At 43.0% G+C, this 72,089-nt stretch overlaps 1 protein-coding gene and 1 pseudogene across 2 annotated transcripts; both read left to right on the forward strand.

The window, feature by feature from the left end:
- Positions 1 to 7,136: 7,136 nt before the first annotated feature.
- Positions 7,137 to 22,923, forward strand: LOC308344666 (butyrophilin subfamily 1 member A1-like). Its single transcript, XM_080806400.1, is given in 11 exon segments — positions 7,137 to 7,414; positions 8,765 to 8,859; positions 10,612 to 10,953; positions 13,970 to 14,251; positions 14,366 to 14,566; positions 14,816 to 14,836; positions 14,928 to 14,954; positions 17,255 to 17,281; positions 20,649 to 20,675; positions 21,090 to 21,404; positions 21,407 to 22,923. Coding segments are annotated over 10 exon segments (1,677 nt in total). The 5' UTR covers positions 7,137 to 7,414; positions 8,765 to 8,774; the 3' UTR covers positions 21,757 to 22,923.
- Positions 22,924 to 24,223: 1,300 nt separating this feature from the next.
- Positions 24,224 to 33,953, forward strand: LOC308344386 (CREB-regulated transcription coactivator 2-like; annotated as a pseudogene). The gene is made up of 4 exons: positions 24,224 to 24,316; positions 28,295 to 29,891; positions 29,972 to 30,256; positions 33,733 to 33,953. The product of its transcript is annotated as a CREB-regulated transcription coactivator 2-like (transcript).
- Positions 33,954 to 72,089: the final 38,136 nt, after the last annotated feature.

Genomic DNA, 72,089 nt, shown 5'->3' on the forward strand with positions numbered 1-72,089 from the left:
ATGAACTGATGTTTGCTCTTTCAGACTAGGGAAACTTTTTCTTAAGTTATCTGTAACTTACAGAGATATAAAAATATTCATTTGTAAACAAATCAAAGCATTCAACTTTTCTCTCTATCTGAACCCTCTAAAACTCAAAAGGTCTCAGTAAGTATTCTTTCTTCCATGGCAATCAGTCATTTGCATAAGTTCAATAAGAATCTGTTCTCCTTGTAACAGGACACCATTGGAAACACTGGTTATTTTACCAAGGCTTTGACTGGTATATCATATTTGAGAAAGACTCAGATATGACCAGACAGCTTAAAGGAACTAAAGTTGACTTTATAAAACCTGGAGCCATAAAGCCCCTTGAAACTGTTGGCCTGATACTTGCTTACAGAGTTCCCAGCAGCCTCACCAGGTGAGTAAAGAATGCCACTTACAGTAAATGCAAGATACTTTGGGGACCTCAGAAAGAGGAATTCGCCCAAATCGACAGGTATTGCAGGCATGTCTGATGGCAAGTACTTGGCTTGGCTTCTGGCCTAGAGAGGCTATTACAAGTTCAACCTAGAGATTCCTTATAAAAAGTTCCAGCAAATCAGATTCTAAAAGTTCTTGCTGAGCTTATGTAAATAATTAGGCCGAGCTTGTTAAAACTGGACTTGTTTTTTCAAATAAATTAATCCTGATATGGCTATCTCTGAAAATGGGGGTTATTTTAGAAAGAAAAATTATGTTTCAGTAACACACCTTAGTGAATATTAAGTTCTAGATTTTGTTGTCTTTAAATGTTTGTTCACATAAACTAGACAACTCGAAGTAAACTTCAGAGAAAGTACACAATAGCTCACTTAGACAATCTTACCTAATATTCTGTAGGGATAATAACAGAAACTATTGGACACAAATATATGTTAGTTTTTATAGATACCTTTCAGGCTGGGTAGAGACTTTTTCCGCCGAACATGAGATGGCAGAAATAGTAGCCAAAAAAGCTACTAAAAAAAATAATTCCTAGGTTTGGGTTGCCTCTTGTGATCAGGTCAAACAACACACCTGCATTTGTGAGTTCAGTCTCACAGGCATTGGCCAAGGCCGTGGGCACTAATTGGAAACTACACTGTGCCTACCAGCCCCAGAGTTCTGGACAAGTAGAGAAAATAAACTGGACTCTTAAAAATACCTTGACAAAGTTAATTCTGGAAACTGGCAGTGGATGAGTGGATCTCCTTCCCTTCACCCTCCTTAGGGTGCAATGTACACCCTACTTACACAAGGTTACCCCATTTAAAATCATGTTCAGGAGACCCCCCTCCACTCTGCCCACAGCTACAAGAGATTGCCCTAGTGAAAATGACTGATCAGTCTATACTCTAGTCACTGCAGGTGCTAAAGTCTGTCTTAAAACGATCCCACGCAGGGATCCGAGCTGCCTACACTGAGACAGAGATGGAACCACATCCTTACCAACCCGGAAACTTGGTTTGGATACACTGCCTCTGAATAAAAACTTGAAGCCTCGCTGAAAGGGACCATTCACCGTCATCCTGACCACCCCCATGGCAGTAAAAGTAAAAGACATCAGGACCTGGATTCACACACATCACATCAAATAAGCCAAAAGCAAAAACACCCCTCAAAAATAGGAACGACTGCCAGTGGACCCCACCAACTATAGACTAAAATTAAGACTCAAAAGGGTTTCATAACTTGGTCACTTTTAACCCTGTTCCTACTCAGCAGCAGCCAGGAAACACCTCATCGGCCTAAAATAGCCTAATGGACCATAATAGTCCCTACCGTCTTCATTAACATCCTTAAGGCCCCCACCAGAGCCTGGTTTGCTTGCAGTTCAGAAAGAGTCAAAGAATTGACTAATCTCCAAAGAAAAGGGGGGAATGTTGGGGTCGATTCCATGTTAAAACCTTTTAAATCCCTAGGGCCTGCCTGGGCCTACTTAGCCATAGTGAACCCATGTTGCCTAGGTAGACATTTTGTTGTTTAATAAATGCCTCAACAGTTATTGATATCAGTTCCAGGTAACTGTTGCTAAAATACACACCTAAAGCAAGGCCATTTTCTTTATATCTGTTCCAGGTAACTATTACTAAAACATACTAAAAACATTACTAAATCTAAAACAAGGCCCGACAGGTGGACACATTAAATCAGCCAAAGCCACATATGTAAAGGTCTGTGGTTGTGCCCTATAAAACTAGCCTGTAAGACCAAGGGAGGGGTCGCTCTCTTTGGAGGCGGCCCTGGCCGGTCAGTCTGACTTCTAATGCTTGGTATAGAATAAAGCTTTGTCTCAGTCTCATAACGGACCCAACAAAATGAGTATGGCATTGTGGCAGGCTACAATTGTACATTGTAGCAGTTCTAGAAGGCTGCCTCCCAGGGACTCTTGCCAGTTCTCTAGTGAGAGTCTTCCTGCCCAGCAGCCTTGGTCTACGGCATGTTGGTGAACTTCTTTCCCTACCTGAGGACCCCAGTTCACCTTCTCCAATAGACAGAGCGTCAGGCTTATTCTCTCAAATGTCTTCTGTTTTTAGAGGTAGCGTCTACTTCCTGTATCTCCTACTTCTGGTTTCCTTAGAGCTTTCTTTTACTTCTTTCATAGTTAAAACCTTTGCTTAATAATTCTTTATATCAGGACACCTGTGTGGCTCAGTTGGTTAAGCAACTGCCTTCGGCTCAGGTCAGGATCCTGGAGTCCCAGGATTTAGTCCCACATTGGGCTCCCTGCTTGGTGGGGAGTCTATGTCTCTCTCTACCCCTCACCCCTCTCATGATCTTTCTCTCTCATTCTCTCTATCTCAAATTTAAAAAAAACAACAAAATCTTTTTAAAAATAAAAATAACAATAATTCCTTATATCAAATTATCCATGTTAAAATGAGTGATGTGGTTTCTGCCTCCTGATAGGACACTGTGTGATACAAACATCTAAACTGAACTGTATCTTGGAGGAGGGCATTGCACTGCTCAGAGTATGCGGGAAAGTGTAGTGGAGGAATTTTCAAATTTATCAAAATGTTTGCCCCAACAATAAAGTCATAAATATATTCTTTGGGATCTTTGTATATATTTTAAATACTGTATATGTTAATATATTTTCTGAAATGTTCATCTCCTCCTTAAGTATACCTTGTGGCTTTATGACACTGGATTCCTTTTAGATGGGCTATAGGTATATTTCCTTTGAAATGGAGGGGAAAGGAAGGTATGGATGTTATATGAATTATCCACACAAAAAAGAGGAATCTTTTGAAACTAGTGGACCAGCTGCCCATGTAATTCCACAAAGAATGGTTAAAACCATCATTTTTGGGAGGAGTGAGGTCAGCATCATAGCAGAATAAGTCCTACCACTTGTCTCCCCCTTTCTCTTTACAACTACTAGGATTCCAAAACCCAAAAGAGTTCCTCTGCACACCACACCAGACGCCAAAGAGATCCATCCATGTTTACATCTGTGAGGGTGTGGATTGGTCTTCAGGGAGACCAGAGGCCAGGCAGCTTGGTGGGGCCTGTTACCCTGGCTTCTACAGTGGTGGTAACACTCACCTGTGACTCCTGTGGCTGAGAAGGTGTGGGTGGAAAGGGGTGAGTGAAAGGCTACTTGGCCCTGTGGGCTGTTCCGGAGGTCCTCCTAGCTATGAAGCCACAGAGCAGGGTCCTCTGAGGTAGGACATCTGTGACCAGGAGGGGACAGTGGGGGAAAGGAAAAGGCAAGGGAAGCAGGCAGAGAAGAAGAAACACTTTATGCAGTGTCTGCCCCAAGAGTTCAGCAAGAGAGCTCCCAGCTCCGTGGAACTCCTGAACTTGAGGATCCTCCTCCTGGAGTGTGAGGCATGCCCCAAGCCCAGGGGTTTAGTACGTGCTGCCCCTAGTAGGTTGCCAGCCCCCTACTTTTTTCTTCATATTGAGCCTGGTCTAAACCATCAGGGCTGCTCTGGGAAGAGAAACCAAACACTTGTGCTATTCTGCCACCTGCTGTAATACTAACGAAGGGCCTCTAGCTGCCCCTCTATGAACTGTTAGAATTCAAGTTAATAGATCTTGACCTACATGAAAAAGGTGTTGGCTACTTCAAATGATCTGTCGCAGGAAAATCTCATGAAAGACCATGAAAAAATGTGGTGATATGATCTTGTTAAAGAAAATGACAGTTCTCCAGCCACCAAACCCAAATAAAACGTTGTTTTATTGGATGTCTGTAATAAGTGGGTTTAATCCTTTCCTCCAACTGGCACATTATGAAATCACACTTCATTTTACCAGAGTCCGTGTTTTATGCCATATTTTCTGGAACTGCTGAAAAGAACTTAAAGCAACTAAACATAAGATATATTATATGGCTGTGATAGTAGAAAGTATAATATTAATCCTACTTCCATCAAGATAATTTATTTTGAGCAAGAAAAATCATTCATGGACAATGAACAGTGTTTGTGGATAAAGCAGTTGGAATTTGAGCCTGCTGAGTGGGGGGGAAACAGTGAAGTCTACTGCTTGGTGGTGTTCCTGCACTGTCTTCAGGTGTCCCGCCAGCATCCTTCAGGAAAACCTTCCCTGTGCTTTGTCATTCCTTCCCCTCTTCTCCCAACATGGGATCCAGGGGCTGCATCAGGGGAGATAAGCTTTCTGGCCCAATCATGCTGGGCCATGTCTGAGTCCAAGGTCCCCTTCCTGTTCCTCTTTCACCCTGAGTTGTGTGGAGCTGGGGCTGGGCTGGGCTTGAGGAGTGGGGCGTGTGAGGGTGTGCAGAGCCGTGTTCCTGCAGCTCCAGCCCTCCCTCCTCCAGCAAGTTCCTGGATGAAAGGTTACTAGATGGCAGGACTCCTGTCTTCCTTCATCTCTGCATGTGTGAGAATGAAGTGTCATAAGTACAACTTGTGTAGTGCAGGTCCTGGCATTTAGTAGGTACTCAGTAATATTTGGTTTTCTTCCCTCTGACTTTTTGCAAAATTCCACTATGTTCTCAGGCCTTGAGGAATTTCCCCATTGGGCAGAGATTGGTGGTGGCAGTGGAGGGTGGACCTGGAGGATGATATTGGCCCTTGTCTGTTTTGTTTCACTTGAGATGGATTTTCCCAATATTCCTGAGTCTAAGTGGATATTGGCAGAATAGACCTTTGGGGATGATAACGTGGGATGTATTCAGATATATGTAGAAGCCCCAGGTTTGCCCAGAGTTTAATATCTCAGACCAGACATCTGGGTGGAAACCAATCACTCCCATGCACCAACGGGTCCATCAGTTTTTGCTTCATGAAAACAGATAGAGTGGATCATTCAGAACAATTGAGAGTGAACACAGGCTGGGAGAGGCTTTGCTGGGTGTGAGGTTGTGGAACTCTGAGACATTGGTTTCCTCACCTGTAGAATGAAGACAATAATGACAACAACCTGGCAGAAGTGGGGCCAGGGAGGCTCTAGCCCAAACTGGTGTCTTAACGCCAGTCACGAAACACAAGACCACCCAAGCACTGGGCGGGCTTGAGGGAGCAAACAAGGTGGTTGAGTCTGACATTTTCTAGCCCGGTGCTGCATATATGTTTGGGGTAGGAAGAACAAAAGAGCGGGGAAGTTGGTGCAGTTGTTGCATCCACCCAGCGGCTGACCTGTTTAGGTCAGAGTTAAGTCCTCCTGTTTCTCAGTGGACTGAAGTGTTTTCCAAATTGGACAGAGAAGCCAACGTGCTGCTGAGGTGACTTCTCTGCACATGAGCTAAGGCACAGTTTCCTGAGTGTTTGCTGTGTGCTGGACACGTGACCAGGACACACAGTGCCTCCCTCTGTGGATGCCTCGGACATTCCACAGAAGATCACATGTCAGGGCTGTGGAGGAGAACAGGGCACCACTAAACCCCAACAAGCACGTGTATGGGGCTCAGATGAGGATGAGCCGGTTGGGGAAGGCTCCTCTGAGGGAGGTCACTTTAGGTGAGACTGGAATGGTGAGCAGTTTGGGGGATGAGAGAGAACAGGACATCCAGGGGCTTGTGAGAAGGCCTGAGGCTGGGAAAGCTCCGTGAACTGGAGGAATGCTGCCAGGCCAGGAGGGAGCCCTGGGAGCAGCGGAATGAGGTCAGGGAGGAAGCTGGGGCTGGCTGAGGTTTAGCAGGGGGATCCCTGTAAGTGGTGAAGCAGAGCTGACATAAGATGGTTTGAGAGGTTACAACCTTGGATGGATAATGAACTTGACAGGGTGAGGATGGAGGTAGGCAGGGGATGCACAACCATGGGGAAGCAGGGACACCGTGTCTGGGTGAGGCGGGAAGTGAGATGGGTGGGACCTAGAAAGTAGCCATGGATATGGATTAGAGAAAAGTCTTGAACTTTCTGGTGCACTGGAAGCAGACTGGGTGGGAAAGAGGAGTGTGCGGTGAAATGACCCTCCAGTTACTGGCAGGCATATCTGGGTGAACCCAGGTATCCTTTACTGAGATGGGGAACTGCAGGAAGGGAGGGGCTGGAAAGGAAGCCCTAGTGCTCCACGGTGTTCCTTCAGAGACCACAGAATCCAATTTTCCTGCTGCACACTGTGGTCTGGCGCGGAGGGGCTGAATGGTCTACCCAGGCCTTCTGTGATAATAAGTATTAAGAAGCCACAGGGTGCTGTCCATTCAGCTGGGGCAGGGCCAGGGTCCTGAAGCTGGTCCTGGAAGATTCTGTGGTGCTGAGGCTTAACCCCTCTATTGCCACGTTGTGGGGAGCACCTGGGTCATCTCCTGTTGAAGAAAAGCAAAGCAGCTACACTGGGGGCTTTTCAAAGCCTCCTGCCACATAGCATTCACCAGCTGACAGGATTCACCAACCAACAGAATAGTTTTGGTAGTGAACAGAAAGTACAAGTAGCCCCAAGCATAGGGCTTTTTAAAACTTGGCTGTGCCACACACATTCCCAACTTCTGGTCTAAAAGCTAGCCAACCTGGAGAGTGGCAGTTGTTCAACAAAGGATTATGAGTCTGCGACTCTGTGTGTCCCCCTGCAGAGTGAGTCAGTGTATCTGTACCTGCCCTGTTCCTGTGGCTCTGATCATGCTGTTTCCTTCCTGATAACTAGGGTGCACCGTCCAGAGGGCAGGGCAGAGTCTGCTAGGGTTGCGTTTTGTAAGCTTTCACTTTCAAATGGTGGAAGGAGTCAGCGCAGGATTCTTCTGTCTGGGAGTGCTGAGTGCCCCCAGGTCCCTGATTCAGCTGAGACCTCTGCAACCTGTGCCAGGCTGTGCTTCTCCGCTCTCCTGGAACCAGCTGCCTCTCAGACAAGAGGAGCCTGTGGCACCAATGTTGGATCTGGACCAGTCTTTGGGGCTTGAGCAGTGAACCGCATGTGCGGTCTCTGAGAGCAGATTTGGGGCTGGCTGAGGTCTCACAGTACTGAGTTAGAGACGCTCCAGAAGCCCCAGGTTTTCAAGCAGGTGAGTGGGTTCTGAAGACACTTGCTGGACAAGAAGAGGAAAGTGGGGAGCAGATGCTTGGGAGGAGGTCGCCGAGATCGTGGTGGGGCTGGGGGCTGGTGTGAATAATAATGAGGCTCTGAGAGGACCCAGGACAACTACAGTGGGGCCTCCACTTTATTCATTTACTTAATGACATTTCTGTAGTATTCCTAGGAAAAGGCACTGTTCTTTTTTTTTTTTTTTAAAGATTATTTATTTTTTTATTTGACAGAGAGAGAAATCACAAGTAGGCAGAGAGGCAGGCAGATAGGAAGGGAGAAGCAGGCTCCCTGCTGAGCAGAGAGCCCGATGTGGGGCTCGATCCCAGGACCCTGGGATCATGACCTGAGCCGAAGGCAGAGGCTTAACCCACTGAGCCACCCAGGTGCCCCAAAAGGCACTGTTCTAATGTGCACTGACTCTCCATACATAAATTCATAGGATACTTCTTATTCCGTGGGATGAGATCTTATTATTCTCTCTATATTGCAGATAGGACCTGGGGCAGAGCAGGTCAAGAAACTTGCCTCAGGTGATTCCCACAGCAGGTGGCTGAGTGTGGAGGAGACCTTAGCAGTCAGCCCCAGAATCTGTCCTTCCCAGGACTGTTGGCTCCGTCCTGCCCCCTCAGAGTCATTGGTCTGAAGCCCTTCTTTCTGACCAGGTCTCATTTTATCCTGTGCTTCCCGCTGCTCTGCTGGGATCCTTTATCCTGAGGCAGAAACCCCTCAAAGATAGAGAAGATGAGGATTAACTGTTCATGGGGAATTGTCTGGCTTCAGCTCTGAGCAAGTCCAGGTCCTTGGTCCTGAGCAGAAAAGGGCTGCAGGAGGCAGAAGCTGAAATCACGGTGACCTCACCTATCAAAGGACCCCAGAGCAACGTGCATGTGGTGGGAGCCACAGTGTCCTTGAGGAGGACACAGTCTGACTCTCATGACTCTCAGTCTTTCCCTTGTCATAATTAGGGAGCAGCAGAAGAACAGCACACAGGAGCTGGTATGTCCTTCATGGGGAGGGCCCTGAGTCTATGCCTTGTGTCCCTGGACCTCTGTGGTGCCCTGTGACTCATGCAGACATGGAGGAGGCCTCTCTGTCTGGTCCTGTGGGCAGAACAGGCTAGGAAAGTTTCCAAATGGCTGGGAGGGCTTTCTTGGCTTCAGGGTTGTGCGGACCCCCTACCCCATTAGCACACTGAGCAGTAGGAAAGGCTGTGCTCCTGCTGGGGACTGTTGCCAGCCCTAAGCCCTGCTCTGAGGCCCAGAGCTCTGGGCTGGCCCTGTTTCCTGTCTGGAAGTGTTCACCTGCCTCCTGTCCTGTGTCTCCCCAGCTCTGAGGAAATGGAGGATTGCTGCAGAGGCTCTTTGCTCTCCCATCTCCCCTCCCTGCTCCTCCTCATCCAGCTGCCTGCTGGGGACTCTGCAGGTGAGTGTTTCCCCTCCCTGGGGTGGGTAAGAGCCCCTGGAGCTCTGCTGGTGTCTCCATCAGGACAGATGGCTATTGGTGGAAGCCCTGGCTGTACACAGATTCTGGAGATCCCCCAACTGCTATTTGAAATTAAACACATAAGAAGAATCCCAGAACTGCAAAATAAAGGCAGGGAGCATGACAGTTCTCTAATAAGGTGTTTATGTCTTATAAAGTAAAAAATGTGAATTTCACTATGAAAAGTATGAAAATAATTGTCTCTTTATTTTTTGCCTCCTGGCTTTATTGGCTTTTTGTTTCCTGGATTTACTGGTACTTCTTTTTCATAAATATTTATAGGGTACTGAGTACATGTTAGGTGCTACTCTGTGTTCAAAGCCGACAGTCTCTATCTTTACAGAGCTTACATTCTGGCAGGGACAGCGAGTACGAAATACCACAACCCAGTACAGTCTATGTTTGTTAAAGGAGTGGAGAGCATGGGACAAGGACGTAGAGCAGGTGGGGCAGTCAGGGCTGCAGGACGGCTAGTGGCCAGGCAGCAGTGCTCCATAAGGTGGTCACTCTATGCAGTGAGATCGGAACAAAGACATGGAGGAGGTGGGAGGAACCTGTCTGGATCCCATGGAAAGAGGTTCAGCACAGTGAGGATTAGCCAGACAAAGCTGGCGGTGTGCCTGGGTGTTCATGGAGCAGAGGAAGCGGGTGTTGGCCGGAGCAGAGTGAATGAGGGGGAGAGAAGCAGGAGTTAGGGATCAGAGAGCAGGGAAGGTCTTCCTTAATGGGCTCGGGATCACATGGGCAACTGCAGAATCATTGAAGGGCTTTGGTAGAGGATGGACATGGTTTTGGTTACAGGTTTAAAGGTTCACAGACATTGAGTAGAGAGAGGATGTCACCGGGAGACTAGTAATTGTCATCCCCCAGGTGAGACAAATAGTGACTCAGCCAAATTTAAGTAGCACAGGAGCTGAGAAGTCAGTGTTTGGTTGTCTGGTGGGGTTTGTCCAGCAGAAGTGTCCTGCTGTGATGTACCGACCAGGTCTCAGAAGACCAAGGCCTGCGAGGGGCTGGGGGCAGTGGGATGAACATTCTTTGGGAACAGGTAGTGATTTGGGTCCTGTGAACAGTGGAGTGAAGGCAGTTTTTAATGGAAGTAGCTGTAAGGTCTAGTTTTTAGTGCACATAGAATTCAGCAAAGAACAAAGACATAGGCAGAAATAATAAATTTAGGAGCCAGTGTAGGAAAGTTTCAGGTGTGCTGCAGTGAGTAGGATGTTACCACTAGGCCACAGTAGTGCTCTTTGGTGAGTTTTCAGTCTTGTCCTAAGAGGAGGCAGGTTAGAGCTGTGGTTCTGAGAGTGTGGTCCCTGGGACATCAGTATCAGCTTCTCACCACCTCCTTAGAAATGCACAGTCTTGGACCCACTCCAGACCTACTGAACCAGGAGGCCTGGGGTAGAGCCCAGCAGTCTGTTTCACAGGCCTTCCTGGTGATTGTGATGCCTGTGGAAGGTTGGAACCATTAAGTTAGAGAGTCCTTCATGGAAGGGCCTGGTGTCAGGAGTACAGGCTGCTGAGGAGTCTCTTTGGTACCATATGTGTGTTTCAAAATTGTTGTAGGATAAAATTGTCCCACTAGGAGTTGTCACAGCTGAGTCCCTCATTCAGGGCCTCCCTCCTGACAGTGTGTTCCCTTCCCTGTCCTGCATCTCTCCTGCTTTCTCAGTCCTATGTCTGTGTCCACAGAGGAGTTTATGGTGATTGGCCCCTCGGAACCCATTGTGGCAGCGCTGGGTGGGGACATCACGCTGCCATGTCTCGTGTCCCCGGCCATGGATGTGGAGAATATGGAGCTGCGGTGGTTCCGCTCCAAGTTCTCAGAAGCAGTGTTCATCTATCAAAACCAGCGGGAGCAGAGAGAAGAGCAGTTGGCTCAGTACAGAGGGCGAACCTCACTGGTGATCCTCACCCAGGGGGAGGCTGCTGTGCGCATCCACAATGTCCAGGCTTTTGACAACGGGCTGTATACCTGCTTCTTCCGAATGGGAATCTTCTATGAACAGGCCAGTTTGGAACTGAAGGTGGCAGGTGGGTTGCTGATCTATATTTAGAGATCTGCAGTATTTGAATTTGGAGCCACCTCAGTTAATAGCCCTAAGTTAATAGCCCTCAATTTACACAAGAGGGAAAGTGGGTTTTTCACTCTTCATTTATTCAGTTTAAATATATAGAACTCCTGCTACGTGATAGCTATGTTCTCCGCACCTGGATATCTCAGTGTAACAAATAAAGGTCCCTGCCCTGTAGAGTTTATATTATACAGACAATAAATAACCAAATAGATAGGATATAGACAATGTTATATGGTGATGAGTAGAGATTTAGCCAAATAAATATTTTAAGGGTGAGAGTTCCAAGCAGAAGAACACCCACGTGAGACACCTGAGGGAGGAGTGTGGCTGGTGAGTCTGGGCAGAGAGAGAGGCCACACGATTGGTGTGGAGGTGAATAGGACGGTGGTGAGAAGTGACTATCCAGAATATAGAGGTGTTCCAGGTCCGGGTGCACAGAGACGGGATTTATCAGAAGAAGCCCATGAGCAAGGCACACTTGAGCAGACATTTGAGTGAAGCAGACAGTGTTCTGAAATGGCCTTCTGGTTGATGGATCTGTGTGGCGCATTCACATAATGGTGATTGTGGTTCTGAGCAATCAACCCAATTGTCCTGGGCCTGGACTGTGTACTCCCTGACAGGTGCAAGTGGTGGGATTGGGGAGGAAGTGGATAGGAGTTTACTTTGTGGGGTAGTGGGGGTGGTGATACCAGACCATCAAAGGCTTTGTGTGCTCTTATGCCGTTTAGATGCAGGGCTGAGGGAATTTTAAACAGAGCAGTGGAGCGAGGTATGTGAGGGCAGGTTTGCTTTGGCAGCTGTAATGGAAGGTGTATGGAAGGTGAGCAAGATTGGAGGCCTGGATGTAGTTATGGGGTGAAGAGAATGGCCCCCCGCATTCATGTAGAGGCAGTGTGGTGGGAAAGGAGCACTCCAGCATCAGAGAGGTTTGGATGTAGACCCAGCTGAGTGAATAGATTTGGGGACAAGGGACTTCAGGTACTCACAGGTTTGTTTTTTTTTAATTGGTTGTTTAGTGGTAGAAATATTGATTTTATGTGTAAGCTGCAGATTGCTGCCATTATGCTGTGTAACACAGACATAGAAATCTCAGTGGCCTATAACAAGCATTTTTTAAATCCGGCATTCAGGGAGTTCAGCGCATCTGGGCTGTGTTCGGCTAATCTTAACAGGTCTTACTCATAAATCTTCGGTCACATAGGGGAAATATAATTAAAAACATAATCTTCCAACCCAGCATCTTGTCTCTAAGATAGTAGGAAGAAAGATCCTTTTAAATATTAAATTAGCATTAACTACAATGTGCTGTGCATCACAGAGATTCTATCAAGAAGTGCAAAGACAGAAGAAATCTCATCTTTTCCATATGCAGACAGAACTCATTCCATACATGTTCTCAGGATCAACAGTTATGAGCCCTCAAGTAGGTGGACTTGCCAGCACCATTTGTCCTAGGTGGTGCACTTTATATTTGCTTGGAAATTGGGTGAGCATGTAAGTTAGCTAATTGGCTTTATTCCGAGGAAAACCAAATTCTCCTACCATAAAAACAAAAAAAAATAATAATAATTCCAGTGTAGTTAACACAGAGTGTTATATTCATTTCAGGTATGCAATATAGTGATTTAACACTTTCATATATACTCAGTGGAATTTTCAACAGAAACTCTACAGGCCAGAATGGAGTGGTGTGATATATTCAATGTGCTAAAAGGAAAAAAAAAAAATCTGCATCCATGAAACCAACAAGGGGATCATTCAGAATATAAGGAGAGATGAAGATTTTCCCAGACACATAAAAATTAAAGTAGTGGTTTGGTTTTTTTACCAATTCTCCCATCATGATGACAGGCGGTGATTTTACACGTGGATCGTGGTACCCACTGAGGTTAGGCACCTACCCTGGCAGAGAAGGGGGAGAGAGGGCTGCTGTCTTCCTTGGTGTGAGCAGTTCAAAGAGAGCGTTCCCAGGTCCTTGAGAAACACATTCTTAGATTACAGAGCTGGCAAAAGGCCTATTACTTTGTTTGTTTGTTTTTAAAGTACTTATATACATTTCAAAGAGGAGAGAAAACACCCAGAACCACAAGTTTCCTCAAGTAAATGCTATAAGAAAAGGCTGGGAAAGGGCTCTCTTTCCCTATTTTCAACAGGGACAATAAGATTCTTACTTTTAATATATTTTGTCCTGACTGTGGACCTTGGCTGGATTTGCTCAGCTGGTGTTGTCCAGGTGGCTATTGGTTGATCTAGGACAGCTTCAGCTGGAAAGGCTGCGCTAGCCTGAAGATGTCTGTTCTGTGTCAGAGGACAAGGCAATGGCGGAAGCAGTTTCGAACCTCTGCTAGAGTCACATTCCCTGAACTCTCAGTGGCTGAGTCAAGTCACAGGATGGACCCCAGAAGCAGAGTGTGAAGGCATTAACAGTAGGTGGCAGAGGGCTGGCTAGATGTAAAGAAGAATGAAAGATTGGGGGTATTTTCCTCATTATCCTGTCACAGATGGGGCCAAACATGAATTAGTTCAGGATTTGAGTCTGAAGCATCTGTGAGGAATCCTGGCACAGCTAAACCAGAGATGTGGGAGCCAGCTCAGGAGGTATGTAGGTTGGTGGAAGTGATTACCGAGTGGCAGTGGGTGTGCCCGCAGATGCCCTGGAGAGTGTGTGAATTGAGAAGAGCAGAGAAGGATGGATCCTGGAACCAAATTCCTCCTTCTATCCCTCTGGGTGATGGAATTCCCACTCTCATGGTTGGGGAGCAGTGCCTGCCCTCTGGGTCTGCCACAGGTCCCCATGTTTCTTCCTTCTGTTCCCCATGGCAGGACCCCTTATATTAATCCTTGTAGGGACCACTCCCCCAAGGAGCCCCCAAAATGCAGTGCTGCGCATGGAGTTGTGTACAGGAAGGTTCTGCTGGAATCTCTGGGCTCTGGGTGGCCTCCCTGTGCTCTCCAGCTTCTCTCTTCAGGTGTGGGCTCTGCCCCTCAAGTGCACATCACAGGGCCAGAGGAGGACGGGGTCCAAGTTGTGTGCATGGTCTCGGGGTGGTTCCCAAAGCCCCAAGTGCAGTGGAGAGCTCTCAGTGGAGAGAAGTTCCTGATGTTCTCTGAGACCCAGGTCCAAGATGCTGAAGGGCTGTTCACCATAGAGGCCACTCTTGTGGTGAGGGATAGCTCTTCAGGGAATGTGACCTGCTCAGTCCTCAACCCCATCCTGGGCCAGGAGAAGGCAATGGCCATTTTCATCCCAGGTCAGTACTACTTCCCACTCCTAGAAGGGTGGGGTGGTCTGGTTGGGGGTCCCTGTGTGTGCTGGGCTGGGCCGTCCTGAGCAATGCCCTGATGGGGTGTCTGGCTGGGCCCAGAACCCTTCTTCCCTCGGAGTTCTCCCTGGAAGCCGGCTTCCATGGTGATCCTGACTGTGCTGATGCTCCTACTCCTTGGGGCTGTCTTCTACATCATGAAAGAACATACTGCAAAGTTCCAGGCAATGCAGGAAATTGAGAAACTGCACAGAGACAAGGAGGAGGACCAGCAGATAAAGGAGGAGGCACTGAAGGCCAGAGGTAAGGCAGGACAGGGCCAAGGCAGACAAGTGTGGAAGCTGGTGCAGAGGAGAAGCGGACAGTAGGGCCCTTGGCCAGGAGCAGGGGACTGAGGAGGACCAGAGAGGAGGACAGGTGGGGTTGTGGAGGCTCGAGAGCTTTGGAGTTAGATCTTCATGGAGACATATAGATGCTCTTGTGGGTTTTCCAGGTGCAGTATTTGCTGCTCTTAGTGATGGGAGTTTAAGAGTATTTTTCACTTTTTTTCAGATGAACTCCAAGCAGATCTTGGTATGTTGTGTCCTTTTCCCAGAAGTTTCTGTGTCACATTTTAGGAGACATTCTGGTTCTTAGCTCACCCGTTTCCTGTGTTGCCTTTCAGATTGGAGGAAATCTGCTTACCTGGCAGGTGAGTGACTGTCTGGATATCCTTGGGTCTCTTGCCCCCTAAGCCATAGTGTCCCCTCTCTGTTTCATGCAGAGACATGAGGACCCATCCCTGGTGTAGAAGTGGAAAGTGGCCGGAGGCAGAACTTGTTCCATGGGCTTTCCCCATCTGGGCTATTTTTTCACACACGATGCTTTGAAACCTGGAATGATGGTGGTCACTGAAGTCCGTGGTGCATCTTGGGTTGATCTACCCACCTCCTTTGTAGCCTTTTAGTCTTCAGTGCAACTGGTTCTCAGTCAGCCTAAATACTCTGGAATGTTTTAGAGAAACTATATAAATAAATGGGGTCATTAAATTCAGGAGTGTGATCCCTCCACATAACAGCATCGTGGGAGAGTCTTTTCTCTGCAGTTCCTGGAGGTACTGATCACAAAGTGTTGGGTAGAGGATAGACAGAGCTTGGGTGGGAATGTCGTGGGGTAAGTTCTCAATGGTCCAGTGTTGTGTTTTCTGAGAACGTTTGGACACTTTTACCCTAGTGCTCACCTAACATCCCGGTTCTTAATTCATCTCCCCTTTTGTGTTATTTCCCATATCTCTCTTTCATGGAAATCATTGGATGTAATAATGATTTCTTACATTCATGGAATAATGTATACTTTATTCCCTAAAACATTTCATACATTGTATAATTTTAGACCTTTAAATCCAATTGAAAGCAGATGGGATAAAAATTTTGCGTGGTTTTTTTTATTTTTCATGTGAAAATTTCTTTATTTTGGGATGCAATTGATACTGGGATTCATTTCAGAAAAATTCTGTGGATGAAATTTGTTAGTATTATGCATTTTCTTTTGGTAATCAAGAATGGTTGACATAGTGTATTGTTCTTTGAAGGAATACTATATTTTATTGAAAATTTATTTGAAATGCACATTTTGACTTATTGTTAAATCCCCCTTCACCCCATAAAAAAAGAAGAAACAGATTTAGATGTTGACTGTATTTATGCTGAGTACCTCCCACACTGCTACCAATTTTTTTAAACATGAAATTTCTTTAGAGATTAAAATTCTTCCCCACTGGCCCCAGGAGATCTACCTGACTCTTATGGGCTGAGTGTTTCCACAGAAGTTTTATCTCTTCTATTGTTCATAAAATCAAATGCATATAGATAACTGGTCTTGCAATGCTTGTGTGCATAAAATTGAATTAATAACTTTTTAAAAATTTCTTTTCAGCGTAACAGAATTCATTGTTTATGCACCACACCCAGTGCTCCATGCCCTACGTGCCTTCCATAATACCTACCTTCCATAATACCCACCACCTGTCTCCCCAAACTCCCACCCCGCCCCTTCAAAACCCTCAGGTTGTTTTTCAGAGTCCATAGTCTCTCATGGTTCATCTCCCCTTCCAATTTCCCTCAACTCCCTTCTCCACTCCATCTAAGAGTTTTTTCACCTTAGAGATTCTTAATGTTATAATCAATTGTTCAATTTTACGTTCTTTTCATTTGTCTCTTTAGACTCTGCTGAATTTATTTATTTATTTTTAAAATTTTGTCTCTTCTGGTTAAAATTGTTTTTCTTGGTTGACTCTTAAGTCTACTTGTCTGTAGGAGAATATAAGTTTAATAGTTAAAAGAGACTGTTTTCTTTAGTAGGCTAACTTTTTAAACATTCCACAAGAGGAAGTGCCTGCGGGTTCCTTTTTTAGACCCAAATAAAACGAACTGATACATATTTCTCCAAAACCTTCACAAGAAGTCGACTGTTTTCTTTAGTAGGCTAATAGTTAAAAGTGCTTTTGATTTTTAATTTAATTGTCATTTTGATGGTTTTACTATTCAACTACATGTATCTTTTATTTTTTTTCAATTTCTTTTCAGTGTTCCATAATTCATTGTTTATGCAGCACACCCAGTGCTCCATGTAATTGGGCCCTCCATAATACCCACAACCAGGCTCACCCAACCTCCCACCCCCTTCCCTCCAAGACTCTCAGTTTGTTTCTCAGAGTTTTTATTTTAATGTTGTGGTTTTTAAGACTCAGGACACTAACTTGGCTAAGGTCACACAGCAGGAACTGGCAGGCATGGAACTCAGCCTCCAATGCTGGCTCTCTGACTGGTGGTCCAGGGAATTTCCCACAACATCCTATTGTCTGCCCATGTCAGGAGGGTATCTCCTCTCTGGCCTCTCTCCTGACTCTGTTGATAGTATCACCTGTAGCACAGAGAGGAGTCAAGTGCCAGTAGATCAAAATTATGCAGACTTGTTCTGGCTCATGTCTCACTAGGGTGTCTTCCCTTTCAGCCCTGAAGAAGGCAAAACTGTATGCAGGTAAGTGACTCCGTTTCCTGTGGCTTTACCTCCCCAGCCTCCACTGTGCCACCTTCTCTGTCATTGGACCTCACACCAGGATGGGGTTGGTGTCCCTGATCTCCTTGTTATGTTTGTTGTGTCCTTCTGAAGACTGCAGGGACTGTCCTTGGGAACACAGATCTGCCTCTATTCTGACCCATCCTCTACTGTAGGTTGCTGTTAGAATTAGCAACACCCTCTGGACACACCTTGTTCAATGGATAGTTTGTTGGTACAGTGACAACAGAGTGGTCATTTGTAAGGGCAGTTGGACTGTGGCATTGACGGTGTACTTCAGAATTTGCTGTCTCTGGAAGATTTCAGAAATCAAGCTTGCCTGCTTAGGACTCAGGTCTTCCATAAAGGATCCTTTTTCTAAATCCATTGTACCCTGAAATTCCTACCCCTTTTTGGATCTTGCTTTGGTTTTCCTGTTTTGGGTTTTGTTTTTTTGTGTTTTTTGTTTTGTTTTGTTTTTTGGGGGTTTTTTTGCTGTTTTTCTGGAATGATGGTCTTCATTTTGCTTCTGCATGCTCTGACTTCTTGTCCAAGCCAGGTATCTTCCTCTAAACCTCCATGGTTGTTTTGGAAGTAGTTTTCTTTAGGTCAGCTGTTCTGATTCTCAGATCCAGAGTCTCCAGGATGTGTAGGGAGTTCTGGTAGTGGGTTTGTGAGGTTCTGACCATTATATACAAAATCTTATGTACGTATTTGCATTACAGCATTAAGAAATTAATTTTTTAAAGGACAGTAACTTATAATTGTTCACAACTATTATCTCTCCTTTTAGGAGAATTCTGGATTTACCTGATGGGCTCAGTACTTGTTAGATTCATTAGGGGCAATGTGTGAGGAGTGCAATAGGAGAAGATCTGAGGAGTGAAAATTGTTTACCAGAGAAAATTTGGGAGTAAATCAGGGAAAGAAAAGCTGGTTGGAGAAGAGAGGAGGAGATGAGAAGGAAAGTAGAGAGCCTGTGATTCCTCTCAGAGACACTTTGGGGGGCTGAGAGTAGAAGAGACCCTTTGCGTGGCTTTGGGCAGGAGAGAGACCACAAATGACAGCCATGGTGGTTAGAGTTGGAAGTACACAAAGGATGTGCAAGTTATGGGGTACGCAAAAAGTAATAAACTCCTTGATGCATGTTTGAGAGTTCTCTGAAAAGACTTATATTTATTTTAAGCTGTTTGGAAGTAATTTTCTAACTGGGTTTGCTTCAGATAATGAGGCCATCTCACCCTTCCCATAATAGCCGGGGGGAGGAATATGATCCTAGGGTTGCTAATGCAATAAAAGGTTATCCAGAGCACCCTCTAGAACTGGGGTGGGTTATGAGTATAGGCCGTTTGAATCCATAACACGTGCCTTTTCCGTCCTGGTTGTTTCTATTTATGATGAGGGATACAGCCTGTGAGAACAGAGAAGGGGGAGCCAGGGGTGTAAGAGTCTATGGGGGCCAGATGTGTGAGGAAAACTCTTTAGGAGAGCCTCACTGAATCTTGGGACTTATCTGTTAAAAATGTGGATTAAGTGGTCTTCTTTTAGCATCACCCCATTCTCTGCTGGATTGAAATGCCTGTGTTTTAAAGTATGCCTTATATATGTTCTTTTTATTTTGTAAGAACAGAAACACACAGAAAGTAGAATCAACACTTTCACATTGGTGGGCTCATAATGTGATGTGAACAAATGTCTGATCTGATCTTATTCATGAAATTGGAAGAATAATTTCTAATGAACAGCTTGCTGTGGAAATGAGGTGAAGAATGCGCTTGGTCCACAGAAGTGTACAGCATAGCTCTAGGTGCACTGTAAAGTCTCAGAATGGAACACCAACTCCTTTCTCCTCTTCCTTCTTCTGCTCCGCTTGATTCCTCTTCTTTGCTAATCTGTATCAGTTGTCATATAGAAATGTAGAGTTTGCTGTCAGCTAATGTCTTAGTGAAGAACAAGTAAAGTTCCCTTTTCTCAAAATGTGACATATCCACCCACTTCATGTAATCTGTGGGTATAATCAAATCAACAGAGCCGGACATACTACTTTATCTGAATAAACCTGTGGGAGAATAGGTGTCCTATGTTGTCGGCAACTATTCAAGAAAGTGTCCTGTTCTTATTTTATAATCGTTCTAATTTTGTTCCGGAGTCTCTGTCCTATTGGAGGTAACAGCTTTACCGTGCAGATTTTTCTGCATCTTATGACAGATAGACTTTTGCTGTGATCAGTTAGCTTCCTTTCTTCTTCCCAAAGGGGAGTATGAAGGTTGGAGGAGTTTATACTTTCCATCACTGAGGGACAGGGTACCTGTATTCTTCTCTTGCTCATTTCAGGACCTCACTTTATAGAGGGTAGCTTGATATGGTCCTTAGGATAATTGGGTTTGAGGTTCCGTCTAGGTTTATAAAGAAATTATTATTCCACCCCTGCACCATTCGTATCTCCAGTTCCTTAACCTTCTCACATCTGTAAAGTCCTCTCTGTCAAAACATATTCACAGTTTCTGGGGCATAGGACACAGCCATATTTGGGGGCTGATCATGTGTGGTGTCTCCTGCTGCTTTTGATCTCTCCAGGTGATTATAAGGAGAAGCAGATGACTAGACCCAATGTTTTTGGGTTTCCCCTTACACACAGGGATGTTTTTCCTCGCAGTACTCCATGATAAATGGAAGCAAATTCATTACTTTCTTGCTTTGAACTTCTCTCTCTCCTTCCTTGAATCTTCTCCATCACCTCTTGATGGGGCAAGATTGTTCTGGTGCCGTGTCCTGAGTTCTCTTCACCCATGGCTGAGAGTCATCCTCCAAGTGCAGCTCCACCCAGTTGTATTGCCTCTACCATGGTTTTGAGTCAACCTGCAAGTTCAGTTCAGTCAGTTCTTTATAAGTACATGGAGGCCTCAGAAATTTTGATCTCCTCAGTTCTTTCTCAATAGAAAATTAGTTTTCAGGACAGATGTGTGGCTAGGGATTAAGAAAGCTTACTTTCATAATGAAATCTGTGCAAAGAGTCTTCTTTTTAGGTCAGTACCCAGTCCTTCAGTGGTGTTAAGCTTTATGGCTTGGATTTCATGGGAACAGTGTAGCATGATGGCTGTGGATATATGAGAGAGAGTGTGTGCATGTGTGTGTGTGTGTCAGAGAGGACAGAGAGAGACAGAGAGAGTGTGAGAGAGAGAGAATTAATGTGTGTGAACAATAAATTCACCAGGTGCATGCTTCCAAACATTTTCCCCTATAACTCTTGGTTCAGTTTATTTCAGAGATAGGTACCAACACTGGTCTGTACAGTCTCTTCAAGTCTCTGATTTGTTGTTCACATTTGTGCAATGTGGTTTTCTTGTAGATTGGCGGAAGGAGAAGTTCCAGGCCTGTGAGTTACTTCTGTTGTTTGGGTGCTCCTACTGCTATCCCATGGCTGCTGACATCTCCTTCAGCTTGCTATGGTGATACAGATGCTGACATCATCAATGGTAGTGTGGTGGGATGGGGTAGTGAAAGTCATGTAGCTGAGATTACTGGGTGTGACTGATACTGGATATAAATGGGTATTCTTTAGTGTTGGAGTCCTGTCTGGCTCTCAAGGGCCCTGTGACATGTTTAAGCTCCAGATCAGTCTTATGCTTATTTCTTCCATTTAGAGGCTGTGTGCTTGAGCCAGAAGGCTCTCATCTCATGAGGTTTAGCCCTCCCTGCGTGCAGCTAGGTGTCTGGGGGTGGGGTGGTGGTTGTGTGCCTTGTTATGTGGTAGGGCAAGTCCTTGAATGATTGGTAACTGTCTCTGCAGTAACTGTCAGTCTGGATCCAGAGTCTGCCCATTCCCGCCTTGCTGTCTCTGATGACAAGACTAGTGTGACCTTCAAGGACTCATGCAAGTGCTCAGAAGATGGAGTCTATAGTGTCTTGGGTCATGAAGGCATCACATCAGGGTGCTGTTACTGGGAGGTGGAGGTCAGGAATGCAGAAAGAAGTGAGTGGGCCCTGGGGGTCTGTAGGAGAGATGTGGAGAGGAGAGGCTGGTACCAGGAATGCCCAGACAATGGGTTCTGGGTTGTGGGGATTATGCAAAGACATTCTGTTCCCTCCCTCCTAAGGGAGAACACATTGTGCCAATTCCCCAGAGGGTAGGGGTTTTCCTGGACCTGAAGGAAGGAGATGTCTCATTCTACAACATGACTGACGGTTCCCACATTTTCTCCTTCCCTCTTGCTTCCTCCTCTGTGCCTCTGTTTCCATACTTCAGGTTGAGGTCAGGAGATGTGTCCCTGACCATCTGCTCTGGGGTTGGTGGGCCTTTGCAGACCCCTTTACCTCTTAACAACCCTCCTTGTTCTTCAGAGGAGCCTGTGAGCCTCTCAGGGCAGGGGTTCAGTTCAGGCTCTGGTGTTGATGGTGATCTCCCAGGGGCTGAATCTCCATTACTCCCCTGTGGTCCTGAAGCTATGTCCCCATAATGCTCCAACCCCGTCCCAGATTCCTCATGGTGGCTCCTCCTGAAGCTGTGGACTCCCAGGGATAATAGCCTCTGAAGTTAGTCCTGAATGACCGGGTGGCTTGCCCTTCTTTTCTGGGTATAGACTGCTGGGGTGTGGTTATGAGAATAGTCTGTTCATGCCTTGTGCTCAGGTATTAGAAGATGAATGTTGACTTTTTCAGCTGTAATGGGGTTGGCTGAATTTTGCTATTGGAAGTCATGTTTCTTTTGATCATGAACATTATTTCATGGAGTCTTTGTATTGTTTTGATATGAAATAAGATGAGGTCTGGATTATTCTGAACAATTAAATGGTTTTTATTATATATAGTTTGAGTTGTGCAGATGAACCCAGAGGCTACGGGTGGGTTACCAGCTCTATTTAGGAAATGTGCACTCTGACTAAAAAACATTGTCCAGCTGAACATTTCTGAAGAAATGTATGGCTAATGGACTTGAAGAAGAGTGGAGTGTAATATTCTATTGTACATGCTTCCTATTCTGGAATGGATGAGACATACTTATCTTAACAAACCTTGGTAAATATTTGTTATTTCTGAAATACTGATGCTGCATTTATTCAGGGAATGGGAAATGAGAGTTTGGGTTTCCTTGTGAGTCAACAGCAGTTGGAAAGAACAGAACTGCTACCAGAATAAAGAGGTAAATGAAGATGAGTGTTTTCAGACCCTGGGTGAATTGCAGAAAGCTTTGACCACGAGCACAGTTCCAGGATCTATGTATGGCTTCTCAGTACTTCTAGTCCAATTGTAAAGGTGGATGGAACCCACAGGAAACAGAAGGAATTATTAATGAATAAAGGTTTGTTGGCTCCTGAAGTAGAGAACCTGACCTGTTGTGGTTCTGGGAGAGATGAGGAAGACACGGAATTGGAAGTGGAAGAAGGAGGTCACCGATTTCAGTTCCTGCCTGTGACCAAAAATAGGAAAAGGACTGGAATCCCTTTGCATATTTTTCTATCTTGTCATGCAGATGTGTCCTTTGTATTAATTATCTATTTTCCTTCTCCCTTCTTCCCAGTGTGATTTTATGCAAGTTGTCCATGGTAATATTTCAAATATAATCTCTAGGTAACAGAATAGTCAAATGACTGTGTCTGGACTTAAGGAATAAATATAACTGATTCAATGCCTGAGACTGCCTGTTTGTTCCATTTTGGGGAAAGAGTGAGAACTTCCTACATAGCACCAGAGGGAACACAGCAAGACATAGCAGGAGAAAAAGCTTTTTTCTTTTCGTGTTTTTTAAAAAAGATTTTATTTATGTATTTGTCAGAGAGAGATTGAGTGAGCACAAGTAGGGAGAGTGGCAGGCAGAGAGAGGAGCAGACTCCCTGCTGAGCAGAGAACCCAAAGAAGGACTCCATCCCAGGACTCTGGGATCATGACCTGAACTGAAGGAAGATATTTAACTGAGTGAGCCACCTAGATGTCCCACTTTGGGGTTGTTTCCCCCTTGACCTCATGATGCTACTGACAGTGGCCGGAGAAGACTTAGTTTCCCTTGCCTTTGGGCGAATGAGTATGACATTGTAGCAGGTTGTGTACTAGAGCACTGCCTCCCAAGGAATCTTGTCAGTTCTCTAGTAAGAGTTTTCCTGCCCAACAGGCTTGGTCTGCAGCGTGTTGGTGAATTTCTTTCCTTCCTGGGGACTCTGGTCCCACCTTGTCCAAAAAACAGAATGTCAGTCTGAATTCTTCCAAATGTATTCCGTCTTTTGGATGCTCTACCTCAGCCCTAGATGTAAAGTCTGCTTCCTATATCTTCTACTTCTGGTTTCCATAGAGCTTTCATTTATCTCTTTCATAATTAAATACGTCTTTCTTAATAATTCTTTATATCAGATTTTCCCTGTTAACATGAGTGATGTGGTTTCTGCCTCCTGACCGGACACTGAGTGACACAAACATCTAAACTGAACTGTATGTTGGGGGAGGGCATTGCACTGCTCACAGGACATGGGAAAGGGTAGTAGAGGAATTTTCAAATTTATCAAAATATTTATCCCAACAATAAAGTCATAAATATACTCTTTGGGATCTTTGTATACTTTTAAAATACTCTATGTGTTAATATATTATCTGACATGTTCATCTCCTTTTACAGTCTACCTTGTGGCTTTATGACACTGGATTCCTTTTAGATGGGCTATGGGTATATTTCCTGTGAAATGGGGAGGAAACGAAGGTATGGGTGTGATAGGAATTATCCACACAAAAAAGAGGAATCTTTTGAAACTAGTGGACCAGCTGCCCATGTAATTCCACAAAGAATGGTTAAAACCATCATTCTTGGGAGGAGTGAGGTCAGCATCATGGCAGAATGAGTCCTTCCATTTGTCTCCCCCTTTCTGTTTACAACTAGTAAGATTCCAAAACCCAACAAAGTTCCTCTGCACAGCACACGAGACACCAAAGAGATGCATCATGTTTACATCTGAAGAGGTGTGTATTGGGCCTCATGGAGACCAGAGGCCAGTCAGCTTGGTGGGGCCTGCTATCCTGGCTTCTACAGTGGTGGTAATGCTCACCTGTGACTCCTGTGGCAGAGGAGCTGGGTTTGGAAAGGGGTGAGTGAAAGGCTACTTGGCCCTGTGGGCTGTCCTGGAGGACCCCCTAGCTAGGAAGCCACAGAGCAGGGTCCTATGGGTAGGACAACTCTGACCAGGAGGGGACAGTGGGGTAAAGGAAAAGGCAAGGGAAGGAGGCAGAGAAGAATAAACACTTTATTCACTGTCTGCCCTGAGAATTCAGCAAGCGAGCTCCCAGCTCCATGGGACTCATGAACTTGAGGATCCTCCTCCTGGAGGCTGGGGCACACCCCAAACCCAAGGGACTTAGTACATACTGGCCCCTCCAGAGTTGCCAGTCTCCTCCTTTTTTTTTTTTTTTTTTTTTTCCCTTTGAGCCTTGTCTATACAGCCACCAGGGCTACTCTGGTAAGAGAAAGCAAAAACTTGTGCTCTTCTGCCACCTGCTGTAATACTGAAGAAGGGCCTCTAACCTCCCACCCATGAACTGTTAGAATCATAGTTAACAAATTTTTGCCTACATACAAAAGGTGTTGGCTACTTCAAACTATTTGGCAGAGGAAAATCTCATTAAAGAGCATGAAAAATCATGGTAATATGGTTTTGTTAAAAAGAAATGACAGTTCTCCAGCCACCAAACCTACATTTACAGAAGACTGTGATCTAAGTAATAGAGAATTCAAAATAACTGTCAGAACGGAATTCAACAAGATACAAGAGAATCAGGCAACTTAATGAACTCTGTAATAAAATGAATGGATAGAAGGAGTACTTTACCCAAGAGACCGAATTTCTAAAAAAGCACCAAACCGAAATTCTGGAGCTGAACTCAGTAAATGAAATGAACAATGCATTAGAAACATTGGAAATAGAGCAGATCAGGTGGAAGGGAGAATACATGATCTGAAAGGTAGAATCTAGAAATGATTCAGGTGGAAGTGAAGAGAACTAAGGTTTATTATTATTTTTTAAAGTGAAGAAACCCTGGCGTGCCTGGCTGCTTCAGATAGTGGAGTATCCGACTCTTGATCTTTGGATTGTGACCTGGAGCCCTATGTTGCATGTAGAGATTACTTAAGAGAAAAGGAAGCTTAGAAAATGAAGAAATCCTGCAAGAGCTACCAGTCTCCATTAGGAGAGCCAGTTAAGAATAATGGGTATATCAAAAGGAGAAGAGAAGGAGAAGAGGGGCAGAGCTGTTATTACAAAAGTGTTGTCTCAGAACTTCCCAATCCTAAGAACTGGACATAGAAATCTGTGAAATTAATAGATAACCTTATTACCTCAATGCAAAAATACCATCTCCAAGACACTTTCCAATGACACTGCCAAATGTCAAAGATAAAGAAGGAATCTTGAAAGTATAAAAGAAAGTAACGTAAAACTGAGCCTCCATAGGAGAGATCATTAGCAGATTTCTCAGCAGAAAATCTGCAGGCCAGGAGGGAGTGGAATGACATACTCATAACATTAACAAATAAATATTGCCAGACAAGAAATCTGTATCCAGGATTTATCTTTCAGACACGAAGGAGAAATAAAGACTTTCTCAGACAAAGAAAACTTGAGGGTATTTCCCATCACTAGTCCTGCCTCCAAGACATATTGAGCGGAACTTTAATACTGTAATGAAAAGATGAAGGTACAGAGACTCTGAGTAAGCTGGCAGACAGAGTCAGAAACTGTAACCTTATCTTAGAAAAGGGCATTAAACACTTAATGATAACAGCAATGGCTAAAGTTATTAAAAATAACCAGAGCTACTACAGTTGGTAACAAACCCATACCAGGAAAACAGTTGTGACAGCATAAATGTCAAAGGGGAGGAGGAAAATGAGAACAGCTATGTAGGCAAATGAAGGAAAGTTGCCAACAGCAGGGAAAGCACCATTTAATCTATGAGACAGTTTATACAAACCTCAGGGTAAGACAAAACAATACGTAGAGCAGAGAGAACCTTAAAAAGGGGCAAACTGAGGGAATCATCGTGGAAAACAGCAAGTGATAAAAGTAGACAGAAACACAAAGAAGAAGAAATAATAAAGATAGAAAACAATCAGAAAAGAAAGGATAAAATGACAATAGTAAGTCCTTAGGTATCAATAATCACGTAAACGTAAGTGGGTTTACTTTACCAATCAAATGACAGAGAGTGCCTTGATAAATTGAAAACATAGACCCAAGTATGTGATGCTTTCAGAAGGGTCATTTTAGCTGTAAGGACAAATGTCGGTTTATAGTGAAGGAATGGATGTGGATAACCCAAGCAAATGGTACCAAAAAGAAAGCAGGTGTAGCCATGTGTATATCAGACAAGATAGACTTCAAGCCAAAAAGAAGATATAACAGTTGTAAATACATGTGCCCTCAATACCTGAGTATTGAAATACATTAAACAAAGGCAGATCTTAAGGGAGAGATAGACAATAATCCAATAATAGCAGGGGACCTCAATACCTGATGGTCCACAGTGGATTTATCATCCAGATGCAGAATCAGCAAGGAAACAGAATGTAACCACACTTCAGAAAAAAATAACAGACATTTACAGAACATTCTGTCCAGCTGCAGAGGAATGCATGTTCTTCTCATGTGTACCTTGAACGTTCTCCAGGATAGATCCCCTGATGGAACACAGAAATCTTAACAAAATTAAGAAGATTCAAACCATATCAGCCAACTTCTCTGACCACGTTGGTATGGAAGTGAAAACGAACAAGAGGAAACTGAGTAGACCTAAAAATATGTGGGAAAGAGATGACAAAGTTTTAAACAACTGAAGCCAGACAGCTGATTCTTGGACTAGTCTTGAAAGCATATGCAGAACTATATTGTATTAGTTGCATTATTACCTTAGCTGCACATCATGTTTTATTTCCTACTAAGGACGTTTTCACATCACTTAACCTCATGCATGATCAATCATTTACTTTGCTTTTTACCCCTACTCCCTGTTGACCCACTGATTATAGGAACCTAATGGGGAGTGGAAAGAAACATTTGTCTCAAAATTATCTGACATACCTCATCATTCCAGGTCCTGAATGGGGTGCCTTATTTTCCAGAGGAATATAGAGCTCCAGATTCATTCAAGGCCCACTGTCTCAAGGTTTCCAGAAACACCTCATCCTCCTCTCACACATTGACCTCCTTCCCCAAACAAGTAGTGGCTGTCCCTGTTCCTCCAGAGGGCACTGCAGCTTTGGGAATGATAGCCAGCCTTCTCACTGGGCTTTCCTTGTGATAATGAGGCTTTCTTTGCCTCAAAACCCATGTCTCAGACTTTGGCTTACTGGGCATTGGGTGCTCAACTAGTCTGAGTTTGGTAACACAATCAATAGGTCAAAGAGGAAATCAAAAGGGAAATAAATAATGGTCTCAAACAAGTGAAAATGAAAATACAATATATCAAATTTTGTGGGTTGCAGTAAAAGCAGTTCAGAGAGGAAGTTTAGAGCAACAAAAAATGAGAAAGCTCTCAAATAAACAATCTACCTTTACACTTCAATGAACTAGAAAAGAGGAACAAATTAAGCCCAAAGTTAACAAAAGGAAAGAAATAATAAAAATCAGAGCAGAAGTAAATGAAATAGAGACCAGGAAAACAATAGAAAGGATCAATGAAACTAAAAGCTGGTTCTAGAAGATGATGAACACAAACTGGCAAAAAGTTAGCTAGTCTAAGAAAAAAAAGAGACATAGTACTGTACAGTGATGAATATAATATAATAAAAAAAGAAGAAATAAAAGAGGGTTATTACAACGGATAGGACAGGAATATGTAGAATCATGAAAGACTATGAATAATTGCATACCAACAAATTATATATCTAAAGGAAATGGGTACATTCCTAGAAACACACAACTGACCAAGACTGACCAACACACAACTGACCAAGACTTCCTGACTATATCAAGAAGGTGTAGACAACCTGAACAGACCAGTCTAGTCATCTGAGAGGCACAGGTGGAGGCTGAAGGACAGGAAGACAGGCTTGTAGGGGAGGCACAGACACCAGAGAGCCTGGGGTTGAGGATCACATGCGGCCTACACGCCCCCAAATTGCAACTGGCATACACAAGGAGCTCTCCTTATGGCCATTCTCTGCCCACTGATAAGCAGATTAGCTCTGACCTGGCTGAGTTCCAAGAGCCCCCTCAACTTGCCTCTGTATTCATTGTGGAGCCCTGGGCACCAGGAGCTTTGGAACAGTTACAGTGAGATTCCAAATATATGGTGTCCCCACTCCACTGCTATCCCTGCCAGAAAGACAGCTCTCCCTGTGGTCCTACCTATTTGTCTCTTCCCCCAGAGCCCAGCTGGTGGAGGATGTGCCCTGGGACAACGTCCCGGAGAAGGGGCAGGTCTTTCTACTACCATCTGACTGAATAGGACAAGTACTGACTCTGCCTTCACACCAGTGTGAGGAACCCCAGCCCTCAGGACACTTACCCAGGCCCCGCCTCTCCTAGCATCCTGCACAGCCACCATGGAGATTTTCTGAATGGCAAAGTGCACTCCAAAGTCCCTGTTATTGAAGAGAACTTGTTAGAGGACAAAGAATTGTTGAAGCCATGCCATGCTTGGAAGCTGTCCTTATGTTCTTCCTGATCTTAGTCCTGTGAACTCCCTGCAATTAACTAACACTTATCTGATGTCAATCAGAGCACCATGTGCTTCCTGACCAGCCTGCCAATGTGCCTGCCCTTCCACCAGCCATGAACACAGGAAGCTCCTTACCTGATCTCACCAACCTGCAATTTCCCCTGGCACTTCCTATCATCCAGGGCCCTGAGGAGACAGCCTACCCCAACCTGAGTGAGGGTATCAGTACCTCCAAATTAAGACACAGCATGATCCACCTCAGGATCAGTGGGAGCCAGTGCCTGGACCAAGCTTGGGCTATGATGAGACAGGACTTTACTCCCTGCTCAGCTACCCATCCTGTGGTCTTCCCTGAGCAATCCCAACCCCTAGGCTTCTTGGAGCATTCCCCACCCCCACCTTCAAGGCTCTGATAGCTACCCCTCCCTGTCAGCCTCCTCCCTCCTCACTCAGTGCTCTGGTTCTCGGGTTCTCGCATCCTCCAATTCCTCCCCTCTGCTTCCTCTCCTGTGCTGGGTAACCCCCTTACCCAGCTTCTCCCCCTGGAATCCCTTCCTGCCACTACCATGTGCCCCTCAGCTGCCTGAGGTTGCCCAAGGGCCCAGCTGACACCCAAGAGCAGCTGCCCAGAAAGTTTTTTACAACAATGTCACCTGCCTTATCCTGCATCACTCAGGGTGTCCCCCGGATATCAGCACATTGTCCACTGACCAGAGGCTGCTTCCATACCCATACAGCCCCCCAAATTTGGTTCTGCCTACCCAGCCACCTACCCCAAAGCCTCTATAGCATCCAGCAATGTCCTCTCAGACCTGCTCAAAGCACCTTCAGGTGGGCAGCACCTGGGCAGCCCACCACACTGTATGACACTATACCCACCCAGCTCAATGGGCATGAGCAAGCATTTTACCATCAGCCAGTGAGGGACTTCAGACTGGGAAACCTGTTTCCTCACAACGTGCTCTTTGATGACCGCTGCTCTGACTTGTTTATCCCCTGGCACGCACACACTCTGTCTCAGCAGCAGGAATGGTTTAGCATGGAAGCCCATCAACCAGCTTGGTGTTAGACCCCTCAGCTTTTCTGAGGGGCCTTTGCTTTTAGGGGATAATGGGCCAATTAGCGGCCTACAGGACCCCCATGCCCTCAACCACCAGAACTTGACCCTCTGTTCCTGCCATGGCTCAGGGCCCAACATCATCCTCCCAGGAGAGTCCTCCCTAGGTTATTGTAATGAGATTGTGGCAGCCCTGGCTGGAGTGCCTGGCAGATGCTGGCGAGGATGTGGAGAAAGGGGAACCCTCCTACACTGTTGGTGGGAATGTAAGCTGGTGCAACTAATCTGGAAAACAGTATGAAGCTTCCTCAAAAAGTTGAAAATAGAGCTACCTTACAACCCAGCAATTGCACTACTGGGTATTTACCCTAAGGATACAAACATAGTGATCCGAAAGGGCACGTGCACCTGAATGTTTATAGCAGCAATGTCCCCAGTAGCCAAACTATGGAAAGAACCTAGATGTCCATCAAGAGATGAATGGATAAAGAAGGTGTGGTGTGTATATATATATATATATATATATATATATATATATATAATCCAGCCATCAAAGAAAAATGAAATCTTGCCATTTGCAACTATGTGGTGGAAGTAGAGGGTTTTATGCTTAGCGAAATAAGTCAATCAGAGAAAGACAATTATCATATGCTCTCCCTGATATAGGGAAGTGGAGATGCAACATGGGGGGCTTGGGGGGGTAGGCAAAGAATAAATGAAACAAGATGGGATCGGGAGGGAGACAAACCATAAGAGACTCTTACTGCCACAAAACAAACTGAGGGTGACTGGGGGGAGGGGGGGAGGGAGAGGGTGGTGGGGTTATGGACATTGGGGAGGATATGTGATATGGTGAGTGCTGTGAAGTGTATCAACCTGGTGATTCACAGACCTGTACCCCTGGGGATAATAATACATTATATGTTTATTAGAAAACTAAAAAAATTTAAAAACAAAACAAAACAAAACCCCAAAAACTCCCAAAAGAAAACCCTGTGGTCAAATGACTTCACTAGTGAATTCTAGTGAACATGCAGTGGAAAGTTAATACCAATACTCCTCAAACTCTTCCAGAATGTTAAGAAAGAGGCAACTATTTCAAATTCATTCTACAAAGGCAGTATTATTTTGATAGCAAACCAGATAAGGATAGCACCACAACAAAAAAGCAATAAACCAGTATCCTTGATGAATACAGATGGAAAAATTCTCAGCAAAATGTTACCAAACTGAGTTCACACATTAAAAAAATTAGACATCATGGCTAAATGGGATTTATCTGTGGGATGCAAGCGTAGTTGAACCTACAAAGATCAATAAGTGTAATTCAATACACCAAGAAAATGAAAGGTAAAAATCACATGATCATCTCAAAAGTTGCCCAAAGCAATGATACAAAACATACCATTCTTTTATGATAAAACTCTTAAGAGATTGGATATAGAAGGAGCATAACTCTACATAATAAAGGCCACCTACAGGAACCCCACAGCAAACATCCTACTCAATGAAGAAAAATTGAAAGCATTTCCTCTAAGAACAGGAACATAACAAGGAAGGACACTCTCACCACCTCTATTCAATATAGTAGCAGAAGTCCTAGCTAGAGCAGTTAGGCAAGAGAAAGAAATAAAAGCCTTCCACATTAGGAAGGAAGAAGTGGAAATGTCACTCTTTGCAAATATCATCTTACATACAGAAAAATCTGGAGTCAATAAAAAAATCTGTTGAAAGTAATCAATGACTCAATAAAGCGACATATTACAAATTGACTTACAAAAATCAGTGGCGTCCTTGTACGCTAACGGTGAAGCATCAGAAAATGAAAACAGCATCAAAAACAACAAAATAATGGGCTATGATGAGTGCTGTGAAATGTGTAAACCTGACGATTCACAGACCTGTACCCCTGGGGATAAAAATACATTATATGTTTATTAAAATTAAAAAAAACAACAACAACAACAAAATAGGAATATAAGAAACCAGCGAAGTGAAGGACCTGTGCAATGAAAACTACAAGACTTTCCTGAAAGAAGTTGAAGACACAAACAAATGGAAACACATCCCATGTTTATGATTTGAAGAATTAATACTGTTGAAATGACCATGTTACACAAAGCCATTACAGATGTGATCTCAATCAAAATACCAAAGGCGTTTTTTATGGAAATAGAAGAAATCATTCTGAAATTTGTGTGGAAGCATGGGAGACTCCAAATAGCCAAAGCAATCCTGCAAAAAGAGAGCAAAGCTGGAGGTAGCACATTTCCTCATTTCAAACCATACCTCAAAGCCATAGTAACAGAATACAATGTGGTAATGGCACAAAAAGCAACATATGCACCAATTGAACAGAATAGAGAGCCCAGAATTAAATCCCAACACCTGTGGTCAACCAATAATAGGTAAGGAAGCCAAGAACACCCAATGAAAAGGATAGTCACTTCAAGAAATGGTGCTGGGAACACTGGAGAAACACAAGCGGAACAATGAACTCTTTGGATCATCTACTCCTTTCAGAATATATTTTCAATGTACAGCTAATAAATATGCACAGACATTATACAGATTATAAAAAGAAATTCAAGCAACATGTTAAAGAGAGTTAAGTTCAAAGCTTTCTAATAGAAGTTCCCTTTTTTATAGTAGAAGTTCTAATATGATTTCTGTCTCCCCTCCTGCCTGTCTGATCTCTGGAGCACTCCTATTGCTGGTGCTCCCAATCTGATGCCCTCTGTTTAGAGCTCAGCTGAGCTTGGGGTGCCCCTGGCTCCTGTAGGATTTGGCCACACAACCAAATGACCCTTTACAGGTGTTCTCCTGTTGTTGAGTTTCTGTCACTCAGATTTAAAATGAGGAAAGACTCTCCTCTGAGGATTAGCGTAAATTATTTATTGAAATAAAGTACATAATGTTCAGAGTGAAATGGCACCTGGGGAATGGTGGGCCTGATTATTTGGTGAAGGTCAGCAGGGAGCAGGATCCTGGCCTCATGGTTTCAGCCTACAGTCCAGCCTTTGCAGATAAGTTTCTCTGACAGAGGCTGATTCCAATCAGTCTCTCAGGGTTGGTCAGGGTCTCCCTTGCTTTTTCTGCCCAAGCCTCTCTCCCTTGATGCTTTCAAGGTGAGAGGCCGAAGTGCCAGTTCTCCAGGCCTTTTCCCATAACTTGGCACTCACATCCCTCCCACCGGGATTTGCCCATTTCAGCCTTGACCTTGGATTGGCCTGACGTACATGGGACTGAGAGAGTGGGTACATTCTTCCAGGTCACACTTGCTCTCTGCAAATGATTCACTGACATCACAGGGACTGAGGAATGCGATTGAGACGCTCTGGGCATTTCTGTGACTATGTACTGAGTGAAGTCTTTCACTGACGGACCAAAATACACAATGTCCTTTATTTTCATACCTTTACTCTCAATGTGCTCTGAAGAATTAAACCATGACACATAAATGGATGTGCAACAGGTTCAAATATCTCAAATATCTTTCCTGCCGCCTATCGATTGCTTTTAAAAATTACAGTCTCAAAAAAAAAATTACAGTCCCATTAACCGGAGGTAGGTTAATCATAAATGGAATTATTACAAATTGCTTAATAATACTTGAAACCATCCCAAGGGGCTTTAAATCAGTATCTTCAGGCAGAATAATAGTGACTTCTTCAGCAGAAGGTAGTTCATGAAGGAGTAACTTATCTTGTTTTAAGAAGAAAATTCTTATTTTCCTTCTCAGTTTGTCAGTCATCTTCACCTGAGAGCAGTGGAGGAAGTGATATACAAGAGGAAGATGATGAGAATGAGGAGGCGCTTGAACTACCCGAATCTGTTTCACTGTCCAAGTCCAAATCCGAGTCTGAAGTCTCTAGAGAGTCCGCGGTCCCCGCCAGCTCTACAGCGCCAGGGGTGGTGATGCAGTTCCACCCAGTTACCCCATACCCCCACCAACCATTTTAAATCTGAGTGACAGAAACTCAGGTCCTGGCCTTGACTGTGGAGGGAATTCAGGTGGCTGCTCCTTGGCAGGCTGAACCTCCTTGGCCTGTCTGGTGTCCTGGGACACCTCATGCGACTGCAGTGATGGCCATGACCGTGGGACAGGTATACAGCCCTGAGACTGCACCGCCTGACCTTGGCCATCCCCCAAACAGGTGCCATTAAATTTCAGAGTTTTTAGCTGAGCCGCAGTGGCCTCAACTACTTCCATGGTGTCGCGCCAGAGGGCCCTCAGATAGGCTCACAGCTCGCTAGGAAAAAGATAGAACTGTGCGGGTTGTAACCGCATCTGCATCAGATTTCCCGCGTTTCTAGGGTAACTGCACGGAGACCTGCCTGGAGACACACCACCTCCGCTTACACAGTGGCACTTCCGGAGGAGTCTACTCTGCACTTGCTTTTCTTTTAATTTCTTATTTACTCATTGTTAACTAATGAGTATACTAAAATTTCTCCAAGTGTCTATAAGAATGTCTTTTTCCTTACATGTGAGTCCTTTGCCTTTACATAGCTCAGGGCTTTGGTGGGAGTGAGGCCTCCTCACTTTCCTTGGATCTCAGATATTAGAAGTAGAGTGGATTGCCTACACAGAGGGTGCTGGGACAGGTGCCCACTGTCACATGCACTGCGCAGCTGACCTCTGGGTGGACATCAGCATGTTCCAACCCTTGGGAGTTCCTTAACATATTCTCAGGGCACCTTTGTTTTGATACTTCGGTTATGGGATGACAATCTATTGGGAGGGGCTGTGCTCACCAGAGGGGCAGATGTGTGGGCTCAGAGGATGGAGAACATTCCTGCTGTACCCTTTGATGTCTCATAGCAGGCTGCCAGGGCAAAACTCAGCCCACCACTAGAGTAATGCTGGTTAGAGGAGGAAGGAAAATTTTGAAAGGCCAAAAGAATACTATTGTGTGTGTGTGTGTGTGTGTGTGTGTGTGTGTGTTGTCATATTCCACATCTTTCCAGGTAGCAAACAAGCGAAAAACTTTACCCTGCAGTAGAAGATAACTCAGTAAACCCTTCATCTTAACAGTATCAGAATAAATGAAGCTCTCTGCAAGCCAGAATGAGTGGCATGATACATGCAAAGTGCTGAAAGGAAAAAGAACTACAACCAAGAAGAATGTACTTGACACGACTATCGTTCAGATTTGAAAGAGAGATCAGCATCTTCCTAGATAAACGAAAGCTAAAAAGCTAAAGGAGTTTATCACCACCAAAATAGCCTTACAATAAATGTGAAACTGACCTTTTAAAAATGGAAAATGAGGGGCACCTGGGTGGATCAGTGGGTTAAAGCCTCTGCCTTTGGCTCAGGTCATGGTCCCGGGGTCCTGGGATCGAGCCTCACGTCAGGCTCTCTGCTACGCAGGGAGCCTGCTTTCTCCTCTCTCTCTCTCTGCCTGCCTCTCTGCCTACTTGTGATCTCTGTCTGTCAAATAAAGAAATAAATAAAGAATAAATAAATAAATAAAAAATGAAATGGAAAATGAGCAGTCAGAAATTGCATAAGTAAGTTATGAGTAAAAAGATGTAAAATACAAAAAAATATGTAAATATGACAGCATGTACATAAAACATGGAAGAGATAAGGAAAAAGGAAGAGAGGTTTTTGTTTTTTTAAAGAATGTGTTTATTTATTTTTTAAAAGTTTTTATTTATTTGACAGGGAAAGAAAGAGAGAGAGCACAAGAAGGGGGAGCAGCAGGCAGAGGGAGAGAGAGCAGCAGGTAGCTGGGCAGTGGGCTGGATGTAGGGCTCGATCCCAGGACCCTGGGATCAGACCTGAGCTGAAGACAGATGCGTAACCAACTGAGCCACCCAGGGATGTGTAAAGAATGTTTTAGACTCAAGTGACTGTCCAATTAATATACACTGCTATAACGCAGGATATTATATAAGAACTTCAGGGTAATGGCAAACCTGAAACCTGTAGTGGATATGCAAAATTAAAAAAAGAGAAAGCCAAACAACACTACAGAAACTTGTCAATCACAAAGAAAGAGAGGAAGATAAGGAGACAGGAACAGAAAACTACAAACAACCAGACAACAAAAAACAAAATTTCAATAAGGACATACGTGTTAATAATTGCATTAAATGTAAAGGGCCTAAATGTTCCAATCAAATGACAAGGTAGAGAATGGATAAATAAGCAAGACTTATCTATATGGTGCTCAGAAGAGATCATCTCAGATGTAGAGATACATGCAGAGTAAAAGCTAAGGTATGGAAAATGTAGATGCATGCATTTGGAAGCAAAAAAATAACCAAACAAACAAAAATCAAAACAAAATGAAAACAACCCAGAGAAGAAATGCTTATATCAGAAAAAATGGCATTTAAAACAAAGACCATAACGAGCAACAGAGAAAGACATTACATAATGCAAAGGGGTAAATCCAACAGGGAGATATAACAATTCTAAATATCTATGCACCCAACACTGAAGCACCTAAATACATAAAGCAAACATTAATGGACATAAGGAGACAAGATGATATGGCACAACAAGATTAGGGGGCTTTAACCCCAAAGTACATCAATGGATAGATCATCAAGGCAGAAAATCAATAAGGAAATCGTGTCTTTGGATGAGAAATGAGACCATGTGGACAACACAGATGTATACAGACCATTCCATCCCCAAACAAGAGAATACACATTTTCTTCCAGTGTGTATGGAACATCTAGAGTATATGACATGTTAGGGCATAAAACAAGCCTCAGTAAATTTAAAAAGATTGAAAGCATACTCTGCAACTGTTCTTGACCCCTATGGTATGTAACTAGAAATCAACCACAAGAAAAAAACTGGAAAACACACAAACACGTAGAGTCTAAACAACATGATACTAAACAAACAGTGATTCAACAAAGCAGTCTAAGGGAATAAAAAAGTGGGAAATATATATAAATATATAAATATCTATAAAAAGTGGAAACATGAAAAACAAAAATATCCTCTCCATGTAATAAAAAAAAATAAAAATAATTAAAATGAGACAATGGTAAAAAAAAAAAAAACACAAAACTTTGAACACAGGGAAAGCATTTTGTTAAAATTTGAATTCAATTAGCCAGCGTATAGTACATCATTAGTTCCTGATGCAGTGTTCAATGATTCATCAGTTGCATATACACCCAGTGCTCATCACATCGTGTGTCCTCCTTAATGCCCATCACCCAGTTACCCCATACCCCCACCAACCTCCCCTTCCACAACCCTCAGTTTGTGTCCCAATAGTTCATTTTTGCTTTTGTTTCTCTTGCCTTTAGAGACATGTCTTGCAAGACTTTGCTCCGGACAAGGTTGAAGTGGTTACTGCCTTTGTTCTCAGAGATTTTCATAGATTCCTGCCTCACATTTGGGTCTTTCATCCATTTTGAGTTTATCTTTGTGGATGGTGTGGGGTTCTCTTTCTTCAGCCACATTATTAATGTATAGAAATGCAACTGATTTCTGTGCATTGATTTTGTATCCTGTCATGTTGCTGAATTGCTGTAAGAGTTCTAGCAATTTTGGGGTGGAGTTCTTTGGGTTTTCCACATAAAGTACCATGCCATCTGGGAAGAGAGAAAGTTTGACTTCTTTGCCAATTTGAATGCTTTTTGTTTGTTTTTGTTGTCTGATTGCTGAAGCTAGGACTTCTAGTACTATGTTGAACAATGGTAGCGAGACTGGGCATCCCTATCATGTCCATGACCTTAAGGGAAAAGCTCTGTTTCTTTCCATTGAGAATGATATTCGCTGCTTTTCATAGATGACTTTTATGATAGTGATGTATATTCCCTCTATCCCTACACTTTGAAGAGTTTTAATGAAGAAAGAATGCTGTATTTTATCAAATGGGTTTCCTGCATCAATTGAAAGGATCATATGGTTCTTGTCTTTTCTTTTATTTATGTGATCTATCACATTGATTGATTTGTGAATGTTGAACCACCCTTGCATCTCAAGAATACATCCCACTTGGTCATGGTGAATAATCCTTTTAATGTACTGTTGCATCTTATTGAGTAGTATCTTGGTGAGAATTATGGCATCTATGTTTATCAGGGATATTTGTCAGTAGCTCTCCTTTTTGGTGGGATCTTTATCTGGTTCTGGGATCAAGGTAAAAGTGGCCTCATAGAATGATTGGGAAATTTCTTTCCTTTTCTTCTTCTTCTTTTTTTTTAAACAGCTTCAGAAGGGTAGGTATTAGTTCTTCTTTAGATGTTTGGTAGAATTCCTCTGGAGTCATCTGGCCCTGGATTCTTGTTTGTCAAAAGATTTTTGATTACTGTTTCAATTTCCTTGCCGGTTGGCATATAGCTGCTATAATATGTTCTTAAAATTGTTTCTATTTCCTTGGTGTTGGTTTTGATCTCTCTTCTTTCACCTATGGTTTTCTTAATTTGAGTCCTTTCTCTTTTCTTTTACACAAATTTATTTGGCTTTATTTATTCATTTCTGTTAGAGAGAGCGTGTAAGTGAGCCAGAGAGAGAACAAGTAGGGGGAGGGGCAGAGGAAGAAGAAGATTCCCTGCAAAGCCGGGAGCCCGATACGGAACTCGATCCCAAGACCCTGGGATCCTGACCTGAGATGAAGGCAGGTGCTTAACTGAATAAGCCACCCAGGTGCCCAAGGGTCCTTTTTCTTTTCTTTTTGTAAAGTCTGGCTGGGAGTTTATCAATCTTATTAATTCTTTCAGCAAACCAGCTTCTAGTTTCATTTATCTGTTCTACTCTCCCTCTGGTTTCTATTTCATTGGTTTCTCCTCTAGTCTTTATTATTTCTCTTCTCCTGCTTGGTTTAAGCCATATTTGCTGTTCTTTCTCCAGTTCTTTTAGATGTAAGGAGAGCTTGTGTATTTGAGATTTTTCTAATTTTTGAGAGAGGCTTGTATTGAAATACAGCTCCCTCTTAAGACTGCTTATGCTATTTCCCAAAGGCTTGAACAGTGTGTTTTCATTCTCATTAGTTTTCATGAATTTTTAAAGTTCTTTAATTTCGTGGTTGACCCTTCATTCTTTAGTAGGATGCTCTTTAACCTCCAAGTGTTTGACTTCTTCCAAATTTCCTCCTGTGATTGAATTCAGGATCATTGTTGTCTGAAAACATGCAGGGAATTATCCCAGCCTTTTGATATTGCTTGAGACATGGTTGGTGACCTGGCATGTGATCTGTTTGGAGAGTGTTCCATGTGCACTTGAGAAGAACGTGTATTCTGTTGCATTAAGGTAGGTTTGTTGCCAGCCTAATGTTTCTACCATTGTAGGTTAAGAACCTTTTGTCTTGAGCTGCTTTCAGGATTTTGCTTTCGTCTCTGAAATTTGCAAGCTTCACTATTACATGTTGGGGTGTGGATCTATTTTTATTGATTTTGGGAGGGTCCTCTCTACCTCTTGGACTTGAATACCTGTTCCCTTTCCCAGATTAGGGAAGTCCTCAGCTATGATTTGCTGAAATATACCTTCTGGCCCACTTTTTCTCTTTCTTCTCTCTCAGGGACCCCCAAAATTCTAATATTGTTTCATTTGATGGCATTGCTGATTTCTCAAAGTCTCCCCTAATGGTCCATTAGTTGTTCTTCTCTCTTTTCCTCAACTTCTTTCTTTTCCATCAACTTGTCTTCTATGTCACTTACTCTCTCTTCTGCCTCATTTACCCTAGCTGTTCAAACATCCAGTTTAGACTGCATCTTAATTAAAGCATTTTAAATTTAGGCCTGATTGGATTTCACTTCTGCACTATGAGACTGTCTAGCGTCTTTTATTCTTTTTTTTCAGGCCCAGCTAGTAACTTTATACTTATTATCCTGAATTCCATCTCCAACACTTTACTTATATGAATATTGATTAGATTCATGACAGCATTAACTCTGGTTCTTTCTTCTGTTGTGAATTCCTCCTTCTAGTCATTTTGTTCAGAGAAGAATGGATGAACAAGTGAAATAAATAAAAAACATCAACCATGACCCATGTGAAATACACATCAGACAAATCCAAAGAGGTCCAACCAATTAAAAAAGAAGAAGAAGAAGAAGAAAGAAAGAAAGAAAGAAAGAAAGAAAGAAAGAAAGAAAGAAAGAAAATAAAAGAGAGGAAGAAGAGACAATATAATTTCCCAGATGGACAAAACAGAATGATCCACTCGTCCTGAGTGTATTTTACTCTATTTGTTAGAATACACTAAATCCCAAAATTGTTAAGAAAGCAAAACTTATATACACACAAAAATTAAATGAATACAGTGAAAGGAAGCCAAAAAGGCAGAATATATTGATAAAATGTAAACGTGAAAAATGAAAGTAGAAAAAGACTTGAGGAAGACCCCAAAAATGAAAAGACATTCCATGCTCATGGATTGGAAGAATGAATATTGTTAATATGTCTATGCTACTTAGAACGATCTACACATTTAATGCAATCCCTGTCAAAATGCCATCATGATAGAGGGGGGCAAAATGGCAGAGGAGTAGGGGACTCCATTTCAACTGATGCTCTGAATTTAGCTGGATATCTACCAATCTGTCTGAACACCCATGGAATCAGCCTGAGATGTAAGATTATATGTCTGGATCTCTATGGGGACAGAGGACCTTCAGTCGTGAGGTACAAAGGATGGAGTTGTGATCGTGCAGACCAATATCAGAGGATAAACAGAAGGGGGAGGGGCACACCAGAAGCTGTCCACTGGGAAGTAAAATATTATCCCATGCAAAAACATCCTGCCCCTGGGAACCAGTGATAATTTTCAGAGGGTTGGTGGTGGGACAGGAAGTGCTCAGTATAACAGCATTTGAACAGAATCCAGGAGCTTAAGGGGAAATTGCTGGACCAGGACAGGCTCTTGTGAGGACCTGTGCCCGTGGATCTGGGGGGCTGGCCTTTGGCAGGGCAGCTTCCGCAGCTGCCACCCTCACCCACCCAGACTGGGATCACTCATGGTCTTGGTAGCACAAACATGCAGCCAAGAATACTTTATCCAGCAAGGCTGTGATTCACAACAGAGGGAGAGACAAAGAGCTTCCAGGACAGGCAGAAACTGAAAGAATATGTGACCACTAAGCCAGCCCCGCAAGAAGTATTAAGGACAATTCGATAAAATGAGAAAGTCCCCAAGAGTGTTATAGAACAGAAATATACAGAGACAATCTACAGAAACAAGGACAGGCAGCGTGAGGACAATAAAATCCCATCTTTCAATAATCACTTTCAACATGAACGCCCTAAATGCTCCCATAAAATGGCACAGGGTTGCAGATTGGATAAAAAGGTCCCATCCATATGCTTTCTATAAGAGACTCATGTTGAACTTAAAGATACATCTAGCTCAAAAGTGACGGGATTGATAACCATTGTTCATGCCATCAGACCTCAAAAGAAAGCTGAGGTAGCAATTCTCATATCAGGCAAACTAGATTTTAAGATAATGACTGTAGTTAGAGGTACAGAAGGACAGTATATCATTCTTAAAGTGCCCATCCAATGAGAGGATCTAACAATTGTTAAGTATTTATGCCCCCAACGTGGGAGCAGCCAACTACATAAGCCAACTGTTACCAGAAAAAAAAAAAAAAAAAAGATAATAACACCTTAATAGTAGGAGACCTGAACACTCTCAGCAATAGACAGATCATCTAAGCAGAAAATCAAAGAAGAAACAAGAGCCTTGAATGACACACTGCACCAGAAGAACCTCATAGATATATACAGAACATTCCCCTGAAACAACAGAATACTCATTCTTCTCAAACACATATAGAACTTTCTCCAGAATAGACCACATACTGGGTCACAAATCAGGTCTCAACCCATACCGAAAGACTGAGATGATTCCCTGCATATTCTCAGACCACAATGCTTTCTTTGAAACTGGAACTGAGCCACAAGAAAAAGTTTGGGAAAAATTCAAACACTTGGAAGCTAAAGATCATCCTACTCAAGAATGTTTGGGTCAACCAGGAAATCAAAGAAGAACTTAAACAATTCATGGAAATCAAGGAGAATGAAAACACATCATTATAAAACCTATGGGATATGGCAAAGGCAGTCTTAAGGGGGAAATACATAGCCAGCCAAGCCTCAGAAAAATAGAAAAATCCCAAATTCACCACCTAACTTTACACCTTAAGGGACTAAAGAAAAAACAACAAATGAAGCCTAAGCCACACACGAGAAGAGAAATAATTAAGATTAGAGGAGGGATCAATGAATTAGAAACCAGAAATGCCAAGAGCAGATCAACAAAATAAGAAACTGGTTCTTTGAAAGAATTAATAAGATCAATAAACCACTGGCCAGACTTATCCAAAAGAACAGAGAAAGGACCCAAATGAATAATATTATGAATGACAGGGGATGATCACAATGAACACCAAGGAAATAGAAACAATTATTAGAGATAATTATCAACAAAGATATGCCAATAAAGTAAGCAACGTGAAAGAAATGGATGCCTTCCTGGAAACCTATGAACTACCAAGACAGAAACAGGCAGAAATTGACAACCTGAATAGACCCATAACCAGTAACAAGGTCGAAGCGGTGATCAAAAACCTCCCAAAAAAACAAGAGTCCAGGACATGATGGATTCCCTGTGGAATTCTACCAAACATTCAAAGAAGAAATAACACCTATTCTCCTGAAGCTGTTTCAAAACATAGAAACAGAAGGAAAGCTTCCAGACTCACTCTGTGAGCCCAGCATTACCTTGATCCCCAAACCAGGCAAAGACCCCATCAAAAAGGAGAATGTCAGACCCACATCCCTGATGGATATGGATGTCAAGATTTTCAAAAAGATCCTACCTAACAGGATCCAACAGTGTCTAAAAAGAGTACATTACAAACAGTACATTAAGAGATTATCCATCAGGACCAGGTGGGATTTATCCCTGGGATGCAAGAGTGGTTCAACATTGGCAAATCAATGTGATAGAACACGTTAATTAGAGGAGAGAGAAGAACCATATGGTTCTCTCAATTGGTGCAGAAAAAGCATTTGACAAAAGACAGCATCCTTTCCTGATTGAAACTCTTCAGAGTATGAGGACAGAGGGAACATTCCTCAATTTTATAAAAACCATTTATGAAAAGCCCACAAAGAATATGACTCTCAAAGGGCAAAAGCTGAGATCCTTTCCCTTAAGATCAGGAACACAAGAAGGATGCCCGCTATCCCCACCGTTGTTCAACATAGTACTAGAAGTCCTAGCCTCAGCAATCATACAACAAGAAGAAAGAAAAGGTATTGAAATGGGCAAAGAAGAAGTCAAACTTTCTCTCTTCACAGATGACATGATACTTTATATGGAAAACCCAAAAGACTCTACTCCCAAATTACTAGAACTCATGCAGCAATTCAGTAATATGACAGGATACAAAGTCAATGCAGAGAAATCAGTTGCTTTCCTATACACTAACAACGTAACTGTCGAAATAGAATTTAAGGAATCAATTCCATTTACAATAGCACCCAAAACCATAAGATACCTTGCAAAAAACCTAACCAAGGAGGTGAAGGAACTACAAAGAAGACATCCAAATGGCCAACAAACACATGAAGAAATGCTCAACATCCCTTGGCATCAAGGAAATACAATTCGAAACCACGATATATATCTATACCCGTATCATCTCTATCTATCTATCTATCTACCTACCTATCTACACACATGCACACACACACTAGAATATTACGCAGCCAATAAAAATAAATAAATCTTGCCATTTGCAATGACATGGCTGGAACTAGGGGGTATTATGCTAACAGATATAAGTCAATCAGAGAAAGACAACTATTGTATTATCTCGCTGATGTGTGGATTTTGAGAAACAAGGCAGAGGATCATGGGGGATGAGAGGAAAAATTGAAATGAAATGGGATGAAACCAGTGAGGGAGACAAACCATAGAAGACTTTTAATCTCAGGAAAAAACTGAGGGTTCCTGCAGTGGTAGACGCTGGGAGGGATAAGATGACTGGTTGATGGACATTGCGGAGGGTATATGCTATGGTGAGTGATGTGAATTGTGTAAGACTGATGAATCACAGGCCTGTACCCCCAAAACAAATAATACATTATATGTTCATTAAAAAAGAGAAAGCTGTGAGGGCGATCTGACTGCGGCATCTGTCACCCCATTGTTCGCCAGGGTTGATTCGGCTGATCTGGCTGGCTAGGCGGGTGTCCCCTTCCTCCCTCATCACTCCATGTACATCCTTCCCAAAGCCATGCACTCAATCAAAGAGGATGATTTCCCCGATAGAGGAGAAGACCGTTCTTGGGTCAAGGGTATACGAGTAGCTGCGCTCCCCTGCTAGAACCTCCAAAAAAGCTCTCTAGGTCCATTTGTAGGAGAACATAGGGTAGTCAAACTTCCAAGACCCCAGACACACCCAAATGAGGCTCTGCACGTGGCAGTCTGCCTTAAAAAAAAAAAAAGACAAAAACAAAGAGTCGATAAAGTAGGAAACTAATTGAAAAAGGAAATAACAGAAAAAAGAGAAGGAAAAATTTTAAATGAAAGATAAACAAATCATGAAAAAAAAAACCACCTTAAAATCTCTATTTTATTTTCCTCTAGTCCTAGAGTTTTGCGGTCCTGTGTGCGCTGTAAACTTGGTGTTCCCTGTTGTTTCATCTGGTCTTCTGGGGAAGGGGCCTGCTGCACTGAATCTCAGGTGACTTTGCCTGGGCGGAGTTGCACAGCCCCTTGTCAGGGGGCTGGACTTGGGCTGAGCTGCTAGTGATTGCTCTATGTGGCTTCTGTTCCCCATAGGTGTTCTGCGTCTCTCTAGAGGATGAAAACAAATAAGGCCTTGCCTGATCTTGAGTCCTGGTACCAAGAGATGGCAGTCTTCTCTCTTCACTAAACCCTCAGGGATAAGTGGTCTTCACTTCTGTGTGTGCCAAAGTCTAAAGACTCCTGTGGTGTGTGCTTGCACGGATCCTCCCAGCAGAATGCAAAAGCTCCCTGAATTTCTGTCCTTTGTAGGGTCCCCGCACAGAGAGTGGTCACCCGGTCAGGCACTCCTCCATGCTGTCCTTCCTGGGGAAGGCATACGGCTACAAGTTTTCTGTCCATTGCAGTACCCCTACACTCTGAGGGGTTACCCAATTGTGCACACTCCCGTGCCATCCCTCCTGGAGGAAGTCACAGGGCTGCCACTTTTCTCTCCTTTGCAGGACGCCTGCAGGAGTGCTGTCACCGGATCATGCTGCAGTTCATGGTTTATGGCGAACCCGGGTTTGCTGACCCTCACTGTTTTCTTCATTCCCATGCTTAGGAACTCTGTCTGCTCATGCAGCCCTGTTCTTTCTGTGACCCTGGAGATTCTAAGACTACACTGTCACACCTAGGATTCTGCCCTGCTTCCAACCTGAGCACCTTTCAGGCACGGATGTCTCTCATTGGAGCAGATTTATAAAGGTTTTAATAGTGGGCTCTGGGGCTATATCACTTTCTAGTAGCCAGTTTACAGAGCCCCCGCCCGGCTGATTATCTTCTGAGATATCCCCTCAGATTCTCCAGACCTCCTACTTTGCAAAAAGTGGTCACTTTTTGGTTTGTAGAATTCCCGCAATTCTTTCCTTACATCTCAGTTTGAATTCATAGGTGTTCAGAATGATTTGATAGTTATCTACCTAAATTCAGGGGACCAGATAAAACGAGGTCCCCTACTCTACTGCCCTCTTGCCTCCCTCCCCAAAATGCAAATTCTATAATCCATGCAAGAAGAGGAGGTGACTTGTATCATACATAATGAATTTAACAGATCTTGCTCAATATGTTTGGTGTCAACAGTAGAAAGACTCCATATACTCTAAAGCCTTGGGTCACACATTGTGCAACACAGCTTTCCCTTCCCTGTATTTACATAAACGAAGTCACCATCCAGCGCACACAATCACTGTCTTAGTGTTCATAAACACAAGTTTCCAATTTCACATCAGGCACCGGCAGTCCGACCAATCCGAACCTCCTTCAGCAACAAATAATGATTGATCAGAACTATCAAGATCTTAGGACACCTGGGTTGCTCAGTTGGTTAAGCATCTGACTCTTGATTTCAACCCAGGTCATGATGTTCCAGGTTGTGAGATGGAGGCCTGTGTTGGCTCCATGGTGGGTGTGGAGCCAGCTTAGGATTCTCCCTCTCCCTCTGTCTCTCACTGCCTCCATGTTCCCTCCCTCTCAAAACACCAAACCAAAACAAACAAACAAAAAAACCATCACTGTTCTCAGCAGCAACTATTATGGACACCCAAAGCACCTTCACACCACTGTGTGAATGGATCCTCCAGCACGGGGATTTTCTTCAGCTCTAACGATAAAGAAAAGCTCTAAAGATGCAGAGCATCACTATTAGGAGAAAAGGTAGTTGCTGGAACTGACACTTCTATAGAGTCACGGATGGATGAGATGTGGAGGGAGGAGCTTCGTAGCGAGACTGGATTCACTTTTGCACCTGGGAAACCAGGGTACTGAGAAGAGGTCAGGGGGATACCTTAAAAGGAAGGCAGGTCAAAGGACTGTAAGCCTGCATTATTGCCATAACGTTGCTGTAGACTTACTGATAAACATCATTCTTTTGACTCTCTGTATGTAATTCTGTGTAAAGCCACACCATTATTTTCTATACATGTGCACTCCCTCACTGCATACTACAACAAAGGATCCTTCTGCTCAAAGACCCAACGGAGTAGTGTGTAAGTATTTTGAGGCATAATTTGAAAACAGCACAAAGGCTTACTCATCTCAACAAAGTATTCTGTCCCCCTGAAAATATAAGGACTATTTTCAGCCCCTTGCCGGTCTGGCATCACAGATAATAAATCTTGCAGTGGGCCCAGGGTGTGTGGACACCGGATCACAGAAGAGTGGCAGCTCTTTCTTATCCATTCAACACCTCCAAGTACATGCTTGAAAGGAGGAAGACATACATTTCCTTTCTCTCTCATCCACAGTAGAGCAGGTGTCAAAGGTAACAATTCTCCAGGATGGTTAGCATCTTCTCAGAGCACCCAATATCTCATTATTTGCAGTTAAAACTTGGATGTAATAATACCTTGCTTTACTAACTACCCCTCGTCACTTGAAAAAAGAAACAAAATTGAGATAAAACAAAAGCACTTATTTGGGGTCTTAGAATGGCAATTCAGGAACATCGATTCAGGTAGTAACCCAAATTGTGTCCCACTAGGGAACAAATAATTTGAGGGTTTTTACAACAACAGGGAATGCTTATATATGTAGATAAAAATAGTTATGATTGGTGTTGGTGGTAGAAAACTAGTCTCAGCTAAACAGAATTGGTTCTCTGATGGCTAGAGCCATCATTGAGCAAAAGTCCGTTATTGCTGCAAGTTGCAGATGTTCCTGCAGAGCCCCTGGAATATTCCTGGTTTGGTGTTGTTCAAAATTCATTTTTCCACCCAGTGAGGACATGTGTAAGACCCACCTCCTTAATGGCCTTGGGCTCCATTTTAAAACCTCTCAACATAAGTGTCCCCATTTCTTTTCACCTCTCACACATTTCAAAAGGCTAGAAGTCATATTTTAAGCATACTTATATTTTTAATATAAAAAAAACCTAGGACACTTTCAGCTACTAAAGTTACATCCTACAGCTATCAAGTCATAAGCCATACTTATTTCTCTCTTCCCTAATGGTCCCTTAATGATAAATTTTATTAGCATCAGGTTATTATTTATAATGCAAACCCAGGAATGAACGGAGTAGTAAAATTTTCTATTTCCTGTATCTTTTTCAGTAAAATGTCTATTTCAAAGCTCAGGGTTACTGTATTATCATTGCTATTTTGAAATCAGCTAGACAAAAATAGGAATTGATGTTCTACCAACACAAGTTCTATAAAAAGATCATTCTAACTTCACAACTGATTCAGTCACATTTTAATTAAATTAGCTAATTTGACCTAGCAAAAAATGTTAGTAATTTTCTAGCTTAAATTCAATTAGTTTTAGTTCCTGGTAGAAAGCCTAGATACCCAACTTGGTTGCTAAAAAAAAAAAAAAAATGGTAAACAGGTATTCCTAGAGGTCAGTATGCTCAGTGCCTGTCATGCTGACTGCACACAACAGGTACGGAGTAGATGTGTGTGGATGGGATGATGGAAGAGTAGATGAGGAGTGGACAGAACCAACTGAGCAGGCAAGGAGGAAGGAAAAGCAGGAGGTGAGAAGGAAGACCCAGAGAGTCCCTAAATCCAAGCTGTACACATAATATGATACAGTGAATAAGTACGGAGACATGCAGAGGATGGCCGTTTAGGTCCATCTCGTAAAGATAGGAGAGGATTATGCTAAGTGAAATAAGTCAAACAGAGAAAGTCAATTATCATATGGTTTCACTTATTTGTGAAACATACAAGGAATAGCATGGAGGACATTAGGAGAAGGGAAAAATGAAGGGGGAGAAATTGGAGTGGGAGACGAACCATGAGAGACTATGGATTCTGGGAAGCACACTGAGGATTTTAGAGGGGAAGGAGGGTAGAGGGATGGATGAGCCTGGTGATGGGTATAAGGGAGGGCAAGGATTGCATGGAGCATTGGGTGTAGCATGCAAACAATGAATCTTGGAATGCTTCATCAAAAACTAATGGTGCGCTGTATGGTGACTACCATAACACACAAGGAGAGGAAATGGGAGTTCAGTCAGCCCTTTAGATGCTAAAGCAGGAGAGACAAGCAGTGTGTTCTAAGAGGGTCTGTACTGTGTCAGCCAGCAACATTGGGCTGCTGGGACCTCCATGCCTGCTGGGCTCAGGCTGATTCCCAAACCTGCAGAGCCACCAGTGTGGACAAGGCTGACTCCCAGAAAATCCTTCTGGGGTGGCAGCTTTAAGCCAGCACACTTACTCCCCACTTGGACTGGCTCCCTGGTAAAGTTCTGGACATTCTATAATCAAGACGCGTGGGTGTCTCTTACTGGAGAATATCTCAAACCATCCTGCACTGCCCTGCTCTGACAAGGCAGCCCAGAGCCCTCCAGGTGTGTCTTCAGGAGCAAGAATATCCACATTTGTGCAGATTAGCTCTTGGAATGAGGCAGTGGCCAGGAACACCCAATAGCCCACTACTGGAACCCAGCCTCTCCCTACAGATGCCCTGGTTCAGATTCCAGACTCTTCTGAACTGTGTCACCCACGGATGTGCGGTCTGTACTCTGTCAGTTGGCCTTTGGCTCTTGGGGCCCCCCAGGCCTGTTGGGCTCAGGCTGGACCCCAAAACTGCACAGCTTCCCGGGTAGACAGAGCCTACTCCCCTAAAATCTTCCTGAGATGGCAATTTTAAACTGAGGATGGTCAGTCCCCATTGGGACTGGCTGCCTGATGGTGTCCTGGGCTCACCAGTAATCAAGCTTCTTGTGAAGGATACTCTAGCCAGTCGGCTGGGCTGATGCTGGGAAGGCAGGACAACTTCCTCCATCTCTGCCTTCAGGGGGACTATGCACATTTGTGCAGAGGAGAGATTGCAGTTAGGCACACACTGGGTCCTGCAAGAGCTGAATCCTGTGACCTGGGCTCTGCAGACCCTTGTCTTTCTGGATCCCTGACAGCACCAATCGGCACAGCAGCACATGCCCAGCACACATACCTTCAGCAGACCATGGGTGTCAGGGCCCTCCATGCCTGGGGAGTTAGTGCCTGTCCCCAAATGATCGTAGAGTCTAGAGGATAGTGGAAGCCCAGCCCCCATAAATCATTCTGAAGCAGCTGTTGCAAACTGGTGAGTCAGTCCTCATTTGCAGCTGTTGCCTGTTTTGGATCCAGGGCTTCAGGTCTCTCTTACTGGAGGAGTCACTGGCCAGTGGTCCTTCCCTTTGTTGACTAGAAAGTCCACTATCCTCCAGATTTGCCTGCAGGGGGAATGGGCACACTCTTTATTGTGTTAAGACTTGGTGCTTGCAAATCCTGAACTTCCAGGATAGAAAAGTGTTTCATGAGTCCACACAGGCCCATATTTGTGCCTCACTCACATAGGAATCATGAGTCCTGCCTCAAAAAAATAAAAGTGATCTCTCAGTTCCTGGGATGTCCATAGGTACCTTCACCTTCTCCTAGGCCATGGGAGAGGGCCGGAGACCCCGGTTCTAATCCTGGGCTTGCCACTAAGCAGTCATATGACTCTGGCTGGACCCCAGTTTCTGAAAGCCCCTGCCCCTCATCTGTAAGAGGTGGTACTAGACTTAGGGGGTCTCTAAGCTCCATGATGATGTGGCCCCTCCCTCTCCTCACTAAGTAAATGGAACATGGCTGAACAGGGAACTTTCCTGCGTGATGTTCCCTCCTTCCTACAACAAACTGTTTCTACATGTGCATGCTTCATGTTAAGTTTTCTGTTCCTGGGAGGGCACAGAAGTCATCATTTTGCTCCAGAGTGAACTGGGGAGTGCACTGGTCCCTGAACAGAGAGTGGTGGGATCTGGCTGCCTCATGTGCAACAGCTCTGAGCAGGGCCATCACCAGCCCTGCTGGTGGGGAACATTTGCCTCTAACCTGGTGGCACCATTGGCTCCTCAGGACGGCAGCACCTCCCCTTAGCTCATCCTCCTGACAGGCTCTCCCTGTGCCCTTGGCTCTGCCACAGCCCAGTGCTCACTGCAGCTCAGGGAGCCCCCAGCAAGGCCAGATAATGGACTCTCACCTTGTAGTTTTGTCTCCTGGTGAAGTCAGTAAGGGCTCTGCTGTGCACCCTAGGCTTATGACCCTTGGCTACCAAGAGCCACATGAAAAGTGGAGTCACCAGAGCTGCTTGAAGCAGCAGGAAGAATGGGCTTTCCCCCATTTGTGCAGCTCCCAATCTGCTGCAGAGATGTGAGCCCATTCCTCCACACCTGCTAGAGGGTCAAGGGACACCAGAGACATTTCCCCATGAGGAGTGTTAAAATCAGAAAGCCTTTCCTGCAGTTAAGAGACATCATCAGCCAGGGACAGCTTGGCCTGGCACTGAGAAAAACATGCATGGTTTGTAGAGGACCTCCTGACACTGCTTCCACATGGCCAGTGGCCTGGGAACTAACACCAGCCTTTTCTTGCCTCAGCATCTATCCTCAGCTGGTCAACCCAGGTTGAAAAAGCACACTGCTTCCTACAAAGAGGGCACATGGTCCCAACATGGGAGTTCCTTGGCAGTTCTAAAGCACATGATGATGGACAGCGGTGCTCTGAGGGACAGTGGGGCTCAGCCAGCCCTACTGCCAGATCCCCCCACCTACCTTGGGCCAGCTCAGCTGGGGCTCCATCATGCTGGGTGTCAGTCTACACTGCAGCATCTGAGTGCTCTGAAGTCACATGGCTTCCCAGATACCATCTCATGCTTAGCCTACCACCTCCCATTTTGATTCCTTTATGATCTCCAAAGTGTGGTGACCTCACTCTAAATATGCTATTGCATTCTATCCTCCTAACTCTTCTCTGGGGAACTGGAACCAGTGGCCAGACCCAGACCATTGAAAGTCTTGTGAAACCAAACCAGTGATCACTTTCAAGTGGCACCTGAGAGGCTTAGCCTGTGTCTCATGGCACTGTAGAAAGTGTGCGTATATAAATGCATGACCTGTATTCATTTGTGTTGCTATAGTGATGTACTGAAGCCAGCATAACTGGTGGACACGGTCAGTGAGAGGAAGTGAAGCATCTTGGTGGTGGCTATTGAAGCAAATGTGGATAAAGAGAGGCTCTTAGATGTGGGGACCTTAGGATCAGCAGCGGGGATCATAGAAGCCGCGTCCTGGGCCCCACTCCAAGCGATTTAGTTGACGTGGGGCCCTGGACTCCGCACTTTTTACAGAAACACCCCAAGTGATCCTAATGCAGGTGGGCTATGGACCACAGTTTCTTAAATATGCTTATATAACATTGAGTTAATCTTATAAATAAAGTTGTTTTAATGGAAGAAACTTTAACAGGAAAGTGTGTAGGTCATTTCATTAATGTTGATGTAGAGATCTTAATATATTCCTTAGGAAGTGTCCTCAGTTATGTTCCTTTGCCTTCCAGAGTTAAATAAAGCTACTACCCCACAATTATTTCCTAGAAATAGTTTAAAAATTAAAGCAAATAACAAGAAGAAAAAAAGCCCACCACTGTCACCACCATCACCACCACCAGCAAAAAGAATCCATCAACAAACTCATGTCTGAAGTGGAGACATACCCCTCTTTCCCAGTAGATGGAGTGGCCTCAGTGTTTGCTTTCACACTTGGTTAAGTATTTCCATGAGTGCCTTTGGCTGTCAATACAGAGAAGCTCGCTGGCAGAATCAGCAGAATGCATGAGAAGTCCTCAAACTAGTAACATTGAGAAAGTAGCAAAATGTGAGACTCTCTTGCCCTGTGGTTGTTCTAGCATCCCCGTGATTCTTCCTTCATCTTTAGGCTGCCAGGACTGGTGCATTGAGAAGATAATCAGTAATCAATGGAAGCTCAGATATTGCTCAGATATTGCTCCTAAGAAATACATAACATTTATGAAAGTAACAGCATGTGATCTCATAAATCTCAGATCTGCTCTTTATGAACCATTGAAAATAGCTCTGTGATTTAACAAAACTGTTGTCAAAAAAATGTACCTTTGAGAAAAGGATTTGCCAATATTTAATTTTTTGTAAGTTATGTTCTTTCCCTCTATGGGACAGAAACAGAGCCCATTGCTTAAAAAAAATCCATCTGTGTGACCACCAATGTCTTCCAATTTGCATAACTCACATAAGGAGCTCTGTGCAGAGGATGGGGTACACATCCTACAGAAGAGAATGAGAAGGAAAAGGATGGCAGGGACCTAATGTAACACTGAAACACGTAAAGCTAGCTCTTGACCTGACTACCTAAGACAGACAAACTGCAGAGTTTATCCAGGGTTTATTGTCTCCCACAGATCTTATCACTGTTGAAGTGAGTGAGAGAGATAGGTGTATAGGTTTCTACTGCTGCCATGACAGGTCACCATAAACACAGTGGCTTCAAAGGGCACACTTTATTATCTCACAGTTCTATGGCTAGTAGTCCAACCAGGATCTCCCTGGACTAAAATCAAGGTGTCAATGGGGAGGCTCTAGGGGACTATCTGTTTCATTGACTTTTCTAGCTTTTATAGGTTCCCTGTATTCTTTGGCCATTGGACACTTCCCTCTGTCTTCAGCACTAGAAACAGCAGGTAGAGTTCTTTCACACAGCATCATTCTGACCTCCTTTTCTCCCTCTTCCAATATGAAGGCCCCCATGTAATTCCATGGGGTCATCTGGACAATCCAGGATAATGTCCCCATCTCCAGGTCCTTATCATAAGCACATTGGCAAAGTCCCTTTTGCTCTGTGATGTAACATATTCACAATTCCAGGGATTAGAATGGGGGCCTGCTAGGGAGGGGGCATTATTTTGCCTACCACCACAGTATTAAGTCAGGAGTCAACTAGTATTGGAACTAAATACATATAACAAATTATATGTGTATTTACTTCCTGAATACATATTTTTTCCAATGTGTATGTTCTAATTTCAACATTTTAGTAAAGTAAGACACTACCTCAAGACAAAGGCTAATCAGAACTCTAGAAGTGTTTCATTCATTTTCATTAGTAAAGTAAGACACTACCTCAAGACAAAGGCTAATCAGAACTCTAGAAGTGTTTCATTCATTTTCATTAGTAAAGTAAGACACTACCTCAAGACAAAGGCTAATCAGAACTCTAGAAGTGTTTCATTGATGACCATAAAATTCCCTAAGCACTAGTCTCATTGGAGTAGTTGTTTTGCTTTGTTTTCCAGACAGGGCTTTTTTCTCTCCAAGGGCTGACGTTGCAGAAATTTCACCCAAGGCGCAGTGGTAGAGGAAAGGAATGAATGGCCATGGCACAGTTGGTGCACCTAGGACCCACTCACCTTCTGCTATGAACCCTCAGCTGGGTCTATATAGGGCAGGTGGGATGGATAGACTGTTGGATAGAAGATCTAACAATAGTAAATATCTATGCCCCCAAAATGGGAGCAGCCAACTACATAAGCCAACTGTTAATCAAAATAAAGAGACATATTGATAAAAATACATTAATCGTCACATGCCACTCTCAGCAACAGACATATCATCTAAGCAGAAAATCAACAAAGAAAAGCTTTGAATGACACATTGGGCCAGATGGACCTCATAGATATATACAGAACATTCAACCCTAAAACAACAGCATACTCATTCTTCTCGAGCGCATGTGGAACTTTCTCCAGAATAGACCACACACTGGGTGACAAATCAGGGCTTAACTGATACCAAAAGACTGAGATTATTCCGTGCATATTCTCAGACCATGATGCTTTGAAACTGGAACTCAACCACAAGAAAAAGTTTAGAAGGATTTCAAACACTTGGAAGCTAAAGACTATCCTGCTCAAGAATGTTTGGGTCAACCAGGAAATCAAAGAAGAACTTAAACAATTCATGGAAACCAATGAGAATGGAGACACATCGGTCCAAAATCTATGGGATATAGCAAAGGCGGTCCTAAGGGGGAAATACATAGCCATCCAAGCCTCCCTCAAAAAAATTGAAAAATTCAGAATACACCAGCTCTCTTTACACCTTAACGAACTGGAAAATCAACGACAAATTAAGCCAACCCCTCGCACAGAGAAGGGAAATAATCAAGATTAGAGCAGAGATCAATGAGTTAGAAACTAGCAGTATAGTAGAACACATCAATGAAACTAGAAGCTGGTTCTTTGAAAGAATTGATAAGATCAATAAACCACTGGACAAACCAATCCAAAAGAAAAGAGAGAGGGCCCAAATTAATAAAATTATGTATGAAAGGGGAGAGATCATGACTAACACCAAGGAAATAGAAACAAACATCAGAAATCATTATCAACAGCTGTATGCCAAAGAGTTATGCAACCTAGAAGAAATGGATGCATTGCTGGAAACCTATTAACTTTCAAGTCTGAGACAGGAAGAAATTGACAACCTGAATAGACCAATATCTAGCAATGAGATTGAAGCAGTGATCAAAAGCCTCCCAAAAAACAAAAGTCCAGAATCTGATGGATTCCCTGGGGAATTTCAAAGAAGAAATAATACCTATTCTCCTGAAGCTGTTTCAAAAAATAGAAACAGAAGGAAAACTTCCAGACTCATTCTGTGAGGCCAGCATCACCTTGACCCCCAAACCAGGCAAAGACTCTATCAAAAAGGAGAATTTCAGACCCATATCCTTGATGAATATGGATGCCAAGATTCTCAACAGGATCCTAGCTAGTAGGATCCAACAGCACATTAAAAAGATGACCCAACAGGACGAGGTGGAATTTATCCCTAGGGTACAAGGGTGGTTCAACATTCACAAATCAATCAGTTTGATAGAACAAACCAACAAGAGAAGAGATGAATCCCATGGTCCTCTCAACTGATGCAGAAAAAGAATTTGACAAAACACAGCATCCTTCCTGATTAAAACTCTTCAGAGTATGGTGATAGAGGGAAAATTCCTTAACTTCATAAAATCTGTCTATGAAAACCCCACAGCGAATATCATTCTCAATGGGGAAAAACTGACGGCCTTCCCATTGAGATCAGGAACACGACAAGGCTGTCCACTCTCGTCACTATTGTTCCATATGGTACTAGAAGTCCTAGCAACAGCAATCAGACAACAAAAAGAAATAAAAGTTATTCAAATTGGCAAAGAAGAAGTCAAACTCTCTCTCTTTGCAGATGACATGATAACTTTACATGGAAACCCCAAAAGACTCCACCCCCAAACTACTAGAACTCATACAGCAATTCAGTAATGTAGCAGGATACACAATCAGTGCACAGAAATCAGTTGCTTTCTTATATACGAACAATGAAAATATAGAAATGGAAATTAGAGAATTGATTCCATTTACAACAGCACCAAGAACCATAACATACCTTGGAATAAGCCTAAACAAAGAGGTAAAGGATCTGTACTTGAGGAACTGTCGAATAGTCATGAAGGACATTGAAGAAGACACAAAAAGATGGAAAAACATTCCATGCTCATGGAATGCAAAAATAAACATTGTTAAAATGTCTATACTTCCCAGAGCAATCTGTACTTTAAATGCCATCCCAATCGAAATTCCAACGCCATTTTTCAAAGTGCTGGAACAAACAATCCGAAAGTTTGTATGGAACCAGAAAAGACCCCGGATTGCTAAGGAAATGTTGCTAAAGAAAAACAAAGCTCGGGGCATCACGTCATGGGATTTCAAGCTTTACTACAAAGCTGTCATCACCAAGACAGCATGGTACTGGCACAAAAACAGACACGTAGACTAGTGGAACAGAGTAGAGAGCCCAGATATGGATCCGCATCTCTATGGCCAACTAATTCTCGACAAAGCAGGAAGAAATATCCAGTGGAAAAAAGACAGTCTCTTTAATAAATGGTGCTGAGAAAATTGGACAGCTATGTATAGAAGAATGAAACTCGACCATTCTCTTACACCATACACAAAGATAAACTTGAAATGGTTAAGAGACCTCAACGTGAATCAGGAATCTATCAAAACTGTAGAGGAGATCATAGGCAATAACCTCTTTGACACCAGCCACAACAACCTCTTTCAAGACATGTCTCCAAAGGCAAAGGAAACAGAAGTGAAAATGAACTTTTGGGTCTTAAAAGCTTCTGCAGAGCAAAGGAAACAGTCAACAAAACAAAGAGGCAACTCATGGAGTGGGAGAAGATATTCGCAAGTGACACTCCAGACCAAGGGCCGATATCCAGGATCTATAAAGAACTCCTCAAACTCAACACCTAGAAAAGAGAGAGAATCATGTAAAAAATGGGCAGAAGACATGAGCAGACACTTCTCATGTGTGTGGCTATGTATGTGGCTAACAGACACATGAAAAAAACTTCATCTCTAGCCATCAGGGAGATTCAAATCAAAACCACATTCCGATGCCACATTACACCGGTTAAAATGGCCAAAATTAACAAGATAGGAAACAACAAGTGTTGGAGAGGATGTGGAGAAAGGGGAACCCTCTGACACTGTTGCTGGGAATGCAAGTTGGTGCAGCCAGGTTGGTAAACAGTGTGGAGATTCCTCAAGAAATTAAAAATAGAGCTTCCCTATGACCCTTCAATTGCACTACTGGGTATTTACACCAAAGATACAGACGTAATGAAAAGAAGGGCCATATATACCTCAATGTTCATAGCAGCCATGGCCACAATCACAAAACTGTGGAAAGAGAAAAGATGCCCTTCAATAGACGAATGGTTTAAGGAGATATGGTCCATATATACAATGGAGTATTATGCCTCCATCAGAAAGGATGAATACCCATCCTTTGTATCAACATGGACGGGACTGGGGGAGATTATGCCGAGTGAAATAAGTCAAGCAGGAAAGTCAATTATCATATGGTTCCACTGACTTGTGGAGCATAAGGGATAATACGGAGGACATTAGGAGAAGGAAAGAAAAAGTGAGTTGGGATAAATCAGAGGGGGAGATGAAGCATGAGAGACTGTGGACTCTGAGAATTAAACTGAGGGTTTTGGAGGGGAGGGGGGTGGGGAGGTGGGTGAGTCTGGTGGTGGGTGTTAAGGAGGGCACGTATTGCATGGAGCACTGGGTGTGGTGCATAAACAACGAATCCTCTTGGAAGACTGAAAAAAAAAAAAAGACATTTTCTCCAAATTTACAACTTGCAAATTTTACTATCACATGCCTGAAGGTCTTTCTACTCTCATTGATCTGGGGGGTATCCTCTCTGCCTCTAGGACATGAACACTTGTTCCATTCCCCAAATAGGGAAATTCTCAGCTAGGATTTGCTCAACCATATCTTCTAGTCCTCTGTCCACCTGCTCAGGGATCCCACCAATTCTGACATTGGAACATTTCATGGCATTATTTATTTCCCTAAATCTGTCTTCATGGCTTCTAAGGTGTTTTTTCCAGGCCTCCTGATCCCTCTTTCCTAACACTTTGTCTCCTAGGTCACTAATTCGATCTTCTGCCTCATTTACCCTAGCTGTTAGAGTATTTAGATTAGCTTGGATCCCACTGATAGCATTTTTAAGTTCTGTCAGATTAGCTCTCACTTCTGCCCTTAGAGATTCTATGTTGCCACTAATGGTTTTCTCCAGCCTAGCCATTGTCTGGATAACTGTTACCCTGAATTCTATTTCCACCATCTTGCTTATGTCCATATGCAATAGTTCTGTGGCAGAGGTCACAGTCTCTGAATTTTTCCTCTGTTGGGACTTCCTCCTCCTAGTCGTTTTGGTGAGAGGTGGTTGAAGGGATGCATAGCTGAAAATATCAACCATGATCCACGCAAGGTACACCCTGGAAAGTTTCAGAATAATCAGAAGTCACCACCAAAAAAGAAAGAAAAAAAAAAAGAAAGAAAGAAAGAAAAGAGAGGAAAGAGAAAAAAAGAAACCCAGACAAATGAGCCCCAAGAATAAGATTTATAACATACAAAAACAAAAAGGAACAAAAGACTGACAAAAGAAAAAGAAGAAAAGAAAAGAAAAGAAAAACCCTGCAAAATGAACTCCAAGAATAAGATTTATGAAGTACAAAAACAAACACACTGAAACATCAACAAAAGTAGAAGACAGAAGGTGGTTACAAGCCATTGATGTGGGGGTGGAAGGGTGTTTCAGTTCTTCCTGGGTATATCTTGTTATCTTTGTTAGAGGTCTCAACTTTCCAGAGATATAGGGAAATTAAAACTGGTAGATAGCTAGATAGCTAGATAGATAGTATTGAATAGGGAAAAAGGATTACCTTGAAGCTTGTATGTATTTAAAAAAAAGGAAACAAAAGTATATGTATGAAAAAAGTTCAGTTAAAAAGCTACTATGGAATACGGTGTATTAGACATCTAGTTGAAATGGTAAATAGGTAAAAAAAAAAATAAAACAACAAGAATCATGATAACGAATTAAAAAAAAAAGTTGCATCTATGAAAATCTATGAAATACACAGGCTGTGAGGCAATACTGGGAGCTTACTATATTGTTGCCCATGATGTTGGGGTTTTACAGTTTTAAGAGGACCCTGTATTTGTTGTTGTTCTCTTGTTCTTTCATCTTGTCTTCTGGGGGAGGGGTCTGCTGCATTGTTTTTCAGTCAATTCAACTTGGGCTGAGTTGCCCTGCCATTGATCAAGGGGGCTGGGGTCTGTGGAAACCGGTTTCTCAGGCTTTTGTTCTCTGGAGGTTTTTTTTCTTTGGTGGCTTTTTGCACCTATTCAGAGGTGTCTGCACCAAGACCTCTGCCTCAGAGAGAAGACTCAGTCTGCTCCCATCTGAATTGTCCAGAACACACAGACTCCCCCTCTGCAAATTCTGTTGAACACCACAACCTCCCACGGGCTGTGCGCACCCCCAGCCACCGTATCAGTGGTTGTCTGAGGCCTCTGCTTGTCTCTGTTACCCCTGTGCCACCAAAACTGTGAGTGATACTGGTCTGGGCAAGCCTGGGCCTGGCAGCTGTGGTTCCTGGGACTGCTGATTGGAACTCACCCTGGATGCGCTCAGCCCCAGTGGCAGTGGAGGCAGCAGAGGTGGCCACAGAGCCAGGTACTGCCAACTCAAGCCCGTGCTGTGGCCTCCCTGGACCGTACGCTTAGGTCTGCACCCGTGGCTGTCTTTTACGAGCAATTGTCCCTTAAGTCCCTTTGTTCTGTTTGAATGCTTTTATCAGTCCCTTCCCGTCTCACAGCCACTGCTCTCTAAGCTATTGCTGGCCCCCAACCACAGGACACTTTTGTATTGGGGTATTACTTTCCAATGGCTCACTTCTGGTGGCTCCCTCCCCCTTCTGTTTATCCTGATACCAGTCCTTGTGTTCCCAACTCCTCTGTACCTCTCCACTGATGATCCTCTGTCCCTGTAGAGATCCAGAAGTGTATAATCTTACATCTCAGGCTGATGTCATGGGTGCTCAGAGTGTTCTGGTAATACCTAGCTCACTTCAGGACACCTGTTGAATTAGGTCTCCTACTCCTCCTCCATCTTGCCCCTCCTCCCAGTTTTAGTTTTGATTGACTTCAAGCCGAGAGAATGAAAAAGATTGGAAACCTTAGTTTGGAGAGCCATAGCCAGATATTTCAGGAAGCATTCAGTATCTAGTCTGGTTTGTAATAAATGGTATTAAAATCCAATATCTACAAAAATGTGTTACCAAAACATACTTTTCTCTATAATCACTCTCATTTTACCAAAGATAGCCAAGTCAAGATTAATTTGTTTGTAAAGCAAGTCCAGTTTTAACAAACTTGGTCTATTTATTTATATAATAAGATCAACAAGAATAGTGATTGACCATATAGATCTTTTTAAAATTTGCATTGTTGGAGCTTTTTATAAGGAATCTTTAGATTGAACAATTTTTGAAAGTTTTTTAAAAAGATTTTATTTATTTATTTGTCAGAGAGAGAGAGAGCGCGCGCACAGCACGGGGAGCAGCAGGCAGAGAAGGCAGAGGGAGAAGCGAAGCAGGCTTCCCGCTGAGCAAGGAGCCCGATATAGGACTCCATCCCAGAACCCTGGGATCATGACCTGAGGCAAATACAGCCGCTTAACTGACTGAGCCACCCAGGCAACCCTAGATTGAACAATTTTAATAGCCTCTTGAGGCCAGAAACCATGCTATATACTTGTCCTCAGACATGCCTGCAATACCTGTAGATTTGGGCAAATTCCACTTCTCGAGGTCCACCAAATATCCTGAGGTTCCTGTACCTGCCAGGAAGGAACACTCTTTACTCACCTAGTGAGGCTGCTGGGAACTCTGTGAGTGGGGTGCCAGATTGCATTTCCATTGCATTTTATTGGCTCCATAAAGTCAACCTTAGTTCTTACAGCTGTCTGATCATATCTGAATCTATGCATGTCTCTCTCAAATAGGACATTCCAGTCAAAGCCTTGGTAAAATAACCAGTGTTTCCAATGGCGACCTGGTACAAGGAGAACAGATTCTTACGGAACTTATGGCAAAAATTATAATTTGCATTGGAAGAAAGGATACTCAATAGAGTTTCTGAATTTCAGAGGGTTCAGGTAGGGAGAAAAGTAAAAGTGCTTCAAGTTGTTCCCAAAAGAACAAAAGAACATTTCATCGTATTTCTGTATATCATGGGTCTCTTATGAGGAAGTTTCCTTAATCTGGAAGAGCTAACATTAGAGAACCAGCAATGTTTCAAATAAGACTCATAAAAAAATATGGCCATTTTTCTCAATTTATTTAGTCCCATATTACTAATTCTTAATCTCTTTGAACGCAGCTTCTTTCCCCATTAGCTCTGAAAATTTTCATTTGCTTTAGTTTTATGATCTTAAAGATATCAGATACCTGTATTTGCCAAAAGTTCATTTCATGGGTCTTCTTGACAAAACACACTTTCTGAGAGCATCAGGATAATAACTATAACTGACAAAAGACTCAAAAACGGACATGGTTAAAGATCTGATGAGAGTTGGTGATAACAGGAGAGTTTAGTATAATGCAGTTGACCAGGAAACCCAGTTCTTTCTGTTACACAACATTTTCATAATCAGAACATCCAGTGACGACTTTATGCCAGGACATAAGAAAACTTTCGAGATTTCATATAGTTTCTAAAACAGTCATAGCATTTACCCCTACAATATAAGCTAAGGCTTATCATCAGTTGTTTGACAATGCTTCCCATGTAATTTAAGATAGCAAATAAGCCTAATTAGTAAAATAAAAGACTTCATTTACAATTCTTGTGGGAAGTTTGTTAAAGTTTTAAAAGCACATGCCTAAATAGGATTAGGCATCATTATAAAACTTAAACCTGAATTATTTATCTCCCCAAGGTGATAATAAGTGATTCCAAAGACAATTAGGTAGGGTTACATAGTTGTTCTCAAAATTTAGCTCTTTTAGTATTGAGAAGTTTTAACTCTCTTAGGTAACCCAAGACCCCATAAAGACAAAACAAAATTTGGTTTTCTGGGCAAGGAAAATAAAACAACTTTGTTTACAATTTCTTATCAAGTGCAAACTGACAATCCAAGAAAACGGTGACTTTTTCTCACAGAGTAAAGCAGAATTTTAATCATGAGCCAGTGTAGCTTTAAAATCTATTTATTTCAACATTTGTCCTGACCACACATAAAATTCTTTCCAACGATTTCCTTTCACAATCCTTCTGTAGCTTTTTTTGTTTTGTCTCATTCAGATTTGGCCGAAGCCTTTCTCTCTAGACTACCAGTCTTATTTTAGGACAAAATTACCTCCCCCACCCCAACAAAATGAATTCCCGTGCCTTATATCTTTCTCATCAAAAACACATTCTTCCCCCTGCAAAGTTGCTTTCATTATCTCCATCAGTCTTAATTACAATGAGCAGAATTTTAACACTTAGAAACCTTAGTGTCTAATGAAAACTAAGTAGTAACCAGGTGCGAACTGTGTGTTACACTGGACTTCTTTAGATCTGAAATTTATGGATACACTTGCTATTTTGTAAAAATATGTTTTTCTGTATACAATCTTTGATAAAGCATCAAGAATGTTTACTGATAGACCCAAGTATCCTCGGTGTTGGGTCCCCAATGTTGGGTCCCCCAATAACGGGTCCGTGATTAAAGGAGCGAGACTGATACAAAGCGAAGGTCAAGCAAGCTTTATTTTGCGCCAAGCATCAAGAATCAAACCGAACGTTCAGGGCCGCACCTCTTACAGAGAGGGCGACCTCTCTCTGCTTCACAGACTAGCTTTTAAGGGCAAAGGCCTGTGGTTGGGCCTGGCCACACACAGGTGGCCAATGAAATTGTAACACACAGAGAAAGCTGCACAGTCATGTTAGGTCACACATAAGTGACCAATTGAATTAGAATTTGCCCAAGTAGATACTTGAACCAGCCTATCACCTTAGTCAGAATTGGTGACCAAAAGGAGCCCAAGGGGCGGGGCCCATACTCCTTGGTAACTAGGGAGACAGTATGGATCCCCCCACTGATTGGATGTCTCCACCTGGCCTGACCCCCAGGCTTTGTTACCTGGGGCTGGTTTCCGGGACTTGTTTTTAAGTAAGTCCCCTAGGGGAAGGGGAGCAGGGACAGTTTAAGGGTTAAACAACAATTTTATTGTTTAACGGATGGAAGCGCTCTGGCTAAGTAGGTCCTTACACTCAGCTTCTCTGCAATAGCGATGAAGTGCTAGAATATAGGTAAGATTCAGTGGGGTGAGGTCCGGAGCCCATGACCAAGAAAGAATTCTTGAGACATCTTTGGTGCAAAATGGTGGTTTATTAAATAAAGCACGGGGACTCAACCCATGGGCAGTAAGAGCTGCTGCCCCAGGGTTGTGAGGAGTGGCAGGTTATGTACCATGAGGGTGGGGAAGGAAAAGGGAGGTTTCAATAGAACTTTCATAAGCTTGAGGCCTTGCCATTGTCAAGGTCATTTTCCCCTCTAACAAGGTATTAACATTAAGATAGTTGGGAGATTCCTAAAGAATGTCATTATATGTCCCACCCAGGAGTGGGGGCGGGAGAAGGTTGCTGGGTGTCAGCTTTTGCTTTGTCCTCAGCCAGCCTTCTGTTCCCTCATCAATAGGAAGCCAAAAGCAAGTAAACCTTATGTTTAGTAATTAATGAATCTGTATTTTGTCTTATTTGGAAAAGACTTAGATATCCAATGAATTCAATCTGAGTTGTCATTCAAGTAAAACTGTAAGCTTTCAGGTTACCAAAGGCTGTGAAAGCTATTTTAGCAATTACCTGTAAAAACTTGGAGACAGACAAATTTAACCATCATTTTGATGAGGGAGCAGGAAGCTGGCTGAGGACAAAGCAAAAGCTGGCACCTTGCACCCCCTCTCCACCCACTCCCCTCGGTAATACGGTAATACCGTAATACGGTAATATGTGTAGCATTCCTCAGGCACCCCTGACTGCCATAAATGAGAAACAAATAGTTAACTTGCAGAGATCACAATCCTGCAAGACAGGAATCTCCCAAGTATCTTGATGTTAATGGCTTGCTAAAAGACAACATTAATCAAGCTGGGAGACCTCTGGTATCCCGGCACCTTGTACGCCTCTTTAGCATATGAAAGCTCCATTGAAACCTCCCTTTCCCTCACCTTCCCCCAACCACAGGGTACATAACCTGCCATCCCTCACAACTGGGGGCAGCAGCTCTTCCTGCCCATGGGTCCTGTCCCTGTGCTTTAATAAACCACCATTTTGCACCAAAGATGTCTCAAGAATTCTTTCTTGGTCATCGGTTCTGGACCTCAGCCCACCGAACCTCACCTAGGTTCTAGAACTTCATCAATTTGAAACCATCATTTGTTGAAAAATTGCTGAGAGATAACATGAGCCTATTTGATCTTCAGCAAGCCTTTGTAGAATAAAAGTGTTATATTTAATGTTGGGAACTAATTGAGATAGACATGCCTATCTTAATTAAACCAACAATCTCAAATTAACTTTAATACAGAATATGTTGCACCTATGTCCACTTAAAAGTCAATCAATTTGTTCCCCATTGTCATTTCTTTTCACCTTGGGGCACCTATAGGGAAATCTGAAGTGAGTGGTCTAGGTCCAAGAGGGTGCCCTTTGTTCCCTGATAGTGAGGGCAGGAGAAGCAGCAGCCGATGGGTGGTGGAGGCACCCAGGATGGTATAGGAGCTGGTTGTACAAGCCCACACCCACGGTGGTGCAGATACAGGAGGAGGGAGTGGGGGAGGCAGGAGAGGGGAGGGACTGCCAGCAAGGCTGGAGGTGAATAAAAGCTCAGACAGAAGGGAACTTCCTTTCTGCCTCTGCTGCTGCCATTGTATCCTTGGAAATCTTGTGGTGAAAGGGGAGAGGGGGAAAGAAGCAAGTTCTGAAGTTTATCCTTGAGTGCACCCACCCAGTAGAAGATGGAGTCCTGGGTGCTGCCAATTGTAAGCATTTTCTTGAAGAGACAATCAGTGAATGGAAAAGCTGGGAGTCTTGGTGTAGGGGTTGTAACCATTGAGAAGAGCAAGAGCAAGATCACTGTGGCTTCTGAGGTGCCTTTTTCCAAAAAGGTATTTGAAATGTCTCACCAAAAAGTATTTGAAGAATAATCATCTACGTGATTGTGTGCACATAGTTGCTAACAGCAAAGTTGCTAATTGTGTTACTTTACAGATTAACCAGGGTGAGGAAGTGGAGGAAGGGGAGGATTAAAACTCATTTATCTGGAATATTTTGTAAGAGTTTTTGTGTGAAACTTGGGGACCAAAATGGTGGTTTTCCTTGTGTCTCTGCAGTGTGGATTGACCAGACAATTGTACATTGTAGCAATAGAACTTTACTCAGGAGAAAAAAAAAAAAAAGGAAGAAAGAAAGAAAAGAAAAAAAAGAGAGAGAGAGAGAGAACTTTACTCAGGCTGCCATTCTCTTATTTGTGATTACATGTTTTTTTTTTCCTGCTTGAAAATTGTAGTTATTGTGGTAATAATACCAAAATATTAGGAGAGTCCTTCTAGAGAATTTCTGGCAATTTGACCTTGAGCAGATTGATAAGGGTGTGGAGCTGTGTGCTCTGTCCTTAGTCACTATTTTACTTTTAAAAGTGTGAGTTTCATCTGGTGCTTTTCTCAGAGAATCATTTATACAACCATGGCGACTCCTAATTGACTGAAAGCCAAACCAGTGACATCTTTGAGGTTCTCTTCTTGCAGGAAAATGCAGGGTTCATAAAAAATTCATGGTTCTGGGACATTTCAATTTTTTATTACAATTTACATGATGCACACAATTATTATGTATGCTAAATGTTTTTCTTCCTGTGGAAATAAAGTGTCATTTTGTACTACTGTATACTCTACTACCCTCCAGAAAAGACTCTAGAGAGCAGTTGTAGAAGTCCCGGTGTGGGACCAGCAGGTCCAGTGGTAAATGAATTCAGCCAAGGCAGGACAGAGGAAATACAACTTTATGGTACATGCTGCAACGGAGCAGCGGGCAGGACAGCAAAGGAGATACTGTCGGCCAGGGGGCAGTGGTACTGGAGCTACAGGGAAGTGGGGGAGTGAGGAGGTATGGAAATGTATGGAATTTTTCTTTTTTGGTACCTGTGCCCAGCCATAAGTAGCCCATTGGTCAGAAGCTAGGGTTTCTGGCTGTTTGGAGATGGGTTTCCCGATGTGCCTGTTTGCCCTCAGACTGGCGGTCACCATGGCCCTTCTTCCTTACTCAGAGTTCCAGGGCTCAAGCCTGCTGCCTGAAAGCACCCTCTACACCAGGTTTTAAAATACGTGAAAGTGCACAAAAATGAATTTATATATAATTACGTTTGTACAATTCTTCACAACAAACTGTTGCTTTGGCTCCCAGGAGGGGGAGCTGGAGATAAGCAATAGTTGAGCTTCCAGTCTGGACATCTGTGCAACTTTCCGGGATCCACTGGAGACTTTGTCAGGGTATGGAAAGTGAAGGAGAAATGATTGAGAGACAGATCATGCTGAGGAGATGGAAACAAAATGTGGACATGCCCAGGAAATAGTATCTTCTGTGCCAGTTAAGCCATGGATTGAGCTAATGTCAAGTCATTCTACAAACAGACATTAAGTTGGACCAGACAGAAAGTGGGATTTTGTCACCTGTGTATCTGAAAAGGTATTAACTTGTAAAGATGTCATTGCTGCCAACCAAAATTCAAGAGTGTTTGAGAATGACTTTGAAAACAAAACCTGAGACCTTATGGTGCCCTGGTAAAATCTAAACATTGCAGAAATACCTGCCTTGTATAAAAATTAAAGAGTATAAACTAATGTTTTTAAAGAGTTTGCCTACACCTAATTTCCACACCTGAAATTCTTGTCCTCTTTTAGTTGCATACCTGGAAATTAATTGTTTTAGTCCTCCCTTTGCTTCAATTTAATATTTGATGCTCCTTGGATTGAATTTAATATGTTGAGTTTTTTCAATTTGATTCTATGCAAATTTCTTAAATCAGAATTGTTTGCATGTTTTTCTGCCTTCATGGAAGGCAAAGTTTCTTTTCTTTTCTTTCTTTCTTTTTTTTTTTTTATAACAAAGTAGACATTCAATTATTTATCTCATGCCCTCCATACTGGATGTGGGCAGTGTTCATGTATTTCTGATTCACCATTATATTCCCAGCATTAGATCAGTGTCTGGCTTATAATCATCACTCAAGAATATCTGTTGACTGAAAGATAAACAGACTTCATGAGCACAGAGAAAAATTTGATGGTTGTCAGAAGGGAGAAGTTGGGAGGAATGGGAAAAATAGGAGAAGGGGATTAAAATTTTAGGATAGGAGCAGATTTCTTAAACAGGACATGAAAGCATCAACCACAAAAAAAGATTGATGAGATGGACAACACTGAAATTAAAAACTTCTGTTCATAAAAAAGCACACTAAGACAATGAGAAGGCCAGGCCCAGAGTGGGAGATGATGGTTATAATACATATTACTGGCAAAGGACTCACATCCAGATATATAAAGAATGATCCAAATCAGTGAGAAATAAAGATTGGCAACCCAAACTTTAAAAAAATGGCCAAGAAGCTAGAAAGTACTAACAAGGGCAGCAGAAGGGACTACTGACAGGTGGACAGATGCTCCACCTCCTTTTTAGGGAAACATACTGGAAGCATGAGATGGCCCTGAGCACCACCAGAGTGGTCAAAACTGCAAAGCTGACCAGGATGTGAAGCAGCTATCTGAAGCCTTGATGGGGTGTGAATGTAGACCATTTCTGAGCACTGTCCGCATTTGCTGCACAGCTAAACACTGGCATACCCAGCAATTCCAGAACTAGGCGTGCCCCCAGAAAATGCATTCACATGTGCACCAGAGGACACATACATGAATGCCTGCAATAACATTATTCATAACTGTCTCAACCTGGACACACTCCAAATTCCAAAAACAGTAGGACAAAGAAATGTGGTATATTCAAACAATGGACTACCATAAAGCAAGCATGAGACACAATATTACATAATTCCACTTGTATAAAACTTAAAAATCAAGAAATACTAATCAGGACAGTGATGACTTTGGGGAGAAGGAGTGTACTTTAAAGGTACTTGGTCTAGATGGTGGTCACCAAGGTGTGTGTTTATTTTGTGATAATTCAGTGAGCTGTAAACCTTGAGACTTCTATACATTTATATATATGTGTTATATTTCAATATAAAGGTAAGAAAAGTTTTAAAAAATATTAATTGACTAATGAATGGATTGACAAATGAATATTAAGAAAGGTTTCTTTCTGATTTAACTGGGACATCAGCTGGACTTTGGCACTGTCCCTTACCATGATTAGTGAGTTTGTTAGTAAGTGTGTGACCTGGGTTTGTAAATTGTACTTGCTTGTTGCATTGATGTTTGCCTGTAGTGATTCTTAGTTTGTAAAATATTCACCTTGGGCTAAAATTAGCAGATAGATTTTTTGCAAACTACTCCCAGATTTTAAAGCTTGTAATAAAATTGAAAAGTATGGGTTTTTAATGTCTTTTTGAGCTCTCATAATTGAGTTTTGATCACACTCTATAGTAGAGTGGTAACACATGGTAAAAAAAAGAAAGACAAAAAAAGAGGACTCCCATTTTTAAAGCTCATCAGCTCAGACAGAGGAGCAGATGTATTTTTGTCCCCCCACCAACACAAAGTGAAATTAGGGAGTCCATTTCAGGCCAGCAAAGACAGGGAATGACCTTGAAACAAAAGGAGTTTTGGCATCTGCATGGGAATATTCCTTCAGGGCCATGTTCTGAGGTAGACTAACTGATAATTGGCTCCAGTTATCATAACCATTAACCAGTAAATGAATGAGGAAGAAGGCCCCACATACAAGAAGAATAACCTGGGTCTATTAAGAGGAAGGACAGTGAAAGAGTCAGTGTCCCCTTCATTAGCTTCCTCTGGCAAGCTGTGTTTATTAGGAGGAGTAGGCTTATTTAGATATCATCATCCAACATGTTGGAAGGGCGACTATTAGCCTGGTGAGTGGCCAAACATATTCTGTCAAGGTCATGATCCTGATTTAGGGTCATGAAGGCCTGGACATAGCATACCTCAGTCCATTTGCCCTTTTTCCTGCAGAAGAGATCTAAATGGTAGATCGTATTGAAACTCAGTGTCTCATGAATGGCCATTTTTCCTCATCTAATAAGGAGCACTGAGGCCATGGATGGTTACAGAGAAAATCATTCTTGTCTTTCTTAAATCTTGTGATCTGAATTGATGCTAGTGGGTTAAAAGACACCCCAAAGGAGAGCTCTTGGGGACTGAAGAAGATCCCATGTTCCTAGAGAAGCAGAGCAGGTCCATGAGCAAGAAAATCCCCCATACTCCCCTGTGATGTCCTATGCAGGATATGTCAGAGGTTCCCAGTGTCAAAATGACTGGAGGTGTGCCTAGAACAAAACTGCTGTGAACACTTCCAGCCTTGTAGGAGGAATGTAGGAGGGATGCTGTTGCCCCCCACTGCCCCACAGCATTCTAGACTACAAATTGGTGCTGGTGAATTGGCTGAAATACCGTGACATGCCATGAAAACTTGCCATTATTAGCCTATAGAAAACACTAGAAAAGTTTTATGAGGAGAAATTACCCAACATGATCCAAGCTGTGATTAGAGGACACTGATGAAAAAGTGTAAAGATAGAAATCCATCATGGTCTAAGTAACATCCCAATGCAGGTAGTCTTTACAGCCAACTTTCCTAGGAAACAGCCCTTTGCTGGGTTTTAATTCAGTTTTGGCTGGCTCTCAGTGGAGGTCTTTTGGCCAGAAGTGGCTAGATAACTGATGTGGAAGAGACCACATTGGATCAATGAGGAGGAAAACTCGCAGGAGAGTCTTAAGGTTGGCAGGCATTCTAGTGACTTAGGTGGCTGTCTTATGCCCCAAAAAGACAGTTTTGTATTAAGATTGGAACAAAGAGAAGGCATCAGGTTTCTGGGTCTTATTACCATTTCGGCTAGGGTACTAGCTTCCAGTCAAAATGCAGGCTTTTCTCCCTCCCCTGAGAGCAGCCATGGGCTAGAGGGTTGCAGCTTGAGCAATTGACATGAAAGTGTTCCAGTAGGGCCTTACTCCTGGAATAGCCCCTGAAATGGAAGCACAGGAAGAGAACTTTGCACAGAGGTTGAAGTCCAGATAAGAAGAAAGGCCCCAGGTTGGGCACCAAAATGATGTGAGGCTGGTGAGCAAATGGTCAAGATATAATTTTTGAGAGTTTTCCATGCAAAAGTGGTTTTATTATAGCACAGGGACAGGATCCATGGGCAGAAAGAGCTGCACAGAGATTGTGAGCTGTGACTGATCTTATACTTTTTAGTTAGTGGGGATAAGAGATAGTGCAAGTCTCAAAAGAGTTTGAAAGCAAGGCTTCCAGGATTTTGAGGAGGCAACTGCTGTTAAGATAGTTATTTACTACCTTCTAGGAAAACATTAATCCTGAGGCCCTTCGGACGTATATCGGTGGACCAATGTTCGTAAGGTAATTGCAATCATATTTTGGGTGGGGCTATTTACGGTTCTCACAGGGAAGTAAAACTAAAAAGAACAAAGCTATAGTGATCAAACATGAAAGGAAGTCCTTGAGGGATCTGCAGAAGTGTTGTAATCTATAAGCCTGTAACCTATGAGCCACAGCAAATTCTAGACTTTGTTCTGTTTTCTCTCATCAAGTGTTTACCCAAAGATAATGAAAATATGAATTTGATGAGGCATAAACACCCCCATATTTATTGTAATATTATTTATAATACCTAAGATATGACAGATGGACAAGGGGGAGGAAGTATGTATAAACACAATAGAATTGTATGTAGCCAGAAGAAAGGATGATATTGTGCTATTTGTGATAACATGGATGGATCTAGAAGGTTTTATACTAAGTGAAAGAAGTCAGACTGGGAAAGACAAATACTGCATGATTTTACTCATATATGGAATACAAACAAACCAAATGAATAAGTAAACAAACGAAAGGCAGAATCAGACCTGTGAACACAGAGCACAAACCCCTGCTTGCCAGAAGGGAGATGGAGTGCGGTCTGGGCCAAAGAGGGTGAAGAGAATGGGAGATAGGCTGACAGTTAGATGATAGATACACCTGTGGAGAGCATGGAATAATGTTTAACTTGTTGAATCACCATGTTGCCATCTGAAAAATAACAACATTATCTGTCAATCACACTCAGATAAAATGAGTCATAAAAAATTAAAATAAATTAAGCTTTACCTTATTAGAGATTTTTAAAAAGTGGGTTTAATACTTCCTACAAACTTTCTACAAACTGGCACATTAGAAATTCATAATTATTTTTACCTTAGCCATTGTTTTAAAGCCTAGGTGTTTGTCTGGAAGTGTTTCAAAAGCACTTGAAGCTATTATATGCTATTATATTATATGCTAACAACTATTATATGGCTGTTCAAGTAGAAAGTGCAATTCTAACACCCCACTAGATAATTTATTTTGAGCAAGAAAAATCATTCATGGCCAGTGAATAGTGTTTGTTAACAAATAGCTGGACTGTGAGCCTGATGAACTGGCAGTGTGTGGGTGGGGCTGGAGTGAAGTTTGCTGTTTGATGTCTTTCCTGCAATGTCTCCAGGTGTCTTTCCAGTGTCATTCAGGAAAATCTTCCCTGTGCTTTGTCATTCCTTCATTCTTCTTCCAACATGGGATCCAAGGGCCAGCATTCAAGGGAGATAAGCTTTCTGGCCCAATCATGCTGGGCCATTGTTGAATCCAAGGTCCCCATCCTTCTCCTCTTTCATCCTGAGTTATGTGGAGCTGGGGGCTGGGATGGGCTTGAGGACTGGAGTGTGTGTTGGGGGGCAGTGTTGGTGCAGCTCCAGCCCTCCTTCTTCTAGGAAGTTCCTGGAATAAGGCTTATTAGATGTAAGGGCTCATGTCTTCCTACATCTCTGTTGCATGTGTGAGATTGAAGTGTCATGAGAACAACTGGTGTAGCCTAGGTCCTGGCACTTACTAGGTACTCAATAAATTTGTGCTTTTTTTTTTCTCCCTTATGTTTTTGTATAAAATTCCCCTAATGTCTCTCAGGCCTTAAG

The sequence above is a fragment of the Martes martes genome (genome assembly GCF_963455335.1).
Source record: "Martes martes genome assembly, chromosome: 6".
NCBI classification, from domain to species: domain Eukaryota; kingdom Metazoa; phylum Chordata; class Mammalia; order Carnivora; family Mustelidae; genus Martes; species Martes martes.